Source organism: Saccopteryx leptura, chromosome 7, assembly GCF_036850995.1.
Source record: "Saccopteryx leptura isolate mSacLep1 chromosome 7, mSacLep1_pri_phased_curated, whole genome shotgun sequence".
Classification (NCBI taxonomy): Eukaryota; Metazoa; Chordata; class Mammalia; order Chiroptera; family Emballonuridae; genus Saccopteryx; species Saccopteryx leptura.
The window spans coordinates 42,495,045-42,567,133 of NC_089509.1; the positions used below are offsets into that span (position 1 = coordinate 42,495,045).

General features: G+C 38.6%; 2 protein-coding genes across 2 annotated transcripts in view; one reads left to right on the top strand and one right to left on the bottom strand.

The window, feature by feature from the left end:
* The first annotated feature begins 15,685 nt into the window (after window positions 1–15,685).
* On the top strand, window positions 15,686–59,574 carry GALNT5 (polypeptide N-acetylgalactosaminyltransferase 5). The gene is made up of 10 exons (XM_066346103.1): window positions 15,686–17,633; window positions 34,198–34,364; window positions 36,752–36,871; window positions 41,775–41,910; window positions 42,740–42,859; window positions 44,610–44,727; window positions 45,776–46,099; window positions 50,168–50,248; window positions 53,906–54,067; window positions 57,799–59,574. The coding sequence occupies exons 1-10, from the start codon at window positions 16,180–16,182 to the stop codon at window positions 57,937–57,939; spliced, it is 2,823 nt and encodes a 940-aa protein (XP_066202200.1). The 5' UTR covers window positions 15,686–16,179; the 3' UTR covers window positions 57,940–59,574.
* A 6,340-nt stretch (window positions 59,575–65,914) lies between these two features.
* The window catches only part of ERMN (ermin), a 7,234-nt gene continuing 1,059 nt past the window's right edge, over window positions 65,915–72,089 (bottom strand). Inside the window, exons 2-3 of the mRNA XM_066346037.1 lie at window positions 71,830–71,922; window positions 65,915–69,003 (exon numbers count right to left, since the gene is read on the bottom strand). Of these exons, the coding sequence (XP_066202134.1) occupies window positions 68,507–69,003; window positions 71,830–71,922 (590 nt within the window). The 3' untranslated portion in view covers window positions 65,915–68,506. The remainder of the gene's footprint in view (window positions 69,004–71,829; window positions 71,923–72,089) is intronic.

Genomic DNA, 72,089 nt, shown 5'->3' on the forward strand with positions numbered 1-72,089 from the left:
ACACCCCAAATGGGCAGAGCATTGCCCCCTGGTGGGCATGCTGGGTGGATCCCGGTTGGGCACATGTGGGAGTCCGTCTGACTGCCTCCCCATTTCCAACTTCAGGAAAATACAAAAAAAATAAAATAAAAAATAAAAAATAAGGGTGAGATCAACAGCAATACTATAATAGTAAGGGATTTTAATATCCCACTAACATCAATGGATTTAACCTGTAGACAGAAAATTAACAAAGAAACAACAGTATTAAATGACAGACTAAATCAACTGGATTTAATAGATATCTTCAGAACCTTTCACCCCAAAGCAGCAGAAAACACATTCTTCTCAAATGCTCATGGTACATTCTCTACGATAGACCACATGTTAGGACACAAAACAAGTCTTAATAAACTTAAGAAGATTGAAATCATATCAAGCGCCTTCTTTGACCCCAACAGCATGAAACTAGAAATCAACTACAATAGAAAAACTGAAAAACATTCAAACACTTGGAGACTAAATAGCATGCTATTAAATAATGAATAGGTTAACAATGAGATCAAGGAAGAAATAAAAACCTTTATTGAAACAAAATAAAAATGAACATACAACTCAAAATTTATGAGACACAGCAAAAGCACTCTTGAGAGGGAACTTCATAGCATTACAGGCATACCTTCAGAAGCAAGAAAAAGCTCACATTAACAACTTAACCTTGCACCTAAAATAACTAGAAAAAGAACAGGAAGTAAAGCCCAGAGGAAGTAGAAGGAAGAAAATAATGAAGATCAGAGTGAAAATAAATGACATAGAGACTAAAAAAAAATACAAAAGATCAATAAAACCAAGAGCTGGTTCTTTGAAATGGTAAACAAAATGAATGAGCCTTTAACCAGACTCACCAAGAAAACAGTGAGAAGACTCAAATAAATAAAATTGGAAATGAGAGGGGAGAAGTAACAACTGACACAGCAGATATACAAAGGATTGCAAGAAAATACTATGAAGAACTGTATGCCATAAAATTAGACAACCTAGCTTCCTTGAAACATATAATCATTCAAAATAAACAATCTAGAAGAATCAGAAAACCTAAACAAACCAATTACAACAAATGTGATTGAAACACTTATTTAAAAATTCCAACAAACATAGGTCCTGGGCCAGATGGCTTCACAGGCAAATTCTACCAAATATTCAAAAAACTAGTTCCTATCCTTCTCAAGGTATTTCAAAAAATTCAAAGAAGGGAAGACTTCCAAGCTACTTTTGTGAGGTGAGCATAATCCTCATTTCAAAACCAGGCAAAGATACTACAAAGAAAGAAAACTATAGGTCAATATCCCTGATGAACTTATATGCTAAAATTCTCAACAAAATAGCAAATGGGATCCAGCAATACATGAAAAAAATCATACATCATGATCAAGTGGAATTTATTCTGGTGAGGCAAGGCTGGTACAATATTTGCAAATCAATCAATGTGATTCATCACATAAACAAAAGGAAGAAGAAAAATCACATAATAATATCAATAGATGCAGAAAAAGCATTTGATAAAATTCAGCACCCATTTATGATCAAAACTCTCAGCAAAGTGGGAATACAGGGAACATACCTCAATATGGTAAAGGCCATCTATGACAAACTGACAGCCAACATCATACTCAATGGGCAAAAATTAAAACAGAAACAAGGCAGGGGTGTCCCCTAGCACCACTCTTATTCAACATAGTTCTGGAAGTCCTAGCCACAGCAATCAGACAAGAAGAAGAAATAAAAGGCATCCAAATTGGAAAAGAAGTAAAACTATAATTATTTGCTGATGACATGATACTTTACATGGAAAACCCTAAAGTCTCAGTCAAAAAACTACCAGACCTAATAAATGAATTCAGCAAGGGAGCAGGATATAAAAACAATTTTCAGAAACTAGAGGCATTATTATACACCAACAATGAACTGTCTGAAAGAGAAATTAAGAAAACAATTCCCTTCATTATTGCAATAAAAAAATAAAGTACCTAGGAGTAAATTTAACCAAAGAGATTAAAGACTTGTATTCAGAAAATTATAAAACATTGATAAAAGAAGTCAAGGAAGATACAAACAAGTCAAAGCATATACCATGTTCATGAATAGGAAGAATAAACATCATTAAAATATCTCTATTACCCAAAGCAATTTATAAATTCAATGCAATTCCTATTAAAATATCAATAGCATACTTCAAAGATATAGAACAAATATTCTAAAAACTTATATGGAACCAAAAAAGAACATGAATAGTCTCAGTAATCTTGAAAACAAAAAAAAAAATGTGAGTGGTATCACACTCCCTGATATCAAGTTATACTACAAGTCCATTGTACTCAAACTAGCTTGGTACTGGCATAAGAACAGGCATATAGATCAATGGAAAAGAATAGAGAACCCAGAAATAAACCCACACTTTAATGGACAATTGATATTTGACAAAGCAGGCAAGAGCATACAATTAAGTAAAGACAGTCTCTTTTACAAATGGTGTTGGGAAATTGAACAGTTACTTGCAAAAAAAAAAAAAATGAAACTAGACACCAACTTACACCATTCACAAAAATAAACTCAAAATCGATAAAAGACTTAAATGTAAGTCATGAAACCATAATCATCTTGGAAGAAAACATAGGCGGTAAGCTCGCTGACATCTCTCCAAGCAATATATTTGCTGATTTAACTCCACGGGCAAGTGAAATAAAGGACAGGACGAATAAATGGGACTATATCAAGTTAAAAAGCTTTTGCACAGCAAAAGACAATATGAACAAAATAAAAAGACAAAACACACAACAGAAGGACATATTTGACACTACTTCTGATAAGGGGTTAATAACCAAAATTTATAAAGAACTTGTAAAACTCAACACCAGCAAGGTAAACAATCCAATCAAAATAATGAGCAAAGGAAATGAATAGACACTTCTCCAAAGAGGACATGCAGATGGCCAATAGGCATATAAAAAAATGTTCAACATCACTAATCATTAGAGAAATACAAATTAAAACCACAATGAGATATCACCTCACACCAGTCAGAATGGCGCTCATCAACAAAACACAGAATAAGTGCTGGTGAGGATGTGGAGAAAAGGGAACCCTCCTCCACTGCTGGTGGGAATGCAGACTGGTGCAGCCACTGTGGAAAACAGTATGGAGATTCCTCAAAAAATTACAAATGGAACTGCCTTTGACCCAACTATCCCACTTTTAGGAATATAACCTAAGAATACTAAATCTCTGATTCAAAAGAAGAATGCACCCCCATGTTTATTGCAGCATTGTTTACAATAGCCAAGATCTGGAAACAGCCCAAGTGTCCATCAGTGGACAAGTGGATGAAAAAGTAGTGGTACATATACACAATGGAATACTACACGGCTGTGAAAAAGAAAGAAAATCTTACCTTTTGCGACAACATGGATGGACCTGGAAACTATTATGCTAAGTGAAATAAGCCAGGTAGAGAGAAAAATATCATATGACCTCACTCATTTGATGAACAATGTGAACTGAGAAACAGAACACAGGCAGAGATGAGATCAAAGGGACCAGAGGGGAAGCAGTCAGAGGGAAAGAGGATGAGAGGCTGGGATCAGAGAAAGGAAAGAGATGAGTGAAATTATATATACATAACACAGCAGTATAGAGAGCAGGACAGCAAATCCTGGAAGGATGGGGGAAGGTTTTGGGATGAGAGGACAAAGAGGGTGTTGAGGGGAACTCAGGGATGGGGGGAGTTATATTTGGTAGGACACTTGACTCTATGTAAACACAATAAATTAAAATCCATAAAAATTTTTGAAAAATGAATCTAATATCCAAAATATAAAAGAAATTTTTACAACTCAACAACAAAAAGAAAATCTAATTTTTAAAATAGACAAAGAACTTGAATGGACATTTCTTCAAAGAAGATATGCAAATGATCAACAAACATACAAAAGTATGCTCAACATCATTAGTCATGACAGAAATCCTATTTAAAACCACAATGAGATACCATTTCACACCCACAAGGATGGCTATTATAATAATTTTAAGAATGAAAAATAACAAGTGTTGGCAAGTACCTGGAGAAATTGGAACCTTCATACATTCTTAGTTGGAATGTAAAATGGTCCAGTCTCTTTGGAAAACAATTTAGCAGTTTCTCAAAAGTTAAACAGAATTATCACATGACCCAGGATTTTACTCCTAGGAATAAATCTAAAAGAATTAAAAACAGGCACTCAAATAAATATATGTACATGCATATTCAGAGAAGCTTTATTCCTATGCTAAAAAGAGAAAACCTCCACCCAAATGTCCATCAGCAGGTGAATAGATAAACAAATTGAGGTATAAATATACAATGGTATATTATTCAGTCATAAAAAGGAATGAAGTACTGATTCATGCTACAAAGTAGATGAACCTTGAAAACATTATGCTTTGTGAAAGAAGCTAGACTGAAAATTTCGCATCTTGTATGTTTTATGTATATGTTAAGGTGATCAACTTTTTATAATGAAAAGGAGGACAAAAATAAATGGAAGAAAACAATATTGTATATAAAAGAAACATTTTATGCATAAATGCATTATTATGCATTTATAATATGATAAATGCATAATAAAAACATTTGTAATATTTTATATTGTAATTATGCTTACATGCCTATTAATTTTTAATAATAATTGTAAGAAAAAAGTACTCATTTAGATACAAATACATCACATCACACGCAATGGATCGACTCTGCATCTATCAAATACGGACATTTACAAATTAGTCTTCCAATATCAAAAAGGAGGACAGGCCCTGGCCAGTGGCTCAGCAGTAGAGCATCGGCCAGGCGTGTGAAAGTCCTGGGTTCTATTTCTGGTCAGAGTACACAGGAGAAGCACCCTCTGCTTCTCCACCCTTTCCCCTCTCCTTCCTCTCTGTCTCTCTCTCTTCCTCTCCTGCAGCCAAGGCTCCATTGGAACAAAGTTGACCTGGGCGCTGAGGATGACTCCATGGCCTCTGCCTCAGGCACTGGAATGGCTCCAGCCACAATGGAGTGATGCCCCAGATAGGCAGAGCATTGCCCCCTGATGAGCATGCCGGTGGATCCCGGTTGGGCACATGTGGAAGTCTGTCTGACTGCCTCTCTGCTTCTAATTTCAGAAAAATACAAAAAAAAAAAAAAAAAAAAGGAGGACATGTAGGAGGACACTTTTCGAGGGAGGACGGAACTTACAAAAGGAGGACTTTCCTCCCTAAAGGAGGACAACTGGGCACTTTCCATATATATACAACCTAAATAAGTCCATAGAGACGTAAGTGTAGAGAATCACTCATTTGACCTTGAACCGTGTATGACTTGGATTGGGGAATTTTAGTTAAAAGCCCTGAGTGAATATCTCTTGGGTGCAAACACCAAGAAGCTGTGTGAGTGAGTGACCTTTTTGTAGACACAAAGGATTGTGTGTGGGCTTTAGAAAATTAACCTAGAGGTTCAAGATTGCCCCTTCCTTTGTGCTTGTTAATTAGCAAAAGAAAAAGAATGTACTGACTAAATTAGCCCTTTCTCCATGTCAGCAAATGGCCATTAATCATTCTTTCCCTTTATCACCTGATCTCCCTCCCTTGTAATCCTGTTACCTCTGTTCTGCTTCTGGTAATAAAAGCTAAGGGAGAAGGAGATTCAGGAGATCTCTCTTTGCCTCCCTTGGCAGGCCTCCCTCTCTCTTCCTCTTGACATAAGTTTGTGTCTTGAGTAGGTTTTTTTCTATGCAACATTGGTAGTTCTCAGCAGGCTGGAGTACTACAATAAAGCAGATTAGACTGTCAGGGACTGGGAAAGGGGGAGAATGGGGATTGACTACTTAATGAGTACGAGGGTTTCTTTTTTTTTTTTTACAGGGACAGAGAGAGAGTCATAGATAGGGACAGACAGACAGAAACGGAGAGAGATGAGAAGCATCAATCATCAGTTTTTCGTTGGGACTCCTTAGTTGTTCATCGATTGCTTTCTCATATGTGCCTTGACTGCAGGGCTGCAGCAGACCAAGGAACCCCTTGCTCGAGCCAGCGACCTTGGGTCCAAGCTGGTGAGCTTTTTTTTTTGGCTCAAGCCAGATGAACCCGCACTCAAGCTGGCAACTTCGGGGTCTCGAACCTGGGTCCTTCCACATCCCAGTCTGACACTCTATTCACTGCACCACCACCTGGTCAGGTGAGTATGAGGGTTTCTTTTGGGGTGATTAAACATTTTAAAACTAGTCAGAGGTGGTGGTTATCCATTATTATGAATTAACAGAGGGCACTAAATTGTTCACTTTAAAATACTTAATTTTATGTTACCTGAATTTAACTTAAGTAAAAAAAAATTATTATTATTATTATTATTATTATTATTATTTAAAGGTCATCAATAAACTTTTAACTGGTAAATCTAAAAGACTAGTTTTTGAATATACGTTGCTTAACTTCTTAGAAACATCTGATCCTATTGAACATTTTCTATTCTCTTCTCTCTGGAATATCATGACATTATTCTTTACCATGTCTTTCTGCTTTCTCTAACTGTTCTTTCTCAGTCTCTTTCTTATTATTCACTTTCTCTACCTTCTTAATACTGTTTCCCAGCCATTTTCATGTCTTGTGCTTTACGCAGTATCTGAGTAACCTTATGCATGCAGTATCAAATTTATGCTTACAATTTCACATTGTAAGCATAAATTGGCCTTGAGCCCTGTTTTTTTTTCTTAAAACCTAAGCCTACTCTTTTTTTTTTTTTTTTTGAAAAAGGATATCTTTAATCAAATATCCCATTAGCAATTCAATCTCAACATGACCACCAACAAAATCATCATCATCCTCTACAAACATTTCCATTCTCCAGGTTCCTCATTCTCAGCAAAATTCAGTGTTTCTCAAAGTGTGGTCTTCAGACTAGCATCATTAGTCTCATTAATAAACTTATTATAAGCATAAATTTTGGGACTCTACTCCTGACATACCAATCAGAAATTTTCAGGGGCCCAGTAGTTCTCTGTGTGATTCGAATGCATGCTAAAGTTGGAATATCACTGGATAGAAATAGTCACCCAATCACCCAAGCAGAAATCTTCAGTTCATTCTGTACCTTTTGAATTTGTTCTGCATTCCCCATCTTACTCATTGATAAATTCTAATTGTGACCAAACCCATCTAAGCATTGAGTTTACCCCCCCAATACCTCATCCACTTTCACCTTCCTCATACTTCTAAGACCCTTAGCCACCATTCTTGGAAAGTGTCCCTGGCATAATCTTCACCCTGGACAAATACCATATTTTACAGATATTCATCAAAAAATATTTTAACTGAAGTCTCTAAGCCTTTGTTATAGATGTTATGCAACTCAGTTTTAATTTAGATGCAACTTGCTTCTATGAAATGTCTTAAAAAATAATGAGTGGGTACTTTATGCCCAAGCATGAAGAATTAGAAGTTCATTCAGCTGGATCCATACAAGGAAGGGCACAGGGCCTGCTTTCTCAGTCAGCCTGGTGTTACCCAAACCAGAGATTCTGCACTGCGCGTGCTGAGAACCACTGATAATTGTGGTTCCTTTTTAGGACCAGAGAGTCAAGGATTCTTTCTTAGGGCCCTCAAGTATAATAAGTACTCTATACATCTTTTTTGTATTTGTAATAGTAAATAACTGTAACACTAAACTTGTTTTCTTGCCAAGAATTATATTTATTCTTTCCCTAGCCTTAAAAACTAAAGCCTTATTGTGGTATAATAGACAAACTGGTAAATTTTGATATTACATATACACCTATGAAACCTTCACCAAGATCAAGATAATAGACATATCTATTATCCCTAAAAGTTTTTTGTCCCCTAAATAATAAAAACAAACACATTTATAAGTGGGCAAAATGTTTGAATAGATACCTCCTCAAAAAACATATGTAGAGGGCAAATAAGAACATGAACATTTGCTCAGGCTCTGGCCAATTGGCTCAGTGGCAGACTGTCTCCCAATATGTGCAAGTCCCATGTTCGATTCCTGGGCAGGGCACACAGGAGAAGCACCCTTCTGCTTCTCCACCCTCTCCCTTCTCCTTTATCTCTCTCTTTCCCTCCAACAGCCAAGGCTCCATTGGAGCAAAGTTGGCCCGGATGCTAAGGATGGCTTCATGGCCTCTGTCTCAGGCACTAGAATGACTCTGGTTGTAATGGAGCAATGTCCCAGATGGGGAGAGCATCACCTCCTGGTGGGCATGCTGGGTGGATCCCAGTTGGGCTCATGCAGCAGTCTGTCTCTCTCTGCCTCCCCACTTCTCACTTTAGGAAAATACAAAAAAAAATTACTCAACAGAATAGAAATTAAAGAAATATAAATTTAAAACCAGAAATAAATACCACGTTATACTTGCAAGAATGACAAAAATTAAAAAGCAAAGTGTTGGTGAAGATATGGAACAACTAGAATGCTCATATGCTGTTGGTGGGAATATGAAATGGTACATTTTGGCAGTTACTTAAAAGTTAAGCATACCTTAAGTTTTTACAGAGAGGAAGTGTACTATATCTGTACTTCATATTTTAGTCATCTATGTCTTTAATAGAGTCCATTCTTTTAGTAGTGAATTATTTTTTTTTCAGTCTTCCCTCTGGATCTAAAAAAATAACTCCTACTTAGATTGATACAATTAAACCTACAATTAAAGTTTACATCTTATTCTATACCTAATTAGAACAATTGAAATAAAGGCAATGAATAGGTATCAGTCATCCTAACTGGTCTCCTAGCCTGTAGCTTGCTACTACCAATCCAGACTTCATATGGCCACGAGCCAATACTTCTGAGATTCTATATTCCCATTGGGGAAATTTGGGGTAGAGATTAATACATGTTTATTAAACTTCTAGTGATTAACAGTGAGAATGATTCAGAGATCTGTGCCCCTGAAAGTGGAACAAGGACACAGATCCCACTCTAATTATATAGAGCTATCCTACTAAACAGTTTATGAGCTAGTCTGGAAGAACCTAGTGGCAAGCACTCAGTAAATTCTCAATAAGTGGTCACTATCAATATGATAATCCTTACAACTAAGTAGAACAGTGAGTCTCAACCTTTTTCATGCCATGGCATACATAAAGTAATTATGAAAATTCTACGGCACACCAAAAAACATTGTATTTTTTTGTCAATCTCACAAAAAATATAGATATAATTTTGATTCATTCACACCAAATAACTATTGTGATAGCTGCTTGTGGGGTTCCAGCCCCGGGGGGAATCCAGGGTCCCACAGGAAGAGACGGCATCAGCGTAAAATGAGTGAGAGAGCCGAATTCTATTTTAGCATTCACTGCCAGCCATCTCTGCCAATGGCTGGTCTAGCTTTATTTTTATACACACACACTAAGTTACAATCACATGGTATTCAGAATACATTGATTAATAATTGTTTTTGTTTTACTATGGTTACATATTTCTAGGCAACAGTTAATTCATTTCTATAAGCTATAAATCAGGTGGTAAGTCATTCTAAGTACAGTTATACAATAACTTGAGCAGCAATAACAATATTGGTGCAAACTTCTAAAAGGTCAGTCTTGATTAATAACTCTACCTTACCTAATGTCCTATTATCTAGTCATATTTTATTTGTCTACTATATTTATATACTAGTTAAGTTCTAACTTTATTTTTCTCAGAGTGTTCCACCACCTGCAGGTCAGGTATGCAAGAAGAAAGGAAAGTTTCTCTACTCTACCACATGAAAAGGCTAGGGAGGTAAAGTAATGAATTAAGTGAAGGCTGAAAGGTGCTACTGTGTATAGTTACTGTTTCCTACCTATTCATAAGTCACAATCTATTTTTTCTAACATGATTAATAGGAAGGAATTCTCCTACAAACTTAACCCTTTTCGAGGGATATCATAGCCAGCCTCTTCTGTCTATGAGCCCAGGCAAAGGGGCTTACAGGCTTTTCTGTGGAACTCACACCCTTTGTCTCATTTCCAAAGAAATTACTACGAATCTACAAGGAAAGCATGGTGCTATTATACCTGTGCCATAAATGATAGCACACACACCCAGAAAAGGGGGGATAAAAGGCCAAATTAATTCAAAAAGTTAAAGAGGGAAATATTGTTGTGCCTTTTCTCTGCTGTGACTGTGTCAACCAGCAGCCGTTGATTGGCTTCCAACAGCTGCTGTTATATTTTTTATTATTATTTGACTGTCTAAGGTAACAGAGGTCAGTGTCTCTGACTAAATTGTCAAGTATTGTATGTTTTTAAAATTCTGTGGCACACAGGTTGAAAATCTCTGAAGGGGAATGTCCTCCCATTAATATACCCATTTTACAAAAGAAGAAATTCAAAATGTATTTTCAATTTTTTACTATACACGTAGACTCTGAATAAGCAGAAAAATAACCCCTCCCACTACCTCCCAAGGATCACTTCATAACTAGATTTTTAGGCTGATATTCATTCCAACTAAGTCTGTGCAGATTCTTGAGAAATTTGACTGGCCAAAGCTACCATCTGGGATGACAGTCAGAGTACCTTAAATAGGCAACCTACCTATACATTTAATTTTTTGTTAGTAACATGGAAATTAATACAACTAAAATATAAAACAGAATGATTTACCTATGTGAAAGATCATGTTAGATAATGTGTGTATTGATTCCTATTAAAGGCCAAATTTCTTAATTTATTTATTTTAATCATTTCATCCTTACTTTGCAAGTGGCCTTAATATCATATGTGTCCAGACAAGAAAGGGAAAAGAAGAGAGATGTTTTACTGCTGATAGTCACCAAAAATTGTTACTAAGCCCCTGAAAATACATAGTAATGAATCTGAAGTGTTGTTTAGAACCAACTTCTGTCACCCACATGAATTCTCACAAATTCACCAGGGAAAAGGAGATTGAGAAAAGAGCTTTTAAGGAGCTCTGTTATGTGTGTCATATCCATGGTCATTCTTATTAAGGCCAAATCAATGCTTTAGACCAGGGGTCTCAAACTCGGGCCCGCGGGCCGCATGCGGCCCGCCCACCAATTTTGTGCAGCCCGCAGACTGGCCCGCAGACTAATCCATGAAGTTTGATTAGTCTGCGGGCCGCACAAAATTGGTGGGCGGGCCGCGAGTTTGAGACCCCTGCTTTAGACCAAGTCTGACTATCAATCCATTCCTCCTTTTGTAGGGAACTTGGTCAATGCTTCTTTCCTTTCTTACTTATTCTTTATTCTGTATAAGCTAGAATTGAAGACTAAGCCAGAGTTAATAAGTAAATTTACACAAAGTAGATAAGCCAAGTCTCTCTTTTAATATTTTTATCATTTTTCTCTCCTGTTGCAAGTAACTTATGTTTTTTATTAGTATGGACAGACCAGAGAGAGAAAAAGAAATCATTGTTCTTAGATCAAATAATAGAGAGGACTCAGGATATTTTTCAAGTAGTATTTTAAAGCTATCAAGTATGATAAAGGTGTAATAAGTGTTGACTATTCTCACAGGAGTTTGAGTAACTTTAGCTGCATTTGGGGTAGGGAAGTGCTTGGACAAGACAGATCTTGTATAGTAAAATGATTTTTTTCTATTTTTATTTTATTTATTCATGTTAGAGAGCTGGGAGAGAGAGAGAGAGAGAGAGAGAGAGAGAGAGAGAGAAGAGAAAAGGGATAGGGAGAGAAGCAGGAAGCATCAACTCCCATATGTGCCTTGACCAGGCAAACCCAGGGTTTTCAACTCATGACCTCAGCATTTCAGGTCAATGCTACTGGGCCACCACAGATTAAGCATACATTTTTTTTTTCAAAGTATTTTATTTTCATATAAAAAACAATATAGTAATGCAAACCACTTATCCCTGACACTGAAAAAAAAAGTTTCTCACTTTATTTTATTTTTTATTGAATTGTTTTAGGTTACATTGGTTATACTAACTGAAATAAGCCAGTTTCACTTTCTTTTGAAACATAGATCCATAATAGTTGTCTTATGTTTTGTGTTTAAGGTATGTTATTCAGTACAGTGTTAAGAGTCATTAAGGCAGAAACAATGTCACCTATTTCATGTTTTGGGCATGTAGTTAGCTCTTAGTGGACAATCGTTTATTGATTAAATCTATAATAAAAAGGAAATAAAAACAGCCAAAAAAACAAAATATACAGATATGTATACTTCTTGCCCCATTGGGGCACGGTTAACTGGTAACCATGTTAGTTACCAGTCTTCTATTTGATTTTTGGGACAAGCTAATTTATTATATCCCACTTATACCCCACTCTTCTATCACAACAAAGTATCAGCAACAGTATCAACAGCAGTAACTATCATTTATAGCATGCACTCTATATTACAAGAACTTTAAATCGTGTTCTCTAATCTTCACCTTAATCTGAAAGACATAAATTCTTTTCTTTTTTTATGGCTGAGTAAACACATACAATTAACTAGCTTGCAAAGTCACGCAGCGAGAGAAGCAGTACTGTGTGGTATTTAAGCACACGGACTGTAGCATCATGCAGACATTTATTTGAGATCCATCTTTTCTAATCTCTGTTACAAGTTGCTTCACATCTCTAAGTTTTTGTTTCCTTCATTATAAAGTATAGTTGTAATTCTATCTTCCTTATTGTTGTGAAGACTAAGATACTTAATGAAAAGAGCTTGACAAAGTGCTTGGGACATCATGGGCAAACACACACGCATGCACACCCATGCATACAAACTAACACCAAAACCTGCGTTTCCAAACATACTGGCTCTCAGAAACTTGTTCTCCCCATGAGATACAACTACACTCTCTTCTCACTTCTATGCTTTTGCTAATTTATCTACCTTTCACCATTCAACTCACATTTATTATTTTGAAGCACAATATGGGCAGATACAATAATGTTCTTATTCATTCCTAAAGTCTAAGGATAGCCTCTTCAAAAGTCATCTGTGCAGCCCTGGCCAGTTGGCTCAGTGGTAGAGCATTGGCCGCCCCATGTGTGAATGTCCCATATTCATTTCCCGGCCAGGGCACACAGGTGAAGTGTCCATCTGCTTCTCCACCACTCCCTCTCTTTTTCACTCTATCTCTCTCTTTCTGTCCTACAGCCAAGGCTCCATTAAAGCAAAGTTTGCTCCGGGCACTGAGGATGGCTACATGGCCTCCACCTCAGGCACTAGAATGGCTCCCGCCACAATGGAGTGATGCCCCAGATGGGCAGAGCATCGCCCCCTGGTGGGCATGCTGGTGAATCCTGGTCAGGCGCATGCAGGAGTCTGTCCCTCTGCCTGCTCGCTTCTCACTTCAGAAATATAAAAAAAAAAATCATCTGTGCATTCTAAAACTAAACTACATCCCCATAAAACCTGGAATAGTATTCTTTTGTATTACTGTGGATTATACAGTGTGTCCGTAAAGTCATGGTGCACTTTTGACAGGTCACAAGAAAGCAACAAAAGACGATAGAAATGTGAAATTTGCATAAAATAAAAGGAAAACTCTCCCAGTTTCATACCTATTCAGTGCAGTTCTATGTGAGCTCACGCACAGATTTTTTAGGGCTCCTTAGGTAGCTATCCCATATAGCCTCTACAGACTTGTCACTGACTGATGGCCTACCAGAACGGGGTTTCTCCACCAAACTGCCGGTTTCCTTCAACTGCTTATCCCACCAAGTAATGTTATTCCTATGTGGTGGCACTTCGTTATAAACGCACCAATATTCATGTTGCATTTTGGTCACGGATTCGAATTTAGCGAGCCACAGAACACACTGAACTTTCCTCTGTACCGTCCACATCTCATGGACTGCTCCGCTGTATACACGGTGTTACATCATCATCTGTGCATGCGCACATGCTGCCACATCATCCTACAGAAACTGGGAGGGTCAAAGTGCACCGTGACTTTATGGACACACTGTATATGTGCCTACCTGTTTGTGTCCTCCTACCTGACTGTGATGTCTCAAAGACAAGAACTATGTCCATTTATTTAATATCCCTCAACTCCAAATACAGGGCCTGAGCCATGGGAAACACTCAACAAACATTGGAAGGATGGATGAAGCAAGGCCAAATGCATGGAGGCAATGGTGGAATGGCCGACCATGTGGGTATTCTGAATCAGGGTGAGCAGTCACTGAATAAAATGGAGAACCAGAAAGTCAGGAAACGTGTTACCAGCTTCATTTTCAGGGTTTCCTCCCTTGAGGCAATGTATACATTTAAAGGCCAAATGCTGCAGACTGCAATGCATAAGTATAAAGAATTCGGAATCTTTCCTTTTTTCCCCAAGGTCCTGGGTGCCTAAGAGTATCTCCCAGCAGGGACGCTATACCCTCCTAACACATGAGTAGAAGTGGCATCACTGTCTGCGGATCCTCAGAGCTCCTTGGGGGGCAGTGCCCTTGGGTAGCACTTCTCCAATTTATAGACAATGTTTGTTACAGGTGATGTTAATTAAAATGTGGGTTCTGATTCAGTTGTTCTAGGAACATACAAGTTTATATTAAGTTTTAATCTGCCTGAGAAATTTCACAAAAATTATGGGCAGTGTTGAAAAACCAAAATAAAATAAAATAAAAAAATGGTGAGGCATTTTATTGAAGATCAGTGATTCTCAACACTGGCTTTACATTAGAAAGACTGGGAAGCTTCTTAAAAACACAGTATCAGACCTGACTGGTGGTGGCGCAGTGGATAGAGCATCAACCTGGGATGCTGAGATCCCGGGTTCAAAACCCTGAACCCCAAGGTCTCTGGCCTGAGCGTGGGCTCATCCGGCTTGAGTGCAGGCTCACCAGCTTGAGCACAGGATTGTGGGCTTGAGCGTGGGACCATAAACATGATCCCATGACCGCTGGCTTAAGCCCAAATGTCACTGACTGGTTTGAGCCCAAGGTTGCTGGTTTGAGCAAAGGGTCACTGGATTGCCTGGAACCCCCCAGTCAAGGCACATATGAGAAGCAATCAATGAACAACTAAAGTGCCACAACTACTAGTTGATACTTCTCATCTCTCTCTCTCTCTCTCTCTCTCTTTCTCTCTCACTAAAAAGAAAACAAACAAAAAAATGTAGTATCACATTAACTGTTATCTCCACCCTTTTCCCCATCAATTAATCAGGAATCGAAGGGACTTCTTCTGAACTATTCAAAGGCAAAGCTTGTATAGGAACCACGCTTCTACTCATCTACTAGCGCCACTCAAAGACCAGTCCAACTTTGGTGCAATCAGCAGACTGTTATGGTCTATGAAGAAATAAGTACCGAAACTGAGAGCAAGTTTTTAGAAACTTTTACAGCAATATGACAAGTTATGTTTATATCTATTTAATCAAATAATAAAAATAGACTTGTTTAAAACAAACAGCAGACTTACAAAGAAACATTTTGATAAGCTCTCAAGGAAGGCTAATTACACAACCACCTCTGGGGTTGAGGTTATGCTCTGCCCCTTCTTTAAACTGCTTTCTCTGAAATCTGAAACATTAAGGTCAGTGATTAATTGCTCAGACAGATCTTTGGGAGACCTGGGCACCACAGGGTTAATGAGCAGGAATCGGGTAGGTGGGGTTACACACCAGGAACACATGCCCTCCAAGTGAGATAACTTTCTCTTTAATTGCCCTAAAAACATACACACTCTCACATGACACGGAAGGTGAGAGCTGAATGAAGTTTTCTGGGTAATGGTTTGAAATGTTTTCCTTATGAGAAGTGGTGTTGAGTTACAGCATGTCGACTGAAAACGGGGAGGAGAGAAGCGGCAGTCACAGCCTGGCCCCCACCTTTCCTTGGGCTTGTAGGAAGGTAGACGGGGGCTCCCGGAGACAAGACGGAGACAAGAGGAGTGATACGGTTGAGCTGTCTGGCAGCTGGAATCAACCGCTCCCAGAGTGACCTCAGGACAGTGGTTGGCAGGTTTCGCCAGGGGCCAGCCTGCAGGCACAGATGCTCTGCTGTGCAATGCCACGCAGGCAAAGACTGACAGGCGGCAGGAGCTGAGCTTTCCCCTTGGACTGCTATTTCCTGCTGTGCTCAGGGGAGGGGGGCACTTTCTGGCAATTCTGCTGCTGCTGCTGCTGCTGCTACTTCAGCTCCTTCTCCACTCAAGGTAAGCAGGCTCAGAAGAAGGGCAGGCTGCAAGGGAAGCCTCTGTACCATGAACAAGATCCGAAAGTTTTTCCGAGGAAGTGGGAGAGTCCTGGCATTTATATTTGCAGCTTCTGTCATTTGGCTGCTCTTTGACATGGCAGCTCTCCGCCTCTCATTCAGTGAGATCAACACTAAAGTCCTGAAGGATGACATCGTCCGAAGGGAGAGGATAGGGTTCAGAGGTCAGCCAGACCAGATGAAGATCCTATACAGCAACATAGAAGAGTTGAAGCCCCCACTAAGGGGACACAGGAAGGGTATATGGGGCAAGGAAAACCTTAGGAAGACTGAGGAGCATGTATTTAAGGTTGAAGATGATTTGGACCAAACCCAGAAGGAAAGGAAAGGAAAGAGTGCTCCAGGAAGTGTCAAAATTTCACCTTTGTGGCATCCTGGACATCTGCAGACCCTCCCAGTGACTTTTACTAAGCTGATGATAGAGGGACGTGATGCCAAAATTAAAGCCCACTCTCGCTCTGAGACATCAAAGCAAACGACAGCTCAGGTGGCTTGGAAAACTACATTCACAGCAGCAAGAGGAACTTCATTGCCCAAAATATCTGTACACACAGGACCTGTGGGTATAAACCAGGAGGCCCAGAAAAGACACAGTAACAGCAGCGACAGATCAAAACATGCAGATGAAAGGAACCTGAATGTGACCATCAAGCTTAACAGTGACGGATCAAAGCAGCAATCACAGGCAGTAGCAAATGAGAGGACACACCCTGCCAGCCCGCCAGTGCCAAAATCCAGGGAAGCCGTAGCCTTAAATAAAACTGAGACTCAGAGCAAAGAACTAAATGCATATAAACACAAAGCAAATAAGAACCTTCCCTTTTCCAAGCTCATTGCCAATTCAAATCACTTTAAAAAGCAATCTATTAATGAGACACAGTTGGGAGGTTTGCCAAAGGATGATGGAGCCAAAGTGGCTGGTGGGAAAAAACTCAATTTCTCTGAAAGCCACTTTGTGATTATAACCAAGGAGGAGGAGCTAAATACAGACACCAAGCAGGTCCTCAATCCTAAAACCAAAACTGTATTTCCTTTAGTATTGGGTGAAAGCCAAGAGAAACACATTTCCAGGAATAGAAGTAAAGCATCTTTCTCTTCGCTTGCTCTACAAAGAGCAACAGTATCTCAAACCAATCAAGTCTTAGCTGGGGGGCTAAAGCCAGCAAGAAACAGTGTAACTGCCAAGGTCCAGCCTGAAGAACTCAATGAAGGTGATGCCAAAGACCTTTTACCTGAAGACCACAAAATGCACCAGGTATTAAGCATTGATATGACACTTTCTCCAAGGGACCCCAAAGCTCCAGGTCAGTTTGGACATCCTGTAGTTGTTCCCCATGGGAAGGAGAAGGAAGCAGAAAGAAGATGGAAAGAAGGAAACTTCAATGTCTACCTCAGCGATTTGATCCCAGTGGACAGAGCCATTGAAGACACAAGGCCTGCTGGGTAAGATTCATTTCTCTTCTCTTTCTTCCACACCAAATATTTTGGCTCTGATATAGAGATTTATTTCTAGATAATTTTGTATGATTTTTGATCACCTAAAGAACTAAAGCAATATTAACAATTAGACAAAGTTCAAATAGTCTACCACACACAAAAAGAAAACTTCCAATCTCAGCATACCGACTGGGTTCTCTTTCTACCCTTATTTCTCTGAGACTTTGACTTTACCTCTATTAGCTTATGTTTTATTTCCTTTTCTCTATTGAAAACATAAAATGCTTTGATGAACTCAATTTCTAATGAGGTATAGATGAATCATAGAGCTTAAAAGGGAATTCCATTAAAAAAAGTGACAGTGAATTTCCATTTTCAAAACTTTACATTGTTAGTAGGTTTGTCAGGAATATATCTGAGAATGGAGCACAAACAAGCTTTCTAGGCCTCCATAAGATCAGATCTTAGCAAGCAAAATCCTGCCTAATCGTGAGTAATGGTTGCCATAATAACAAGTGAAGAAGTGACTTTTCTCCCTAAAATTTAGTATCTATTGTAGATGAGGATGGTAAATATTTCAGGAGTTCAGTTATATGGGAATAATGATGTTAAAAAAAAGTCAATCAGCCAATAACTAATAAAAATTAAAAAAACTTGTGCCAGAGTATAATAATAACTGCTTATATTTCTAGCTGTAGCACCATTTACAGAAAGCTTACATACACATCAAGTGAATTTCATAGGAGCCCTAGAAAAGAGGCTGCAGATATTATGGGTTCAAAGTAACAGATGACGTGCTCAGAAGTTATATCACTTTCCCAAAGTAGCAGAGCTCTAAAGCTGCCCGGTGAGCCTCCATGATCCAGTGCTTCAAGGAATTCAATTCCTACGGCTACATCACCAGAATGTGGATCAAGTTAACTACATGATCTGATTCAAATACAGTTGGGTTCCCACCTCTTTTTAACCCTCTCATAAGTTAGGGTACTTTGTAGTCATACATTCATTGCCCATTAGTATCAAAGCTCCACATCCGCCTCAACATTCAGGGCCCTGAGCCAAGCCATGTCTGCCTGGAATTTGGAGTTTAGGAATGTCAAGATTCAAACTTAGCACATGCGGTCTGTAAACAAGGGCTTTGTTTGGCTTCTGTAGAAAACTCTTTTTTGTGACCTAGGTAGGCAGTGTTACAGGAGAAAGACAGATAGATATAAATGAGTTTATACGCATATTAGAAAGGGCAACCTCTTTACTTTGATGTCAGCTACAAGGAGGTCGTTATCCACTCTCTTAGCCTTTGGGCAAATGACTATGAGACATGCACTAATTACCTGCTTAGACCAACCACTGTGCCATTCACGTTCCTCACTCTGGTGAAACTCACCAACCTTGAGAAGAACACAAAGATACCCAAAATAAAGACGAAGAAACTGAGGGCCTGAGAAGTTAAGTTGTCTGTGGTCATAGAATCAGCAATTATAAAGAAATGATGAAAATCCATGCTCAAAACTATGCTGTGTTTATCTCGCATCTCTTACTTATTTCCTCCCCCCAAAAAAGATCCTAAAAATTTTGTTGGACCAGCTTTGAAATTCTGTATATTACATATCACATATATTTCACATGATTTACATACCTGCCAGCGTTGAACACAAATGTGAGGGAATGAAGTAGTAGTTAAAATAGCTCCATTTCAGTATCACTTCAGTGGCCCGGCTATAGGTCCCGGGGAAGAACCGTTGCACGGAAGCACAGGCTGCGGTTCCAAACCAGAGAAAGGGCAATTGTGTGAAGGCCAAAGCAAGTAATAATGATGCTATTATGCATGTGATTTATTGAATGCTTGCTGACTCCCAGCACTTGTTAGTTTCTGAAATTTGGTCCGTGGAGGTTAAGGATTGCAGCCCACGAAAGTTACTTTTACAGGCATGCTCTGTCTTATGAAGGAGGCTGTCCAGCCTGTCAGAGAAGCTGACACGTGTGCTTGTGAGGATGAGTCAGACACATGCGGCCAGGCCCCTCCCTCTTATCACACAAACCACCCTGGCTAAACACAGCTGCTCTGGGCAAGCTGCCTTCCTGATGCTGCACTCCACCAACAGGACGGAGGTGGCAGTTTAGCCACCAAGGATCCTACTTACAGGACTGCCGGAAGTATTTAGAGCCCTTTCGTGCAGGGAACCAGCGTGACTAGTAATTCCAGGTCCTGAGTGGGAATGGGACAGAATTAAAAAAATAGGCTTAGAGAGAAAAAAGGATAGGCTCAGGAGGACTCTCTGCAATGCAGAAGCGAGTCTCCACCCCCCTATCTGTTTTATTTATAGGGCAGAGTGAGGTCATTAGCAAATCAAAGAGATCATTAAAACAAAGTCACATTTCCAAGGCAACCCAAGAATTCTCCCAAGTGCAGAAAACCCTCTACCCTGCATAACATCTTAACATCACAAAAACAGAGGATAAAATGAAAACTGCCTCCAGTCTTTTCAGGGACATGGAGGACAGGAGGAGTATAAACACTCCAGCATCACAACTAACATGGGTATGTGAAGAAAAACTTTGCCTTTAGCAACTTCACCAAGCAAGTGAGGTGGGGGGGGGGGGGGTGTTTTGGAATGAGTGCAAATACTCAGCTTTATAGCCAATATGGAGGAGTGTGGGGGAGAATTTAGCCTTTTTGCTAAGCCTCGAACTTACAAAGGCTTTGCCACTTGCAGTCTCCCACACTTTCACGCCATTCTTTCTTGGAAGGACAAATTTCTTTTTTCTTTTACACAAACACACTGACTCCAAATATGTGCAAAATATGTATTCATAGGGATTAAGGTTAGAAGGAAATACAAGTGAAAAATATTTGATTCATCAAATCGACAGGAATTGGACTGAAATTTTCCTTGATTTTATTTATTTTCAGCTTTGTTCAAAAAGTATATGAGATGGCTTATAAGAATACACATTAAGATTTTTTTGAGATAATACAATTTAAAAGTAAGCATAAGAGAACAATTGTTATAGAATATAACGACAAAGTGTGTGTGTATGTGTGTGAGAGAGAGAAAGTGTGTGTGTGTGTGAGAGAGAGAGAGAGAGAGAGAGAGAGGTGGAGAGAGACAGAGAGAGAGAGAGGAGGAGGAGGACTGTCCTTAAAATTAGCTATGGTAGCAGCCCACCAAAACCTCTGTATCTTAAAAGTTCTGGGGAAGATCTCCCTTACTCTCCCTGACTGCCTTTTACATTCTCCCAAATCCACCATTACAAATTGATTAACACAGTTACTGGCATATCATAACTATCAATTGAATATAGATTGAACAAAAAACAATGGATAAAAACCCTAAATTTGCTAGTGGATTTACTTAAATTCAACCCCCTTCCGAAAAGAGAATAATAAATAGTTACCAGTTAATATCTTCTTCAGGATGATTTAACAGATATGCTAGGAGGAGAAGGGGAGGAGAAAAGCAGGACAACCTCGCCCGCTCCAGTTCTAAAATCAGATTATCTTTTCCAAAGCTGCTCCTCCCTTGTTTTCTCCTGAGTCCCCAAAAAACTGTCTCTAAGAAGTTAAGAGGCAATCACTTCCTTTCCAAAAGCACAAGAACTCCTTTCTATTATCAGCATTTTCCTCACTGTCCTTCTCAGTGCCACCATGTTTCTGCCCCTTGCAGTGCAGCGATAGCTTTCTGGATGTGTTGTTCTCCCCATTATGGGCTCTCAGAATGAGGAAGGACAGTGTCATTACCCTTTTCTACATAGTATGCTCATGACCATCCACTGATCTTATCTTTTTGTTAACTAGTTCCTTCCGACAGACTCCACCATCCTCACCTTGCATGGTCCTCACCATTTTTTCCACATACGTCTTAATCTGACACTGCTCAAAATCCAACTGTAGCTTACCTGCAGCTGGACCACAATTTGACTGTGACCGCTACATTCCAATGACCCTTCCCGCTCTTGTAGTTATTAAAGCACTCCTTGTTGTATGCTCTCCACTAACTAGAGCCTCGAAAATCTATTTTGCCTTCTCAGTTAAATTACAGGTTTCTGAGGAAAACTGTCTTTTACTTTATTTTTTCTTCTTAGCACTGACCACAGTTCAGTGTACTCAAAAGATACAAGTTTACACAGCATGGTTTTAAAAGACATGTTTCTCTGAAATGATTTTTAAAGTTGACACTTATTTTTAAAAGTAAATGAGAGGTAACTGTTTAAATGCATCTTGCAATGAGTCCTTTTATAAATTAATAATGGCTTCCTAACTTTTCATTTTGAATATATGGAATATAGCAGTGTCATGTTAAAGATAAACACACCTTGTTCTAAGTCTACAATATATTCATTAATTTCTGCTTATTCTTTCTTTGTGAGTTTATTCTTTAGTAATATTTTTTGTTATTTTTTATTTTAATGTTAATAAAGGACACTGTTAAGGGAGAAAAATCTCCTTTTTACTTACAAGAATGCTTTATGTCAGTAAGTAAAATACAATTCACATTTGCCTATAAAGTATGTTTAAAATAAAATGCTTTTTTGACAGTCAATTTGAAGTTTCATATTGAATTATTCCTTTATAAAAAGCTAATCCTTATCATTCTTGCTGTTATTAGTACAGTTTGTTTCTGTAAGCAATAACCAATACACCATACAAGTGTTGTTAAAACATGGTCCTGTCTACTGAAAATGCAGGAAAATTCTACTAATAGAAGTCTGTCTTTTGGCCTGCAGCTAAAGTTAAGATGAAACTTCATAAATAAACTCTTTGAGAGTACACTTCCTGAATCTGTATTTAGAGAAAAATGACTCAAAGGTGTTTTGCTGCCAGCATTTACTTTTTCAAGTACACTAAGAATTACAGCACACTCCTCTACTACTGCTGTGTCGTCATGACTTGACTCGATTGTTCCATTCAGTGCTTGCTTTTTGTGCAGAATGCTGGCAAGTCCTTAGTAAAGTGACTCAAATTGGTCTTTATTCTCTTAGCCTGGAGCTGGAACTGTCAACCAATAATTTGATTCCTTCCTACACAGCTAAAGAGGGATTTCTTTTGGCACATGTGAATAGCAAAAGATAGCACCATGCATTTGCCACAAACCAGTCTAAATTACTGTGGGGGGGGAAGCTTTCTGGAACCTTACTTTCCATCCCTCCCCCTCCCTTTTCAACCCTTGTGAGGTCAGAAACTTTAACTAATGAATTACTGAAGGAGGGGGAGAGGAAGAGGAGGAGGAACTAGGAGAGGGAAAACAAACTGATCTGATAGCCTTCTAAACTTTAGGCTCCTAAAGGTTTATCAGAGAAACTTTAACAAGAGAAACTTTAAAGTTGAAGGAAGTCTGAATTCTTTTCTTTTTGTATGGGATAAATATTTTAATCAACAAGAATGCTTTTGTGACTAGTAGTGGTTGGAGACATTATACAAAATTGACTTGAAAAGCTATGAAACCTCCCTGAAAAACCAAATAGGGGCAGGGAGGAAAAATCCTACAAGATAGATTTTAAAAGATTCTTTCCGGATTTCACCCTTATGAGTCTACTCAATGTAATGGTGCCTTTGAACTGTGTGTACGTGCACGTACCTGTACACTTTCGTGTACGTTTATATTCTTGTGTGTGTTATAGCACAGTGCACTATTTTACTGAAAAGTGTAGGGGATCAGAAAGCGACAAGCAGAATTGGTTTAAAAGGCACAGGCTAGACTATAACATAACGAAGGTCAAATATTGTTAAAAGATGATTACAGAGCCTTTTTTATTCTTTCTTAGATTTTTTTCATTTATTCACTTTAGAAAGGAGAGAGAGAGAGAAGGGGGGGAGAAGCAGGAAGCATCAACTCCCATATGTGCCTTGACCAGGCAAGCCCAGGGTTTCAAACTGTCGACCTCAGTGTTCCAGGTCGATGTCTTATCCACTGTGCCACCACAGGTCAGGCCAACAGACACAGACTACCACACTTCCCCCATAACTAAGGGAATTGTAAGGAGAAAGATGACCAGAAGAGAGGAATGTAAAACATTTCTGCTGCTAATTCAAAGAGAAGAAAACAGTTTAACAGTATCTAATTACCATATTTCCCCACGTACAAGACAATCTCATGTATAAGACACTCCTTAATTTTAGGGCTCAAAATTTGAAAAAAAACTGCATCACATAAAGTTATTGAACTCATGTTTTATTCATCATAAAATTCATACAACTTCTCATCACTTGTCAAAACTCCCATCTATTAGCTTGTTCTCATCTGTGTCTGATGACAAATCACTGTCTTCAACAATGAGCATGAAAACAAGTGCAAAAAAGCAGGAAATGCAAGTTAAAAAATCTACAACCACTGTATAAGACGCACCCAGTTTTTAGACCTCAGATTTTTCAGAAAAAGTGTGTCTCATACATGGGGAAATACGGTAATGAAAATTCAACAATGTTAAATTAAATCAGTGACTTTTTCTTCTAAATACGGCCAAAGACCCAGCAATATTTCTGGGAGCAAGTATTAGTAAATGTAGGAATTTAAACCTATTTACACTTCTTTTTTACACATCTAATCCAAGGCCCAATTAACCACTGGCCTAATTTTATCAACTTCTTGCCATAATATTCCCATGGGCACTCTTGTGCCAGAAAATAACTTCCCATCAGGTGTCCCAACTGACCCATTCAGACTAGGAGCCTCTCAAGAAGGAATTGGTTTTTTCCTCAATGGTCAGAAAATTAGGGGGAAATAGCAATGTTTAGAAGTTCTGTTTTGTTGTTTGCTTTCAGAATGAAAGGAGCTGGTATGGTCCTCTTTATGAAAGCAAACTAACAAACAAAAAACTCATAGGCACAGACAACACTATGGTGATTACCAGGGGGAAAGAGGGGTTGGGGGAGGTAAAAGAGGGTAAAAGGAGAATTAATAGTGAAGGAAGGGGACTTGACTTGGGGTGGTGAACATACAATACAATATGCAGATGCTGTGTTATAGAATTGTACACCTGACCTGTTTAATCTTATTAACCAATGTTACCCCAATAAATTCAATTGAAAATAAATTTAAAGGTTTATAGTATTTAAAACTAAATCATCTTCTAAATTGCCCTAATTCTAAAATTTTGGTATATGGATGTGTGTGAGAAGGAGCAATACAGAAACTTAGTATTTACAAGGCCTTTAAAATGTGCATCCTCATTTGCTTCTTAAAACCATTCCTCAAGGCAGGTGCCATCGTCCTCCCAGCTTTATCTATAGAGAAACAGACTTAAAGAGGAAACTGAGGATTTAGATTGTGGCAGATAATTCAGATGGTGACAGTTAATTTCATTCTGTGGGCTATTTGCTCATTGATTATCTTCCTCATGAGCTGGGCACACCATGTCAGGCAGCTGGGACCTTTCATCCTTCACATCATCAGTGTTATCCTGCCAGGTGATAAAGTGTTACCTCTCCTTATTAACAGATGAAGGAAAAGACCCAGGGAAAGGTAACCTGCCCGAGGGCCCCAGGCTCACAAATGGCAGGGTTGGGACTCAACCCATGGTCTTCTAATTCTTCCTCACTCAGTAATATTCTATTGCACCAGCTGGTTCTCTCCCAGACCCCAGCCATTCCTCTCTCATAGTGAACTTCATCATTCCACCTTGCCTCGGTCTCTAAGGCTCTCTGAATAAAGAGAATCACTCCCTTGCTGAGTCTCAGGAAAAAATAAGTGCTTATTTAGCTTATTTATGTTTCATTAGCAGTGTGTGTGTGTGTGTGTGTGTGTGAGAGAGAGAGAGAGAGAGAAAGCACACAGATTTTTATATGTATATATGTTTTTATTCTAATCAATCCACACAATAGCACTATGCAAGACATTACCTTTCATATGATTTGCAGAGGAGAAAAATGAGGCTCTAAAAGCCACACAATGTATCTGCTATCTCAGCAAGCCAATAGCATATCTGGATTCAAAAGAATATATCCTGACTTCTATTTCTAGTTTGTTTGTTTTTTTTTCCATAGGCTATAGATTCTCTTCCTTTGTTTCTTTATAATCATTGACTTTGGCTGAAATGAAAATATCTCTTTCTTATGTACAGATCAAGGGGGTATGAGAGGAATTACTTTGCATGTTATGTACCTCATCAGAGAGAAAATTTATAAGACATCATTTTCTATAGATCACTAAGAAGAGGTGATTTTTTAAAATTGCCCAACCACCATAGCTCAGCAGTGAACAAATATTCTGAGTTCCTACTAGGCAATCTAACATCGTAGTCTGCTTTAAAAGGGTGGGGCACAACGTTCTGAGGCAGTGGAGGGTACTTACTAAAGGAGCAAGAACAGAACAGCCAGACCTGGCCTGAGGGAGGGCAGGAGTGTTTGAGCTCTACCCTGAAAGATAGGGAGTTAGACAAGTGGAGGAGGGGGTTAAATGGAGTAATCCATTGAGAAAGTGTAGGAAATCTGACATTCGGTGAAACCACCTACTCAGGGCCTTGTTAAGGTTCTTCTACAGGCTCATGGGAAACACTGAAAAATTTAAAGCCATAGAGAGAACAATTTAATTTACATATTCTCAGAGGGAAGCGAACCCTATGGGTGAATAAGGCTAAAGCCAAACAGTCACGGAATGTTAATATATACTAAATGAAGCTGCAGAAGCAACCTAACCCAGTCCCTTATGAGAAAGGAAGTGCTTCATCCAAGGAGAAACAGTACTGCCCCGAAGTTGCCCTAAGCTGTGCCCAGAACTATTTCTGCCACCTCACACCCCCTCCTGCTCTCCTCCTACCCTCCCCAATTTCAGTCTGACAGCTGCCTACTCAAAATAGACTATTGTTAAAGTGATGAGTGCTGATGCTGGTGGTTGACATGGCTAAGCCTGAGGCCAGCAGCTCTGATACACGGTTACCTCAGGAACCACAGCTGCAGCTGGCTTCGTTCTTCAGAGTTCAGGTGATGAACGAGACTGAAATCTTCTAAACTAGTAGTCAGGCGATTCTGACTGGATATCATGAGTAGTGTACCCTAGAAATAACAAAACATAAAAGTAAAAATTTTATATAACTACACTTTCTTATCAGTAGGAGAAAAAGAAACTCCAATAATTCTAAGATCTTAGAGAAAATAATATAATTCCAGAGAAAGCTCCTCAGCTAGATGCCCGATTCTCTCTCTGGCCGTCCCGGAGATCCCGGAGTTTGAGGAGTGAGCCCCCAAAGGCTCACATCAGAGCAGCAATTGAATTGCAAATAGAAACTGAGAAAATATTCTCCTCGACCTTCTGTTCAAACCTGAGAGGACTGACACTTGACCTACTGTACTACATTTTGACACTCTTGGAATAAAATGAAAAATTCATAGACATGAAAGAATGTTATCGTTTCCTCCGTCTTCTGATTTGAAACCCTCTTTATTGGATAGGCTACATTCAAATCAAGTTGGTGGCTGAGCATTCAGCACACATAAGGCAAAGGGTCTTGGGAAATGACGAGCCCTTGTTAGATTTGGATTAAAGGGCTGCCTGGGCAAAGGGCAATGTGCCCAGTCAAATGTGTGTATTTTGTACTGTGGATAATCAGAGGTCTTCACCCGGGTTTTCACCATGGAGCCTTAGAAGTATTTCATATCCATTATCTCATCACATCCTCACAGACTTTCTGTGATTAAAGGCATTGTGATCTTCATCCTAAAAGTAAGGAAACTGAGGTTCTGAGAAGTCACAGATTTGCCCTTGGTCATGCAGACAGTCAGTGTCAGAAAGGACTCATCAGAACTCAGTCCTTTATCATCTTTCTCAAGTTCGGGGTCTTTCTGTCCCACCACCGTAGTGTATTAACTTGATGTAAACACCCACATTAGCATCCCCATTTGTCTTTACAAGTTGGATTGGCTACAGTAATCTAAGTCTAGACTTCCCCAAACAAATTAGATTGGATTAATTTTTTAAGAATAGCACCAGGACCCTGGCCGCTTGGCTCAGTGGTAGAGCATCGGCCAGGCATGTGGAAGTCCTGGGTTCAATCCCAGTCAGGGCACACAGGAGAAGCACCCATCTGTTTCTCCACTCCTCTATCTTCTCTCTCTCTCTCTCTCTCTCTCTCTCTCTCTCTCTCTCTCTCTCTCTCTCCCTCCCCCCCTTCTCTTCCCACAGCCATGACTCAAATAGTTTGAGCAAGTTGGCCCCACATGCTGAGGATGGCTCCATGGTCTCACCTCAGGTGCTAAAATAGCTCAAATAGTTGCTAAGCAGCCAAGCAACGGAGTTGTGGCCCTAGATAGGCAGAGCATCCCCGGGTAGGGGGCTAGCCAGGTGGATCCCAGTCAGGGCACAGGTGGGAGTCTGCCTCTACCTCCCGGCTTCTCATTTAAAAAAAGAAAGAAAAAAAGAAGAAAGAAGAAAGAAAGAAAGAAAGAAAGAAAGAAAGAAAGAAAGAAAGAAAGAAAGAAAGAAAGAAAGAAAGAAAGAAAGAAAGAAAGAAAGGCATGGGGACTGCAGATTCTAAATACCTAATTTTTGTAATGAATGAGCATAGAGAATAAAAATGAGATTTCTTATTTTCAAAAAAATATTACCAACCCAGAAATATCTCACATTTAAATTAAACTTGACTTTGCCTGTGATTACCCACCCAGGATAGCAGAAAGCAAGATTTCCAAAGGGCAAATAGGAGGAAAGAAAATTTACTTCAGTGTAGGATAACTTGAAATCATGTTTACAACCTGAGAAAACTAGATGACTGTCAGTATATAAGAATGGTGCAGGAGCTAATAATGCTGAAAACCTTCCTGGTCTGATCCATAGTGCCCCTGAACAAAACAGCATAGTAATGTGTGGAGTTTTCTAGACACCTGATTATAAAGAATATTTAAGTGTGAAAGGTGTATTTCCTACTTACATTATAATGTTAAAAAGTTATGAGAAAAACCATCTATGTCTATTCTGCCCTCCTTTTCATTTTCTACTTCTCTTAGCTTTACTTCCTCTCTCCCAAATTGAAGCCCAAGATGAAACATTAAATCATTTTCTAACAATACCCTCAAAATACTCTGACACTTTTCTTTCTACCTCATTTGCTCTATACTTGGATTAATCCAACAATTTGCTTTATCTCCTGCTACACCTAGGCTGCCAGAAATTAGTAGAGCAAACCACACTTGTATTTTTAAAAAAAATTTTTTTTCTTTTTTTGTATTTTTTCTGAAGTTGGAAACGGGGAGGCAGACAGACTCCCGCATGCACCCGACCGGGATCCACCCTGCACACCCACCAGGGGGCGATGCTCTGCCCTTCTGGGGCATCTCTCTGTTGCAACCAGAGCCATTATAACGCCTGAGGCAGAGGCCACAGAGCCATCCTCACTGCCTGGGCCATCCTTGCTCCAATGGAGCCTTGGCTGCGGGAGGGGAAGAGAGAGACAGAGAGGAAGGAGAGGGGGAGGGGTGGAGAAGCAGATGGGAGCCTCTCCTGTGTGCCCTGGCCAGAAATCAAACCTGGGACTCCTGCACGCCAGGCTGACGCTCTACCACTGAGCCAACTGACCAGGGCTCACACTTGTATTTTGATTAGAATTTTGGGATATCCAAATTCAGGAAAGTGCTCAATGTCTCCTCAGAACTGTGTGTGTGCGTGTGTGTGTGTGTGTAGTTAGTCAGTACTGTCTCTCATTGTTCATATTGTCTATCCCAAATATTCCCTATTTTCCCCAAGTTTCTACCCTATCACATTAGCAAGTAATCTTTCCTCCAATATGAGCTCCAAATTCTTTACACTTCTCATCCCAGACATATAAATTTATCAGTACACATTACCACCTTTTTTATTTTTCATCTCAAGAAAAATATCTTTTCCCACCATTTAAACTTTTGATTTAAGCTTCATTCAACCATTCATGCAATCAATAATTATCAAATAAATACTATGTGCAAATATGCTAGAAGCTTCTGGCACTATAATAAGATTTGCCCTGCCCTCAGGAAATTCTAGATGCAGAAAATAAGGGAGAAAAATCAATAAATCAATGCTCTGGCAGAAATACAAATGACTGTAAGAGAAAATAAAAGTAGCATAGCTAAATTTCAATTGAGTAGTCAGAGAAGTATCACCAGTGGAGGCGATATTTAAACTAAGACCTAAATGAACAGAAGAAGCCAGTTATGAAGCCATGAGGAGGGGAGAAGTCAGGGTAGAGTTAAAGAAACAACAAAGTTGAAAAAGTTTAACATCTTTGAAGTAACTAAAGGAAGGTCAATGTGGCTAGGTGGAATGTGTGGTGTGATAGTGGAATAACCCACTAGCATTTGGAAAGATGGCCAGAGATCAAACCATACTGGGATTTTTAGGCTATAGTAAGAATTTTGGAATTTTCTTTCTTTTTTTTCTTTTTTTACACTATCCCTTAGGAATCACTGAAGGATTTTAAATGGTAGAGTAGTGTGGATGTAGTGAAAGTGGAAATAGAGAGTCCAGTTACTAGACTACAGCAATAATTCTAAAGAAACATGATGGATGTTCAAGAGTAAGGGGTGGCAACAGAGGAGGTGTAACGTTGAAGCTGAGATATGTTTTGTCAACACAGTGAGCAGAAGTCCATGAGAGGTTGGTTTTACTGACAGTCAGTAAGAGAGTGAATTTACAATAACAGCCATGTTTCTGCAGCAAGGTAGGTGATGATGTCATTAACTAAGAGGGAAGATGCAGATAAACTGGTTGGGTGAGGTAGGGTGAAATAAAGATTTCTATTTCACAAACTGATGTGTAAGATGCCTGTAAGACAGCCAGAGGTAATGTTAAATTGATTGGTTGAATATATGAGTCTGGAATTTAGAGGTGAAATCAGGCCAGAATATAAATTTGGAAGATAATATTTAAGGTTGTGGAAATGAATGAGATCATACATTGGCATAAGAAACAAAAACCAGGACCCACCTCTGAGAATCTTATGTTTAGAGATTAAGAAGAAGGAAAAGCTGAGCAGGAAACTGAAGGGGGAAAGCCAGTGAGCGATGGGTGAAAACTAGGTGAGTATAGTGTTTCATGGGACAGGAAAGAACAACATCAAGAGTCACTTGAGGATTAAAATTTGTCAATTGAGTCGACTGCCCTGGAAGGCTGACTAAGGCAAGAAGAGAGGCCTTGCTCCACCATCACCGATTTTTTTCAACTATCAACTCTATGTGTGCCTTTCCTGAAGCTCATAAATATAATTCTGTTTTTCCTACTCAAGAATGGGAAAGGGAGCAGTGATGACCTATTTGCCCTGCATCCCACTCAGCTATCCTATCTCTTTTCTTCCTAGGTTTTCTACCGAAAGAGTCTATAAAATAATCGCCACTCCCTTATCAATCTTTTGCTCTAAATTCTCTGCACTCTAGCCCCACCCGTTCCCTCCCTGGGGAACTTCATTCCTGTTACTTCTGGTCTTTGATGATCACCATCAGAGATCCAGAGAACTAGACTCTAACCTTAGAAATATTTTACTTTGTGGAAAAAGCATTCCAGAATTTAAAGTTTGTCTAATACCAAAATTATTTTTTAAAGGCTGGAATTTTTAGCAATTATACAACCAAATACTATAAGCTTTTACATAATGCTTGGAAATGTGTCAATTAATATTTTTCCTCCTTTTTTTCTAATAGTTTTTTTTTTATAATTGAGTTATACATAATAATATTATAATTCTAAATTTTTTTTTTTTCTTTTTCATTTTTCTGAAGCTGGAAACAGGGAGAGACAGTCAGACAGACTCCCACATGCGCCCGACCGGGATCCACCCGGCACACCCACCTGGGGCGGTGCTCTGCCCCCCAGGGGGCGATGCTCTGCCCATCCTGGGCGTCGCCATATTGCGACCAGAGCCACTCTAGCGCCTGAGGCAGAGGCCACAGAGCCATGCCCAGCGCCCGGGCCATCTTTGCTCCAATGGAGCCTTGGCTGTGGGAGGGGAAGAGAGAGACAGAGAGGAAAGCGCGGCGGAGGGGTGGAGAAGCAAATGGGCGCTTCTCCTATGTGCCCTGGCCGGGAATCGAACCCGGGTCCTCCGCACGCTAGGCCGACGCTCTACCGCTGAGCCAACCGGCCAGGGCTATAATTCTAAATTTTAATATTAGAATTAACAATTGGATATCATAGATGTAACACTTCCATGATCTTCAAAGTATACATTTCTAAACTTCCAAGAAGATTCAAATGTAATTTAAAAAAAAAGTATTTTCTTACTTTAATAACTTTATCAATTCAAAGTAAAATAATCTTTGTTATTTTAGGGAGGGTACTCAACCATTCAAGGAAATAATAACGTATCATCTCTCTCCAAAAAAGTATGCAATTGACTCTTCTTTTTTTTAATGTGAATTTATTTATTTATTTATTTTACTCTTCTTTTTTTTAATTAAGTGAGGTGAGAGCAGGGGAGGCAGAGAGATAAACTCCTGCATGTGACCCGACCAGGATCTACCCAGCAAAACCCCTAAGCTTGGGAACCGAACTATTTTCAGTGCCTGAAGCAGAGGCCACCAGAGCCATCCTCAGCACCAGAGGCCAACTTCCTCAAACCAATCAAGCCATGGCTGCAGGAGAAGGGGGGAGAATGAGAGAGAAGAGAGGGGGAAAGGTTGAGAAGCAGATGGTTGCTTCTCCTGTGTGCCCTGACTGGCAATCAAACTGTAACATCCACACGCTGGACTGATTCTCTACCACTGAGCCAACTGGCCAGGGCCTACAATTGACTCTTGAACAAGACAGGTTTGAACTGCATGGACCCACTTATATACTTTTTTTTTTTCAATAAGTACACTTATCCCTTCACATCCTCAGGTTTCTCATCCTCAGATTCAGCTAACTCAAAATCAGAACCAGTATTTTTGCATTCCAAATAGCAGATCCATCACTGAGCTAGATAATACATTTTTTAGACCATGGTTGGTTGAATCCATGGATGTGCAGGGCAGACTGTAGAGTTAAAGTTATAGGCGGTTTCCACTGCACTGGGACAGGCGCTCATAAACCCCATGTTGTTCAAAGGTTAACTGTACATTCTTTCTAGGTGAATGATATTGAGTAAGTGATTTAACTTCTCAAGCTTCAGTTTCCTTTCTTTGAAGAAGAGTATTATAACATGTGTCTCAAGTAGTTGTTATAGTGGTTGAATTTAATTATGAACCAACTGTAAAGTGCTGAAGAAATGTGATTTTACTGTGGTTCTTATCCATATTTACTTCTTATTTATGAACTAAGCAAACTGTACCAAAGTTATCTGGCAGAAGGGCCTGCTTCATGCAAAATGCTGCATCTACTGCCAGCTACTTTTCTTCTTGTGTTGTTAAGACTTCCTGAATGTTTATTCATCCACCAGCAGAATCTCCTTGATGAGATATGGAGGAAACCAGACTTGGACCAGAGTTTAAATCCCAACTCTGCCATTTACTAACATTATAATCATGGACTAGTTTCCCCATGATTTCAATTATTCACATATAAAAAGAGAAGGATAAGCTGTTGAAATAATATAGAGTATCTATAGTATTCACTTATGGTCATCATAATTTAATTAGTGCATTGCTAATAGTAGTTGTGGTAAAGGATGGCAAATAGTCTTTGTGAAGTTCCACTGGGCACCATCTCATGAAAGTAACACAGGCAGGAGATAGGAAAATGCCATCTGTGAGGCAGTATAGGCACGGGGAGTGGGGGGTGGGGAAACCTAGATCAGTTACCACCCCCTGAATGCCAGCTCTCACTATAGGTTTCTTCTTATTTCTATGCCAGCAAAGTGATTTCAACTATGGCTAATTGTTAGCAGAGAGAGTCCCAACAAGAAACGCCAAAATAGCTAAAGAAGCTGGAAAGTTTAATTATTATATATACATCATATATATACATATTATACAATTTGGTGTGTATGTGTATACAATCTGGTATGAATGCCTTTACATACAAAGTGGAAGAAAGATATTTCCCTTGGCATTTGGCAGAAGGCCACCACATACTACTTGGTAGTCTTATGTAATTGCAAATGTTCTCTTATGGTGCATAGTCTAATTAGGATAACAATAGCTGCTATTTGGTAAATTTCTGTGCCAAAACTATGCTTGACATTTTAGGTACATTCCCACTAGGCTGTAAAATTTGGTTCAGTGAGAACCCTTACCTGATCTTACAGATGAGGAAATTGAAGCAAAGGGAGATTAAATAAGATATCAATGACAAAAGCTCTTAGAAATATTGGTAGTGGGATTCAAAACAATGTCTAAACATCTGCAAGGCCCATATCCTTTCCACTACAGTGTGTTGCTTCCAGAGAAAGTTCCCATGTCTTGCATTGTTAGTTCTTTCATAGCAACTACTATTACTATTCTTCTTTTGCTCTTTTATTTTGTTTATATTCTTCATAAGAAAAAGCATACAATAGAATTCTCTTTGATATATATAGATAGATGAATGAATGAATAGAAAGATAGATAGAGAGATAGATGATAGATAGATAGATAGATAGATAGATGATAGATAGATAGATAAACAGACATATAATCACACACTCTGTAACTTTTAAAACTATCTTATGGATCTTGGTAACATATCGCTTATGCTCTGCTTGTGTTCTGGCCCAGGTGTGCAAAGCAGCTAGTTCACAATAACCTCCCAACAACCAGTGTCATCATGTGCTTTGTGGATGAGGTGTGGTCCACCCTCCTGAGGTCTGTTCATAGTGTCCTCAACCGCTCTCCTCCACATCTCATCAAGGAGATTCTGCTAGTCGATGACTTTAGCACCAAAGGTAAGAAAACCAATTCTGAAAAAATCAAATTTCGATATAACACAATTACAATTTGGATGGATAGCAAAATTACAGAGTAATTTGGTAACACATATGCATTTTACAAACGCCAAATCATTGTTTCTAACCACCATCAGGGCCCTGTTCAAACTTCCCATCAGCTGTGACTTCTCTGCCAGGTAGGAGTGATTTTCTAACTATAGCTCCTTGGAGAGGGCACTTTGAAGTTCCAGAAACCAGATGTTTCTTTTTATCGGATCTAATAGGCAAATACCCCGCAATTAATAGGATGCCTTGCCTATAACTAGAGTTAGAGTTAGATTCTATGGAAAATAAGGAAATATAAGGCTTATGGCTTTTTCCTTTAAGAGCAAGAATATATTATGTTTTCAATTAAGTGTTGAGACAAATTGCCAATAGGACAAGAGAGATGAGGTTGTAACAGGGTTCCTAAAGCATCTACCATGGTAGGGCTTTACATTTGTTTTGTTTTTTACAGAGGACAGTCTCTCTCTTTGGATGGTCAAATAATTTGTGTATGTAAGTGGTCCCATGACTATCAAAGGTCCCGTGACTGCCATGTTATAAATCCCCAAAATGTAACCCACTTCCAAAAATTTTAGAAAATAGTGAAAAGATGGCAGTAATAACAAAGCTTAGCTTTGATCCTGCCCACAATGACAGCCAGTTTTCTCAGCCTCAGAGTTCCGACCAGAATCTCGTGAAGCCCCAGGAGCGGCGAGACGCCTAAGGAAAATTAGTTGAAAACTTAAAGAAAGCATAAACAGAAATAGTATGTAGTTACTAAGCAGATAATAGTCTCTTTAGGAATAGCATATTCAAACTTGGTGGGACATGAAGCTTCTATGGAGTCTCTTTAAGAAACATACACAGCCTGACCAGGTGGTGTCACAGTGGGTAGAGCATGGAGGACCCAGGTTTGAAACCCCAAATCACAGGCTTGAGCGAGGGCTCATCGACTTGTGCGGGTGCTCATCAGCTTGAGCACAGGGTTGCCAGCTTGAGTGTGGGATCATAGACATGACCCCAAGGTCGCTGGCTTGAGCAAGGGGTCACTTGCTCTGCTGTAAACCGCCTCCCCCCCACCCCCCCGCACCACCGCGTCAAGGCACATATGAGAAAGCAATCAATGAACAACAAACAACTAAGTAGACTAAGGTGCCGCAACAAAGAATTGATGCTTCTCATCTCTCTCCCTTCCTGCTTGTCTGTCCCTATCTGTCCTTCTCTCTGTCTCTCTCTCTGTCTCTGTCACACACACAAAAAAAGAAAGAAACATACACAACAGTGGTAGGAAAGTGAGCAGCAGAAAAATTCCTATAAGCCGTTCCTCCCCAGGATATCTGTCAACAGCTTAATTACACATAGAAATGACTGCAAGGCACATCAAAATACCTCATAAAATGACAAAAAAAAATGTTCTTTTAGCTGGATCCTTCTTTGGACATTTAATGAGACAGGCTAGGTGTGCTGGAGCACGCTGTCACAGTAGGCAGTAACAATGTTCGTAAGCAATTACAGCTGCAATATCTTCGTTATACAAAATTTCTAGTTTGCATACAATGCTTAGCCTCTTCCCTGGGCCTTAGATGAGGCTTTTGTAAGGGGCGGAGGGGCGGTACAACTTTGCTTTCAATTATTTCAAGAGAAATTTTCCCCTGTACTTACCAATATTCAAAAAAGGTAAACTCTCCTCTGTGTAATTTGGCAATATTGAAAAGAAGAAGTTGGGATTTAAGATAACAAACAGCTTAAAGTGCTGAATCCAAACAAAAATTCATCCAAGAAAATGACATCAGAAAATAAAATCACAGCCGAAAGAATAAAATTTCATTAGTGACAGCATGGATGGACCTAGCAGGTATAATGCTAAGTGGAAGTCAGACAGAAAAAGACAAATACCATATGATTTCACTTATCTGTGCAATCTAAAAAAGTAAAATAAAAATGAATGAACAAACAAAATAGAAACAGTCATGGATACAGAGAACATTCTGAGGGTTGCCAGATGGCAGGGGGCTGGGAAGGGAGGAAGGGGTGCACATTGCCAGTGATAAAAGCAGTCCCAGGCATGGAAAGTACCGCACAGGGAATATAGGCGAAAATACTGTGGTAACTGTGCCTGGTGTCACGGGGGCACCAGGCTTATTGGGCTGCTCACTTCGTAAGTTATATAAATGTCTAATCATTATGTTTTACACCTGAAAGTAATATAACACTGTCGTGTCAACCGTAATTGAAATTATTTTTTGAAAAATTTTAAATATCATAATAGGTTTTGAAGTTTGACATTGAAGAGGCACTACTTCTGATATTACCAAGATCTAGTTAAGTGATTTCTTATCTATCCTTAAACCCTGATATAGATTACCTAAAAGATAATTTGGATAAATACATGTCTCGGTTTCCAAAAGTTCGGGTTCTTCGCCTCAAAGAGAGACACGGCTTAATACGAGCCAGACTGGCAGGGGCTCAGAGTGCAACAGGTAAGAAGCTGCTAATGTTTTGTTTAGGTTACATTTTTGTTATATTGTAATTTTTTCCAAGTATCCATCAAATGTGAAATAATAATACAGTGCATACCCCTATATCTGTCATTTTTTACAGTATGTGCTTTATCACACACCTACACAGACACACATCTAAATAGGCACACCTTTTTTCTGAGCTTTTGAAAGGAATTTATAGACGTCATGACACTGTACTCCTGAATACCTCAGTAGGCATCTTTGAAGAACAGAGACATTCACTTAAGCACAGCTTTCATACCTAAATATCACCTTATATGTTATCTTCTCAAATTTTCTCATTGCTCCCAACATATTTTATATAGCTTTTTTTTTATTTTCTTTTGAAATTTGAGATCTAATTAAATTTCATGTACTGCATTTAGTTGTTTGGTCTTCATAGTCTCTCAATGTAGAATAGACAATTTCATGACTATTGCTTCCTTACCAGTAGCTTGTTTTTATTGTTTGTTTGTTTTTTATAAAGAGTATAGGCCATTTGTTTAGGATAATTAACATATCTGAAATTTCCTCTTTTCTCATGTCACCTACAGGACAAATGTTTTTGCCATGAATATAACATAGTATGTGACTGCAAATGATAGAAATCATGTACTTCCTATTTCCTCAAATCAAAAGGCCTATGATGTAAGGTTGTTGCAGTGTTGGTGATACTAATTTTGAGCACTTGGTTATGATGTTAAAAGCTAGAGCTTTCCTTTGGTAGAAGAAAGAAATTTGTGGGGTGATTTGATTGACACAAATACCATGTTTTCCTCACAAGTCTTTATCTAATTATTTAGCATTCAGTGATGATTATTGCTTGAATCAATTATTACATTGAGGGCAACAAATTTATTTTTCTAATTCTATCATTTCTTCTTTTATTTGCAGGCATTTACTTATAAAAAAGAAATCTCTCTCTTTTTCTCTTTCCCTCCCTTCCCCCTCCCCTCTCCTCTCTCACCCCTATCACTGTGGATTTACAGCTTTAAAAAATTCAGTGTGTGTATTATCAGCATTATTTGGCAGAGGGTGTTCAAATTGCTCCAAATTTGACCACAAGAAGTCCCTTCAAGCATGTATCTTTTTAACCTAACCCCATCAGTATTTCAGAACTTCAAAATTTTTTAATTCTCTTTTCTCTGACATATGTTCACTCTTCTGATACTCCTTTCTGTCTCCCAAGGAGCAATATGGCTCCTTTTCTTCCTCTCTTTTTAGTGTGTGAGTGTTGGTGGTGAATGGGAGGGAGTAAATTTTTTCACAGCCTTCATGAAAGTACCTGTATCTCATAAAATATCTGACCTTATATACTACTTATAGGTATCATTGTAAACACTTTCTATATTACCTGACTTAATCCTCAAATAATTCTATGAAGTGGATACAATCATTTTCATTTCACAGATTAGGACAGGGGTCCCCAAACTTTTTACACAGGGGGCCAGTTCACTGTCCCTCAGACCATTGGAGGGCCAGACTATAAAAAAACTATGAACAAATCCTTATGCACACTGCACATATCTTATTTTAAAGTAAGAAAACAAAATGGGAACAAATACAATATTTAAAATAAAGAACAAGTAAATTTAAATCAACAAGCTGACCAGTATTTCAACGGGAACTATGCTCCTGTCACTGACCACCAATGAAAGAGGTGCCCCTTCCAGAAGTGCAGCGGGGGCCGGATAAATGGCCTCAGGGGGCCACATGTGGCCCGCGGGCTGTAGTTTGGGGACCCCTGGATTAGGATATAGAGGCAAGTGAGGTTATGATTTGTCCGTGGTCTCCTAGCTGATGAGTGGTAGAGCCAGGATTGGAACACTGAAATCTTCACTTCAGAATCTTGAGAGAGAGAAGGAGAGGGGGAAGGGTGGAGAAGCAGGTGGGCGCTTCTTCCATGTGCCCTGGCTGGAATCAAACCCGGGACTTCCATCTGCTGGGCTGATGCTCTACCACTGAGCCAGCCAGCCAGGGCTAAGATTCTTAATAATGAACTGCATTCAGAAAAAATGAAATGAAATTCCATATTTGATTTTCTATGGAAAGTAATTGTCCACAAACGATGTAAAACTAGGCTAGTCAGGACATAGTTAGTGGGTAACTCGTGAGCGCAGATCCGGGTGAAGAACACTCCCAGACCAATGGAAAGAGAAGTGCAGAAGTCCTGGTGCAGAAACATACTCTGTACATTCAAGTTAAAGAAAGAAGTTTATTATGGCTGATGAATGCTGACCATAGAGAGAGAAGTAGGAGACTCATTTGGGGAAAAAGGCAAAGGGTAAGCATTTATAAAGTTTTTTTGCATCATTTAGGGAGTGTAGGCATTATTCTCAGTATAATGTGAAGCCAATAAGGACATTACTGAGGAGTGTAAGATTGTCTGACTTATTTTTTAAAAGCTCACTGTGCTCACTTTGAGGAGAATGGATATTAGGGAGCTGAGAGAGAAAGTAGGGACACCAATTATTGGCAGTTGTAGTTGTCTAGGCCCCAGGGAGATACCAGGACAGGTGGAGGAAGTGGTAAGACTTAAAATATATTGCAGACATGGAGCTTACAGGACATAACGTCAGATAAGATGTGGATAAAGTAGTAATGAGTGGAGTCAAAAAAGAAACCTAGGATTGGAAGGACTCTGAGCAACTCGGTGGGCAGTGGAGTCATAACCAGAAGAGTAGTTGTGAATAGATTTGGGGTTCAAAATGAATTCTGATTTTGCCCATGTAAGTTTGAGATGGAAACTAGACATCCATGTAGATGTCTAAGAAAGCTGATGAATCCAGGACCATAAATGTGCTGCTTATAAAAAAATTTTTCTCTGCCTGCATAGAACACAAAGCATGGTGGTAAGGATCTCCATAATAGTCTAAACTGTTAGATGACAAAGGAAACTGTCTTCAGATGGGGTGTTATGAACTTGATCAACACAGTTGCCTAAATTCTACTCAAGTTCTGATAGTTACAACTGTAAACTAATTTCTTTGAATTTAGTAAGTAAAAAAAAAATAATAAATTTCTTTCTCATTCATTAGTACCCATGAGTGCAATAGCTCAGTTCTATTTTCGTAACTTTCAAATTATTTTAACCATGACCCATATTCTGAAATAGATCTTACATTGCAATCCAGTAGTGTTTTCAGAATTCTGGAAGAGTATTCTACAACATGACAAGGACAAAGCAGTGACTCTCTGATCACTCGCAACGTCCGCTACACTTTCAGGTTCGGGAGCTTGATAGGTTCTTCATCTGAATCTCATTCAGGAAAAAGATCAGGTTCCAATCAGTTGTTTACTGGGAATGAGGAGTAAGAGAGGTCAAGTAGGATTTCAAATTGTGAAGGGCAGGCCATAATCAACGAATCTCCAGGAAAAGTGCTCTGTGTCAAAGCAACAGAAGTAAGAAGAGAGGGGGCCATTGAAGTATAAGGGAATAAATCAGCCAGCTGGCCTGCCAGGAGGAGGCTGTATTTAGGCAGGTTCAGTCCTACACTCCAGATAGAGTAGAGATCAGATTTTCATTTCCTTCATGGCCTTTAGCAAAATACTTGACATGGCTGTGTGTATTCCAAAGAATCAGTTGGCTAACTTTAAGAAATGACATCTAACTCCTGGTCAACTCTGAGGTCTTCTTAAGAGCAACAGGCCTATAACTTTCTACAACTTGTTTCTGCTGAAGTTAAAACTGGTGGTTCCCTTAGCATTACGTACTTATAAACTTAAAATTACTATAAAATTAAGTGGGGATGCAGGTCCACATTCCTCAAGGAACCCTAAACATAACACTCCAGAATTAATTTGTGCTGGCAGCAGCCACCCAAGCTCATGGGCTAAAGATAAGTGGGAGTCCGTGCTCCAAAAGGAGTCAGCGCTGTGTGCACATTGAGTGGCTCTGGGTTAGCCAAAAATATAAATAAATAAGTTACAATGAAACCCAGACACAAACTTCCTTCAGTGACTGCAGCACACCAGCTGTGCACCAAGTCAGTGTGAGGAGGTGGCTTTACTTCATGAAGCTCTGGGTAAAGCCTTTGTAATCGCCTATGGTAGAGCTTGAAAGATTACATGGACAAGAACCAGATTCTTTCAATTATTACTAATCACACACGCATGCGCACGCATATTCTACATATTTGCAACAATTTCGATGCTGCTGAATTTGCGCTGAGAAAGAGTATTTCCCAAGTTAATTTTTTAAGAGAGAATTCTTAAATATTCCTAGTCTCTAAGTATTTTCTCTTGCAATTCTTTTTTTTTTTTTAAATTGTGATAAAATATACATAACAAAATTTACCATCTTAATTTTTAAGTGTGTAGTTCTGTACTGTGAAGTATATTCACACTTTTGTGCAACCAATTTCCGGAACTCTTTTCATCGTTAAACTCAAACGCTGTACCTGTGAAACAAGTCCTCAATCCTCTTCCCTTCCCTGTAACCCTTTAACTACTACCTCCTCGTCTTTCTGGTTCTTCCACTTTAACTTTTCACTCTACTATGTGGAACAGTTTTTCCTCTCTGTCCTTCCCAAGGCTAAATTCAGAATCTCAGACTCCTTCCTGGGCTTTTTCAGAACAAAGTCCCAGTTCTTCTCCCCCAGGGATAATGGGACGCATCTCCTTAGAAGGGACATAAGCAGCCACAATATTTATTCCCTTCAGAGTCTTGGCTAACCATTCTAAGTAGCTTATCAATTTTTTCCAAACACAAATGATACCTACGCAACTGCTAGAAACAAAATTTCTTCTATTTCATTATAAAATAAAATTATAGGAAAAAGGAATTCAGTGAGAAGAAAAGATCTTTACAACCATGCTTTTAGAACAATATCTAAGACCTTATACCACATTTTCAAATGGATTTCTTTTTCTGGCTCCTTAGGTGATGTGTTGACATTCTTAGATTCTCATGTGGAATGTAACATTGGTTGGTTGGAACCTCTTCTGGAAAGAGTTTATTTAAGTAGAAAGAAAGTAGCCTGCCCAGTAATTGAAGTCATCAATGATAAAGATATGAGGTAATATTGGCATATTCCACACGATATCTCTCAGTGGGTTTTAACCAGCAGCCACAGAAAGCACTGGTCATACTCCTTGTATGCACATTTTTTTAAAATCTAAGAAATATACAGTTTATCCATTTTAAATACATGGAAATGTATGATGGATACCTTGGGATCAGCGCAGGCAAATCTGCTTATTTTATCGCTTCATACTCATTTTGAAATATCCCCTAATTTTTGTGAGCAGTATATTTTTTAAGTGGAATTTATTGGGGTGACGTTGGTTACATAATTATACAAGTTTCAAGTGCCCAGTTCTTCAGCACATCTCTGTACACCATGTTCTGCGTTCACCACCCCCAATCAAGTCTTGGTCCATCACCATTTATCCCCTCTATAGCCTCCTCAAGCTCCCCGCCCCCACCCCGGCAATAACCACACTGTTGTCCGTGTCCATGAGATTCTGTATATTTGACCATCACTAATTCTTAACCCTTAACACCAGTGTTCAGTTCTTTCCTCTTTCTATTCAACTGAACTGAAAAATAGTTATTCTCTGTAACATTAGTTCTTATTTTTGTGGTAAATACATATAGATGCTTGTAAATTAGGTTTTTATTTCCCTCAAAAAAATGGCTAAAACATTATTTTTTAAAGTGTAAATTAAAAATAAGCAATTCAACCAATTGGTCACTGATGCAAATTGTACTTATAAGTTTCCTTGAAATGTTATTTAAAAGTGTGCGATGATCTAAAATCATCCATTTAAACAAGATATAGCGTCAGGTCAATTAAGTGTACATGTATGGTCTCAGGTGGCACTTTTGGTTTTTCCCTGGATTAGTTACATGACAGTGGACAACTTCCAAAGAGGCATCTTTGTGTGGCCCATGAACTTTGGTTGGAGAACAATTCCTCCAGACATTGTTGCAAAAAACGGAATTAAAGAGACTGATATAATCAGGTAAGTCTGTGAGATTTACTATTAGAACGCAGTCATGTCATCCTTTTATAAAGGCTTAGGAAGCAGTTTCACAAAACAAAGATATCCTGTCATTAACTAGCACATTAAAAATTACAACTGTAGTGTGCCCTCCCTCCTAAGAGAGTGCCTGTGCCTTTCCCTTCCCCTACAGGAGTGCATCTCCTAGGACCTAAACTCTAACGGTCCCCTCAAGATTTGCAACCGGGGAGAAATGGGCGGCGGCAGCTCATCCTGGGCTAGCAGCCTTTTCTCTGGCTTCTTGGTGGGCCAGAGCAGCCCTGGAAGGCTCGTGTCTGTCCTATAATACTTCCAGAAAGCAAAGCAGCTCTGCCAGTGCTTCCTCCTATTGCTTCTTCCATCCTAAGCCCACCCTGGTTTCACTGTCCCCAGCTTTAATAAACATACTCCTAAAATTAAAAAAAAAAAGAATTACAGTTGCAGCCAAGAGATGACCAAAACTAAACAAACATTTCCTGAGAAATTAGTTTCTCACTATCAAAGTTCATTTTTCAAATAGTCAATTGTACCTTAGTCAGCCCTGAATGCACAGAAATTCACTAGCACAATTTCTGTCCTCTGGGATTTACAACCCCAAAACCATTAAGCTAGTTAAATATGCTGAATAAATGCTCTATAAACATACATAATATTTAAAATGAGTAAAAATTAAGAGAGTAAATAATAGTAATAGAAGGATCATTAAAATAATAATAGCTCCTGTTAAGATGTTCTTTTTGAGTCTAGTCTTACCCCTTTCATGGGAGGGGTGCCAAGTTCTGTGAATGAATTAATAAACACAGAAGCTGGATATTAAATAAAATTGGGGCTTTATTGCTGGAGAAGCTGGATTGAAAATACAACTTATACCAGAAGCTGAAGGGGAGGCTTCCTAACATTTCCCCCAGAATGTAGCCCTGCAGGACAAGCAGGCAACCAGCCCCAGGCTGTGCAGAGGGAGCCCTGAGCAGGCAACCAGCCCCAGGCTGTGCAGAGGGAGCCCTGAGCTTTCCCTGTTGGAGAGAGGACTTACATAGACTCAAGCTAGCAAGTTTGAAGAGAAAACCCAGCCCAATCTATGCATTGAAGCATGCTTTCCCTGAACTCAATCCTCAATAAAGCACACTCATCCCTTACTAGGTGTGATGCATTCAGAATTGATACTCCTAGCCAGTGAAACAGGAGTACTGTATGTATCAAGCACTATGCATTTAAACCACTCTATAGCCCTAGGAGAGAGGTTGTAGTATTCCCATTACAGAGATGAGAAAATTGAGACTGAAAAGAGTTAAGTAATCTTCCCAGGGATATAAAGATTGTAAGAGAAGACATTGGGATTCAAACCCAGACCTGCCTGAATTGAACACTCTTGCTCTTTGCCTTTTTTTAGACTCCCATTTTGAGGGTCAGTGTCATAGTGAGTTGAGATTATACTCAACATAATGTGGGAAAGATTGTAATCTGAATAGTCTGGAAAGAACTTTTGGTGTATAGATAATCCTAGTTCCAGATCCCTTCTTTGCTGACCCTAACTAAGCTCTGCCACCATGAACCAGGAAACTTGTCACTTATGTGCTGTTTGTGAATTTTTGAATCTTTATTCCAAGATCTCGCCACAGTTGGTAGCTTTTCTGAAATGTCTCCTATGTTCATCACAGCTATACAGGGGACCTACACTAAAATTGAGCTCCCGTGACATAGAAATGTGGAAAAAAATCTTTTCTCTTTGTAGGTGCCCTGTCATGGCAGGTGGATTATTTTCTATTGAAAAAAATTACTTTTTTGAACTTGGAACATATGACCCTGGGCTTGATGTTTGGGGTGGAGAAAATATGGAGCTGTCATTCAAGGTATTACCAAGAGTTTCTCAAATTCTTTTTTTTTTAAATTTATTGATTTTTAGAGAGATAGAGGAAGGAGGTGGAGAGAGAGAGGGAGAGAAATTTGTTGTTTCACTTATTTATGCATTCATTGGCTGATTCTTGCATGTTCCCTGACTGAATCAAATTCTATTTCTAATTAAGAGTTTTTCATTTTAAATGGTTTCATTTTGCTAATACAATCAGATGTATGACTGCCTCTGGAAGGAAGTTTAGCAGAAATTTCAGGACCTCTGGATTAATGTTTTCATATCCAAGATTGAGTTTGGAAAAATCAATAGCACTCATGAAATTTATTAGAGTTGCCTAATATTTCACAGCACTGTTTCTGCATCTGAATATAGGAGAAATTATTGTCTGCCATTTGGTGTGAATGTTGTAGGATTCATACCTCACATAAAATAACTCTCCTGGAACATCTTTCTAATATAGTGGAAGGAATGAGAGCATTCAATCATGGGTCATCTTGGAGAGCATAGGTGACAGAAGCACAAGAAGTGACTCCAGGCAGGCCAGCAACAGGCCACGTGCAGAGGCTTTGAACATATCAGACAAGTCTGGGTATTCCATTGACTCATGTCTAAGAAAGCCAGGGCAGCAGCCACGGTACAGAGCGTCCAAAAAGCAAATGCTTTCCTACAGAGTGGGGTGTATAGTAAAAGGGGTGTAGATTTGAGCTACTGATCAAAAAGGACAGTTGCTCAATTCAACTAATGCAAAAACTCATCTTACGTATTGAAATTCTGTGAGGACTTATTCAGGAAAAATAAATTTATATTGCAGGGAAGAGAAGAAAAAAATGTTTTTTACTAATCCTAAAATGGTCCACAGCAATATAAAAAGTTAAATTAAAAAAATTGAGTTTAATTTTCTGTTGAAGAAGACTTTAGAAGTTGAGAATACCACTTCAAACCGTGTAGGGGAAAGGAGTCATAAGGTGGTCTTCTTGTCATTGTTAATTGTCCATAATTTGTGGACGGTGGTTTGATCATTGATGCTTACCCTTAAACTGTTCCAGGTGTGGATGTGTGGTGGTGAAATTGAGATCATTCCCTGTTCCAGAGTGGGCCACATATTCAGAAACGACAACCCGTATTCCTTCCCCAAAGACCGGATGAAGACCGTGGAGCGGAACTTGGTGCGGGTCGCTGAGGTCTGGCTGGATGAATACAAGGAGCTGTTCTACGGCCACGGGGATCACCTCATAGAGCAAGGGCTAGATGTCGGAAACCTCACCCAACAACGAGAGCTTCGAAAGAAACTGAAATGCAAAAGTTTCAAATGGTATTTGGAGAACGTTTTTCCTGACTTGAAGGCTCCCATCGTGAGGGCTAGCGGTGTGGTAAGTTCAAACAGCAATTTCAAATCTGAGAGTGTGCAAACCAGCCCTCTCTGCCTAGCAAATCTCCTGACGACAAGGACTTAGTAAAGCCATTCTCCTTGGGAGAATTCTCCAGTATAGGGCAATATGGAAGAGTGTGAAAGAGAGGAAACCAGTCTGAAAATTTGTTTTTTGTTTGTTTGTTTTTTAGTTCAACTGAAAAATAGGTACCTGTGACCTGTTTGTATGTTCTATAATATATTTTTTAAATTGTCATCTTTATAGGTCAAAATAGAATAACACCACTTTAGATAGTTTAATCTGATGTTTTATCTTAGGTAACTCATTAAGAAAAATGCACTGAACTTATACACTATTTAAATGATATGTCTGCAAAATAAATTTATATTTTAAAATTGTGTTAGTTGAGCAGTAAAAGAAATTCTCACCACAGTAAATTTTTCCTGTCTTTACAACACAAAACGTCAGCAAGAGCATTACTGAACTTTAACCACCAGAGGGAACTAAAGAATCGTCTTTTGCCTCCTCTGTGAGGCTAACTTGTTTGAATTCCCAGGAAATGTTTGGTTCTCCGAATGAAACAATCAGCTACTGATGATTGAGTTATTATATATCAAAATGAAAGAAAAATTAATGATTTTATCAAATTATATTCTTCTAGTTTTCCTCACTATTTGTTGCTTTCCTTAGACAGATTTTTGAAAATATGTCATTTTCTTCGTTCTGAAACAACCAGTAGGGAGCATTATTACCATTAAAAAAATAAAAACCTTTCCCTAGGTAATACAGAATAAAATTAACTAGACCATTATTTTAGATAGACAATTTTGTAAACTTCCAAGAATATGAACTCTATAACTTTTTGTTGTTTCAGGTCTTCCCTTCTTCCAACCTACACACTTAGGAATTTAAATGCCATGAACTTTCTTTCTTTCTTTCTTTCTTTCTTTCTTTCTTTCTTTCTTTCTTTCTTTCTTTCTTTCTTTCTTTCTCTTTCTTTCTTTCTTTCTTTCTTTCTTTTTTTCTTTCTTTCTTTCTTTTAATGAAGACATTTTTTTTTGAGGAGGAGGAAGGGGGAGAGAGAGAGGGAGAGAGAGAGAAGCATCAATTTGTTGTTACATTTAGTTGTGCATTTATTGATTGCTTCTCATACATGCCCTGGCTGGGGCTCGAACCTGAGACACTGGGGTAGATTCAACGCCCTCAGGATTGAGCTGCATCCTTGGAATGGAGCCCCGGATTGAACCAGTGACCTCAGTGCTCCAGGACGATGCTCTAACCAGTGTGCCACTGGCCAGCGCTCATTTCTTATTGAACCAAAAATATTTGGAGTAAATAAAGTAAATAATAACGTATATTTATATTGGATAAAAACACTTAACTAATGACTGATAGCCTAATGTTTAACAATTCTGTGATAAACTGTGGGCATAACTCTCATTTCTTAAATTAGACAATAAAATAATTTCAAAATGAAAAGTTTAAAAGTGATAAAGTACCTCAGTGGTAGAGTGTCAGCCTGGCGTGCGGAAGTCCCGGGTTGGATTCCCGGCCAGGGCACACAGGAGAAGCGCCCATCTGCTTCTCCACCCCCCCCCCTTTTCCTTCCTCTCTCTCTATTCCCCTCCCTCAGGCAAGGCTCCATTGGACCAAAGATGGCCCGGGCACTGAGGATGGCTCCATGGCCTCTGCCTCGGGCGCTAGAATGGCTCTGGTAGCAACAGAATGATGCCCTAGATGGGCAGAGCATCGCCCCCTGGTGGGCATGCCGGGTGGATCCCGGTGAGGCGCATGCGGGAGTCTGTCTGACTGCCTCCCCGTTTCCAGCTTCAGAAAAATACAAAAAAAAAAAAAAAAGAATTTTTAAAATGATTTACAGTAAAATCATGGATACGGTTATTTAAAAATAAAATGAAGACTCAATTTTAAAAACCATTCAAAATAAGACAAAGAATAAACAGCTCCTCAGCACGTTGTAGACCATTTTGTTTTGAAGAAAAGCAGTTTCTCCAGTGAATTTCTCCAGTAATCTCCAATAAGGGGAAGGGAAACAGATTTTCAGGTGAAGTTAGGGAAGAGAGGCAAGGATAAAAAAAAAAAAAAGATTTCTCTTACTTTCTAATGCATTTCAGTGCTTGGAAGAAGGTATTGTACAAATTGAATACAAAGAAATCTGTTGAACCTGGGGCTCCAAAACACTTTCTGGGCGATGTTATTAGTTGTGTTGCCAAAAATAGGGATCCATAGTCAAATACATTTGTCAAACACTCACACTACATTTCCTCTTAGAGCAGCAAGCTGAGCTAAACAGGAACGAACGTACGGAAGGTTCTGCAGTAACACCAGCTGTTCAGCCCTGAAGTCAGAGTTTTCCAAACCCCTTCGAAGATAGAATATTTTCTAAATAATCTATAAGTACAGGAGTTTATATTTATCTCTGTGAAGATCCAGAGAACAGTCGGGGCCCCATTCTCTGTCTTTTACCTTCAGGATTATCCTACCTTCGCGCATCTCTATGAACTCTTCTCTGAAGCTCACAGTGGTTGATCGCTTCTGTGTGTTCTGATTGCTCACATTTAGTAATCGTGAGTGGTCTTCCCCTATATTTTTCATTTAAAAATTTGTGTAGAGCTTCCTTTGAAGATTCTGACAGAGTTCCAGTCCTTCTAGAATTGTGTTTGCATTCCAACTACCCCAGAAGTAACCAACCTGGTACTGTTTTTATGTTGTTTCTGTACCGTGAAAGTCTGTCAGTGTTCATATTCAATACAAGTAGTGCAAATTTGCATCTCAAACCCAAATGAAGGTCACTGTAAGGTTTTCGATCTGGTAGTATCCAGCCCTCCTGTGGTTTTCCTGTGCTAAAGGGTCAATTGTTTCTCCCAGGACACCATTCCACTAAGGGTCTTCCTCTAGTTTTTCATCTTTACATGGAAGAACATAATTCCTCCTTTCTGGCTTATCCATGTCCAAGTTTCTCTCCTGTCCTTAAAGTGTTGGCCCCTTACTTCTAATATTTGCAGTTTCCCACTTGCTTTTATTTACTTTTTATTCTGTATTTTCTGGTCCCTGAAGATACCCCGTAGTCTCTTACCAGCTAAATTATGCATGTAAAAGTGAGGACCGACCCACTGAGCACCGTGCTAATAATGCTGACAGTTCTGTGTGCTACACAGCCTGCGTCATAAGCACCCCAGGATTAGAACTCTGTGTTAGGCACGTGGAACAGAAAGGGCACTAATAGTGTCCCTCGCAACCAAGACCTCACTGCCTCCCATGTCAGGAGGCTTTCCAGAGTAGAGACTTGGTTCTACACTGCTCTTCTAGAAATCTGAAACGTCTAAATTGCACTATTAACCCACCATCTTGTTAGCCCTGCTCAGGATGTCAAAAGGAGCCAGGGAATCCACATTTTTCTGCTTTCAATGGTGACTTACAGAAAGCTGCCTCAATATCTGACCCTGTGAATTCATTAAAAACCTGGGGGTGTGCCAGAAAGTGCCTTTAAGCTTGGCTCTGCATTAGCTTGCGTGACTTTCCTGTAATGAATTGTAGCATGCCTGGGTCATTAGGAAGATTCTGACAGGGAATCAACTGGAAATCTGCTGTTCTTAAAGGACCCAATTTAGCTATGACTCAGTACCTAAGCAGGCAAATAGCTTGGAGGGGTCAGCCAGGCAACAGAGCCTGTAACTGTTGGCTTGATTAAAATGCAAGTATGTGCGTTGACTTTTAATATATATATATGCATCCGACAAACTTGAGCCAAGAAAATAACTACTTTTCATGCCACCTTTTGCTCATTCCCTATTCAGCATTGCAGGCAAGGGTTAATTAAAAGCTTCTATTTGTTGTCTCTGTGGCTGAATCACAGTCCTAAACTGACAGATTGAAGCTGTACTTGAGCAAGATTACAATATGCCTCTGTTAGAGATAGCAACCACTAAAATCTTGTAGTGCTAAATTATTAACTGTCATTTAACCTTATTGTAGTTTTATATTGTTTTTCTGAATGTCATTTTCTGCTTTAAAATATTTGTTTTTTAATGCTTTTTTTTTTCTTCCTAGCTTATTAATGTGGCCTTGGGTAAATGCATTTCCACTGAAAATACCACAGCCGTTCTGGAAGACTGTGACGGGAGCAGCAAGGTATGCTAGACTGGGGTTTCCTCTCTCAGAGTCGGTGCAGTCAATGGTGCTGGGATAGCTGATAAGTGCAGCATCTGCTACAGTCATCACCCACTTTAGAAATTTATTTTTGCCTATACAAAGAATAATTAATTTCTATATAATCATAAGGTTGGTAATAAGAGGGTCCACTACTGAAATGTGGATACTGAACACAGTTTTGGCTCCATCACTTGCAGTGTGCTAATTTTGTGAGTTTCTTAACCCTTAGGTAAATGACCATGATACAAGGGCCTCCCCTAAAGCTAGTGTGAGGATCAAGTCAGGTAATATTTACAAAGGATGTGGAACAACACCTAACACTGAAAACTCCACAAATGTCCATTGCTACAATAATAGAGACACCAAAAAAGTGAAAAATAGCACATTACATATAAAGATAAAGTAATAAAAATAGAAAGGATGTGTTTTTAAATAATTAATCTCAGGGAGCAATTTTATTCTCTGGTTCTATCCCCTGCCCGCATTCTTCTATCTCTTAAGGAAAGTATACAAATCACGTAACCCGTGACCCATGGAGCAAAACTTGGTAGCACAACTCCCACAGACTCCGAGCACAAGGGTTAGGAGAAGAAGGATATAGCAGGGAGAACACAGCGGGGACTCCGCGGTGCTGGAGGTGAGCTCTGGGTGATGGCACCTCCCTCCCCAACACCTGTTCCCTCTTCATTCTTATTCTGTAGGGACACTTGCTTGTTTGGGTGCCAAATAGGATTCACAAGAACATCGATTTATGAGGAGAATTCAGTTGCCTAAAATTGAAGGTCACATTTTGGTAGAGAAATTATTTTTTGGTGACAACATAGGCTTGCCAAAACTGACTACTTTGATTTGACTTAAAAATACTGTTTTTATTTTCAAGCACAGCCCATCTCTACCTCTTAATTCAAAGCTGCTCCTAGGAGAAGAGGCATTTTGTCATTCTGTGGCTGTCATCCAGCTGTGGAATGTAAATTCAAGGCCGAGGGAACTCTTTCTTAATTAGGAAAGAGAGGAGACAGATCAAAAATCAATTGAAAGAAATAACTCATGTGTATTAACAATTCAAAAAGGAAATAATTCACAGATTGTAAAACAAAAACACAATTAGTTCGAATTATATGAAAGTAAAATAATAGATAATGCAATCCTTCAAGACTCCTCATTTAGTGACTCTCTGGGCCTGATTAACCAGTACTGTAGTTTATCTGAAATCCAAGTTCTGGTTTCAATAATCATTGAGTCTCTTGAGGGGATGCTTGGAAGGGAAATGTTTGAATTTATGCAACTCCTACTTTCCACACAAAAACCCATTTCCTTTCTTCTTGTTATACTCTTTATTAGCTTCTACTTCTTCTGGCTTGTTTGAGTAATAAAAAGTAAAGGAACAGAGATTAGATTACCTTATTTTTGCCATGTTAATGAGGCAAAATCAAGCCAGTGACTATAGCATTTATTATTTTTTTAATAAAATAAAATAAAATAAGCCAGGAGTAATAAAACCGTAGGACTGAAGCATCATACCCTATCCCTATATTTCACCTAAACTAAAATGTCTCTTCAATTAACTTTTCAACCAGTTGATATTTCCCTTTACAAGGTAATATCTAGCTTCTCTTAGCAGCTACATAGCTTTCTTGTATTATGATATATGTCCATGCTTCTATGGACATAAGAAAGACCCAAACCTATAAAGAATTTTTATGAGTTTGTTTTAGCCAAACTGATGACATATGCTAGGGAGTAAGATCTCAAATATTCCAGAGAATAACATTTTTGCAGCTTCTTCTATGCATTTGTGATGAAAGAGGGTATGTAAAGAAGATTCCATGAAGGTGGGAAAAAGCAAGGCGGGGCCTGGATTACAGGGTAATTCAGATTATGTGCTCTCATGCTCTAGAAACAGAGGTCTGAAAGTGTGGTCATGTATTAGAAGGAGGGCTTTTTCAGGGGACATTTCAAAGGTGTGTTAACTTAGAGGCACAGAAACAACAGACATGCCTGGGGTATGACTATCCACCTTGACCTGCCCAGTCTACGGCCATACCACCCTGAACGCGCCTGATCTCGTCTGATCTTGGAAGCTAAGCGGGGTCAGGCCTGGTTAGTACTTGGATGGGAGACCTGCCCAGTTATGAATGTATGCTCTGATCGCCCTGTGAAGTTATTTTCTATAGAACCCTTTTTTCCTCCACATTCTCCAATTTTAATGTGCACACAAATCACCTGGGGAGTTTGTTACGATGTGAATTCTGATTCAGTAGGTTTACGGGGGAGATGAGAGACAGCCGTTCCCACTAAGTCCTAGGTGATGCTGAGATGGCCCAGGAGCACCCTTGCAGTGGAGAGGTCTGACCCAAAGGCATACTTGATTATCTAAATTAAATCTCAGTTACATTACAAGTGACTCATTTGGATAAAAGCATTTAGATAGATTCTACCAGCTGCCTATTTTTTCTAATATGATTATATTAGTGCAAAATGACAAATTTCCTACAGATCCAAAGCTTTATATGATAGTATATTAACCAGGCAGATAATACTTGGTTATAAATAACTGGGGAACATATATAAAAATTGACAATATGTTTTTATTACCTGAATCGGTATTTAATTTAATCCCTGGTGACTCACCAAAACCGGACTTCCCCAAGAGCAGCTCCTATGAAGTGGAAGATGCTCACACAGCAGCAACCTGAGGATTCCCTATGCTATCAGCGAAGAAAGATTGTTAATACTTCCTCTAGGAGTCCAACTGAATAGGTAGTCTAAACAAAGAAGCATAATAATTGTCACCAAAGTAATTTAGGACTATGACTTGGATCTCCCTATACCCTCAATGGCTCAAGGCTGTAATCCTGTGGTGGTTTGAATGTTCCCATACCTGAGGTACCAAGTTGTCTGGGATTCAGAACACTTGAAATGACATTTATTTACAGATATGTGTACTAAGTGTACTAAATTGTATTGTTGAAATTTACATTTATTGAGGGCTTACTGTGTGCTAAACACTTGACAGTCATTACCAAGCCTCTGGGATAGATACTTTTAAGTTGCTATCCAACTAAAAATGGAGAATAATTACATTAGACAGGATTAATAATATGTTCATAACTTCACAGTTGAAAGTAGCAGTACCAGGATTTAAATACAAAACATCTGACCAGAATGCCTAAATATTCTCTTTATAGTGTTTTTAGGTGAGAAGCAGGGAGATAGGCAAACTCCCACATGCACCCCGATGGAGATCCACCTGGCAATCTTCTCCTCCCCTACCCCCCCATCTGTGGCTGATGCCCAAATCAACTGAGCTATTTTTAGCACCTGGGGCTGACACTTGGACCAGCCTAGTTATCCTCAGCACTTGGGTCTATACTAGCTCAAACCAATTGAGCCACTACCTGCGGAAAGGGTAGAGAGAGAGAAGGGGGAGGGGGAACGAAGCAGATGGTCGCTTCTCCTGTGTGCCCTGACTGTAATCAAACTCAGGATGTTCATTCATTGGGACGACACTCTATCCACTGAGCAATCCAGCCAGGGCCTATATATTCTTAGCCTTTGCCAACAAAAATGTTTGAAAATGTCCTTACTTGTGCTTTCTGCTTGAAGCGACCTTTCTCTTACTCATTTCTTTCACAGTTTCAACAGTTTAATTATACCTGGTTAAGACTTATTAAAAATGAAGAATGGTGCTTGGCTCCAGTCCCTGAGAAGGGAGCCCTGAGGCTGCACCCTTGTGATAACAGAAACAAAGGGCTAAAATGGCTACACAAGTCAACATCAGTCTTCCACTCAGAACTGGTAAGCAAAATATGTGTTTCCCTTCTTTACCATAAATCCGACTTTCAACTAAATGTGATATAAAGCCCTCTTTGTCAGCTAACTCAGCCTGAAACTGAATGTGTTTGTGGAAATAGAGGCCATGTAAAAGTTTGTACAGAGAGATAAACATATTTTTGTAAATTATCAAGTCCTTTTTTCTCTCTTACAAAATTTATTTGAAATCAGTGATTTTAAATAGAAGTCACCAGGTTTTGTGGGTTATGTTGCTATCATCATGTGTTTCTAAAAGTCATTTGTTTCAGTCAGTTAACAATGCCAAAAATCAGGCTTGTAGGCTAGCACTGATTCACGTGGGTTACCAGCAAAGCTCACAGGGAAAGTACATGGGAAAACCAAGAAGCAGTATGCTCCCTACAAGCCCTGCATTTTATTATGCATCTGATTCCACATTCTGTCTCTTTCGAACAAAGAGACATTTTTCTCAAGCCCTCTGGTTTCCAGAGCCCAGGGCTCCCCGAGTGTGCTCAGATCCCACCAGCTTGCAAGAACTGGCTGTGTTCAGCTCTTGCCAACTGCACATTTAGTGATGCTGATTTGATAACTTGAAATCAGCCATGATGTGAGGATTTACATCCACACAACAAATCAAGGGATAGTTTTCCAGAGGCTCAGTGGTTAATATGTACCAGAACATCCCTGTGATACATTATTTACTCAAAGTCCTCTCAGCTTTTCCCAATTCTATTTTAATAGGCTACAAAGTTATAAGCATTGATGTAGGATCTTGGAGTGGCAGAAATAATGTCAGGACTACCTTCACACATTTTCTCATTGGGGGTAGCCACCAGATCTACCAAGTGCATTGAGTATATGGAGAATCATGTTGCTCAAGGCTGGCCCCATGGTAAGCACATTGTTTACCTGGAGTGCCTCCAGCCATTTCGAGGTCCCAGCCAGTGACTCTGCTCTTCAGGATAGTCTTACTCCTGCCCAGGATCAAAATTAGGGTCTGAGCTACACATGCCATTCTTCAATCTCCCCCCACCCACCCTTTAGATTTTCTCTGTTACATTTCAATTCCTTCTGGATGTTATTTTTCTCTTTAGTGATAATAACAATTATTGAGTTATTCAGAAAAATTAGGAACTACTGTATAGACTGCTAATGTTGTGTTTTATAGTGTTGGAAAAATCCAAAAATATAGAGCAAATAAATTACAACTTACCTTCTGCTTCCTTAAATAAATTATATCAAATAATATCAAATAAATATATATCAAATAAATTACAATTTACCTATGCCAAAGGGGGGAGGGAGCAAGGGAAAGACAGAAAGAGAGAGAGAAAGAGGAAGAAGAAGAAGAAGGAGGAGAAGAAGAAGAAGGAGGAGGAGGAGGAGGAGGAGGAGGAGGAGGAGGAAGGAGTGATAAAGAATATGAGAATGAAAACAAAATCCTTATCTCCAGAAGTGAATCTGAATATGGAAAATATTTCAAGCTGGTGAGAAAATACTTAGAATCAGGCAGTCCTTAAATCACATAAAGCTACTTACCAACTGGGTTGGCCCTACTGAAAAGCTTAGCTGGTTTTTATACAGGTCTAATTTTGGTCCCTTTAAATAACAAGCAGATTTGTAAAGACGGTGATCTAATTAAGATGGCAAAAATTAAAAAGCTGTCCCCTACTTTGTTTGTGCCTGTGACCAACATGCTATATAGCGAGCTGCCCTCTGCCTTGCGTTCACCTTTTCATGCTGCTGGATGTCATGGAGATGAATATCTTGAAAATTGTTTTCTTTTTTTCAGTATTTTGGTAGTTTTTATACTAAACCTTCTAAGTCCTCCAAGATGTGAAAGTCTTAAAAAACAAGAGAAATGCAAAATAAGATTATGAATGACAGGAACATGTCTCTCTTTGCAGAAAGCATTAGGAGTTGGGAGCTTCATGGAAGGAGGAAGAGTAATAGCTTGACTCTTCACACTAGTGAATTATTAAAATAAAACATTTGTAAATCAGCATTTAAAAGACATTCTCTAGCTTAATCTCCCCAAATGCTTTGGATTGTGGCCACATAAAAGTAAATAGTTTCACAGGTGACTTCTAGGATATGGGGAATGGAATACCTTTCTACCTCTAGTTCTCACATCAAGTGTCTTTAGGTTGGGGACAAGTTATTTAGTTACCTCTTCACAACCCACCAGCAGAAATTGTAGATAATTCAGAATAATGCTGCTCAAGTCTAACTCCTTTACAAAACCTTGAGCATACTCAAGCATCATATTTCCAAAGTGCTATCAGGGAGTTTGTTTCAATGGGATCCTGAGTCAATAAGTCCATGGTAGAATTAAAAGTCAGCATTTCAGCCCTGGCCAGTTGGCTCAGTGGTAGAGCGGCAGCCAGGCATGCAGCAGTCCTGGGTTCGATTCCCGGCCAGGGCACACAGGCGAGGCACCCATATGCTTCTCCACCCCTCCCCCTCTCCTTCCTCTCCATCTCTCTCTTCCCCTCCCACAGCCAGGGCTCCATTGGAGCAAAGTTGGCCCGGGCACTGGGGGTGGTTCTATGGCCTCTGCCTCAGGCGCTAGAATGGCTCTGGTTGCAACAGAGTGATGCCCCAGATGGGCAGAGCATCGCCCCCTGGTGGGCATGCCGGGTGGATCCTGGTTGGGTGCATGTGGGAGTCTGTCTGACTGCCTCCCCATTTCCAACTTCAGAAAAATACAAAAAAAAAGAAGTCAGCATTTCCAACTAGCTCCTAGGTTACGCTGATGATGGTCCAGGTAGCAACCTTTCAGTGGAGAGGTCTAACCCAAAAGCATACTTAATAATCTAAACTAAGTCTCAATTACATTGCAAAATTATTTAGTAGATGAAAGAATTTAGAATGATTTTACCAGAGGTCTATTTTTTTCTCACATATTTTTGTAGAAGTATCTGTAAAATAAATTATTAAATCATGCCCCCCTTTGATAACTTTTTAAGTATTATAAAACTATATATATAAAATCATATATACATACATATCATGTATCATATATAATTTATATCATATATAAACATATATATATAATTATCTTTGACACAGTCCTGCATAACTGAGAAGTTTGGTGGGTGAAAAAAATATTATAAATCCATCAGCAAGTTCTAAGAAGGTTATTGACCATTTCTATTACATCAATAAATATTAAGCAATACCTGAACCCTAATGTACCTTTGACTTATTTCCTAATTCCATCTGAGTTTTGAAACATCAGGCATTAGGTAGTCAAAAATTATGGTAGGGAGCTTATAAATAATATACATCATTTATCTATCACCTTTGTATTCCAAATTTGCATTTTAAGGCATTGACTTAACTAAGAAATTAACTAATTCACTCTTTGTAATGATATGCATTTTTTCTTTTCTACCATCAGTGAGGGAGCCATCATCCATCAAATACAGCAAATGCCACCTGGTATTATTCTCTTTAAATAATATAGTAATCAGCCATATGATCAGAAAATTCATCTTTGAAGTGTAAGAACTTTCTTTGAGTGAGAGAGAAACAAACTTAATACTATCCAAAGGCTACGTTTGTGTTAATAATTTAGTTCAGGATAATTCCTGAAGAATCAAAAATGTTAGTTCTATCTTTTATTATTATTATTATTATTATTATTTATTATTATTATTATCGGTGTCCATTTCTTTATATCTCTGATGTCAAATTCAGTCTGTGGCTCATTCCCGGATCCCCTTTCTCTCCAGGTGAACCACATTGTTTTTGGAAACTATCATCAGCTGTTATGCTTGGAAGGAGATTTTTCTCAGAAGACCCTGAAAGTTGCTGCTTGTGACCCAAAGAAGCCATATCAAAAGTGGAAATTTGAAAAGTATTTTGAAGACTGAAGAAGAGGAACTGACGTTTTTATCTAATGAGCCCATTAGACACTGTGAAAGTGACAGTGAACTTAGCGACTATATTTCTCCATGGTAGTTTAAATTTTCAAAATGCATAACACTTGAATGGAAGATTTTTTAAAATCACAATATTTGAGATACTAAAAGTTAACTCAGGGAAACAGTCCAGCATTAGCCTGGAGTCCTTCTTCAGCGCTAGGAGTCCTTTTGAACTGCCTGCTTCCCACCTTGTGCTAAAATTCAGTCTCCAAGTTTCCCCATGCAATCTATCAGGTACCCAGAAATTAATGCAGAAGTATTTGTGGAGTACAGTGATACTAGTAATGACTGTGTTGGATAACAACCAGTTCCTTGGCTCGCATATAGGTGAGAATCAGTAAGGCCATGGTCCTTTATTTACTATTTTTTTATCAAAAAAAAAAAATTACTGAGTTCTTGTGACTAGAAGACCTCATAGACACACAGCCATCACCTTGGCAAATCCCATCCAGACTACATGCTGCTTACCATTGATCTAGATTATTACATAATGCTTTTTACTAATCTGAGTCAGTGGAAAATTTTTTACTCGAGGAAATCAAATGCTTATTCAATTCTAGATGTGGACATTGTTTCAGTTTATTTTGTATTTTTAAAACTATACTTAAAAATGCTCATAGGAGTAACTTCCTAGATTCCTGAGTATATTAAAAAAGAAACAAGGAAGCAAAGTAAAAGAGGCCTGATCACAACTCACAGCAGTAGCCCAAACCACAATTAATCACTGGACCCACTAACACAGGCCCAAATGAGAGGAGCTGAAACTGATAAAGCAGAAATAGAGCATTGAAAAATATTGAGATTCTCTTATGTAAAATACAGCCTTAGATTTAGCAGCATTCACTGGGGTGAAGTATGCTAAAAAAAAAAAATGGGCTCTAAAAGTGTTAAAGTAGAAATAAAGTGAAGGAAACAATGAAAGCAGGAGAGAATGAGGTAAGCAATCCTTGGGAAAAGAGGCAGGAAAAAGTGCCCTAGACTTGGCCAAAAAAAAAAGGAGGGGGGGGACCTGGCACCTCTATGGGGAAAAATAAGGAAGCCTTAGCTGTGTACCTAATGATAACACTGGGAAAAGTCCAATAGTTCTTTGATTCAAATTGAGCTCCTGAGCTTATGTGTGTTAATACTTAGGCATATCAGAGATCTCAGAAATCCTGAAAGCCTTTACATTTATTTTGGTAAGAAAATTGACACCCAGTAGCTCCATTCCCTTTCTGAAAATGCCAGGCCCGTGGTAAAAGATTCTGCATTAGAACTTGCATCCCCAGACACAGGCTCATTCCCTTGCCCCAGGCCACTGACCTACACAGGTCTGTCCCACAGCATTTCTGAGGAAGGATGTGGAAACCATCTTGCTGGGGTTGGGTCTCTGGAAGGTAACCATGTCATATGCTTGCTAATAAAAATAAATAAAAAATAAAATTAAATAAAAAAATATTTTTCAATTGAGCTGATGACAAACCTCAGTATCTTTAATCCTGACTTTCTATTTATAATTTATTTTTAACTTATAACTAATTTCACAAGAGCAGAACAATAACTGAGAATCAAAAGGGGAAACAGTTTTGCCTATTTGTGTCATGTTTGGGATGCTTTTTTCAAGTAATTAATATTGTAGATGAGATAAGAGAATGATTAGAAAATAAAATAATTCTTTCAATACAGAGTCCTGTGGGGGAATAAAATATAAGGTGGTTGCCAAATGTCTAATTAAATTGCTGACTAAACTGAATATACTGGGTGCTTCACATAATTCTTCATGTGCCAAAGAAATATGGAAAGGTTATTTGACCCCAGTCTAAAGACTTTATTTTTATTCAAAACCAGATTTTCCACCTGACCAGGCAGTGGCACAGTGGAAAGAGTGTCAGGCTGGGATGCAGAGGTCCCAGATTTGAAACCCCAAGGTCACCGGCTTAAGCGCAGGCTCATCCAGCTTGAGCAAGGGCTCACCAGCTTGATTGTGGAATCACTGGCTTGAGCGTGGGATCATAGACATGCCCCCTCCATTGCTCACTTGAAGCCTAAGGTCACTGACTTGAGCAAGGGGTCACTTGCTCTGCTGTAGTGAGTGCCCCCCCCCCACATCAAGGCACACAGGAGAAAGCAATCAATGAACAACTAAGGAGCAGCAACGAAGAATTGAAGCTTCTCATCTCTCTCCCTTCCTGTCTGTCCCTTTCTGTCTCTCTCTCTCTCTCTGACTCTCTCACTGTCTCTGTCAAAACAAACAAACAAAAAACAGATTTTGCATTAAAAATTTCAACTCTGTTCAGAAAAAGATGAATTATATTTAGATACACTTCACTATGGGTATAAAAGCAGAAGAAATTTGAATGTTTTTATTTTTTTTCAAAAAATCTTATCGTCTGTTCAGGGTATGCTCTTCCTGACTTACTTGACATACTTATTATATGAAGCTACATTTAAATATATATTGTCAATGTAACCAAGGATTGTATTCATATATCACATATTTGTTCTTGAGTAGAATTTTAAGAAGGGCTTTTAACATGCTTAATTACTTTAAAATGCAAAGAACTTCACTAGTTAGGAATCTTGTAGGTCTAATCTTAACAGTGTTGACTAACTGTAAAACGTACTACCAAAATTTTTTTTTGGCATTGCCCTCTAAGTTGTCTTTTCAGAAGACTATAATAAAGGTATGAAATGCTACAGCGTCTTCTGGTGCTTCTAATGAGAAGTCCTTGGAAGGGACACATTAGGCTTCTTATCAGCACTAAAGTTTTCCATACAACACTTTTTTTTGGGGGGGACATCACAGTATTCCCTCGATTGGCTTGAGAAAAATGTCTATGCATCTTATTACCTGAAATACAAGTAGAGTTTTGATAATATGCTACAAGACCTATTTGACCAAAAACTAACTTACCACAAACCATCTGAGTGCTTGTCAGCCTTCCAGTTTTTATAATTTCTTCCTCTTTCTCAACAGCTACCCAAAGCTTCCACCCTACTCTCCCCAAAGGATGGCATAGCCGTTGTTGGTACAACCATATTTTATCACCAGAATCAGATTTCCTCAATTCTGCTTGCTGACATTCAATCAACTGTCATTCACTGGGCCAAAAACCACCATATGTCAGGGTCACAATGCATTGTTAGCTTCTCCATGCTAATAGGGAAATATCCTCTTTGATATTAAAACACCTTGCTTCTAGTATGGCCGTAGGGATTGTAGAGGGGCAAAGATACAGTTATAAAATAGGAATTCAATTTTCCCAGTCAACCTTGATTTTAAGAATGGATTAGCATTGATACGTAAAGACACATGTAGCCCCATGTTCATTGCAGCACTGTTCACAGTGGCCAAGACATGGAAACAACCAAAAAGCCCTTCAATAGAAGACTGGATAAAGAAGATGTGGCACATATACACTATGGAATACTACTCAGCCATAAGAAATGATGACATCAGATCATTTACAGCAAAATGGTGGGATCTTGATAACATTATACGGAGTGAAATAAGTAAATCAGAAAAAAACAAGAACTACATGATTCCATACATTGGTGGAACATAAAAACGAGACTAAGAGACATGGACAAGAGAGTGGTGGTTACCAGGGATGGGGGGAGGGAGGACGCAGGAGGGAGGGAGGGAGAGAGTTAGGGGGAGGGGGAGGGGCACAGAGAAAACTAGACAGAGGGTGACGGAGGACAATCTGACTCTGGGTGAGGGGTATGCAACATAATTTAATGACAAGATAACCTAGACATGTTTTCTTTGAATATATGTACCCTGAATTATTAATGTCATCCCATCAACATTAATAAAAATTTATAAAAAAAAAAAAGAATGGATTAGAATTAGAATGATCTTCAAGAGGCTCTCATGCAAGAAAATGGAGTTGAGGTGCCCAAAGAGTACCGTTTCTGTTTTAATATCTTAAACTTTCACACTTTACCACAGGAAATAAATAATCTCTCAGGTAAAGTCCCCAATATTGTGGATAAAAAAAGAAAATGAGAAGAAGTAAAGGGAAAAGAGATGGGAATTAATTATTGTTGAGCGCCTGCTATGTGCTAGGTACAGGGTATGCCCCATCTCACTGTTGTGCACAGCTCAGTGAGGCGGGTCTAATTCTCCTCAGTGTGCACACAAGAGGATGGCTCAGAGAGACTGTCTAACATCATTTCACCTGCAAGAGATAACAATCCAGCTTTTATTCCATGTGGCTCAAAAAAAGAAGAGAAGGAAAGAAATAGAAAAGGGAAAGGAAATAGAAGGGAAGGGAAGGGAAGGGAAGGGAAGGGAAGGGAAGGGAAGGGAAGGGAAGGGAAGGGAAGGGAAGGGAGGGGAGGGGAGGGGAGGGGAGGGGAGGGGAGGGGAGGGGAGGGGAGGGGAGGGGAGGGGAGGGGAAGGGAGGGGAGGGGAGGGGAGGGGAGGGGAAGGGAGGGAAGGGAAGGGAAGGGAAGGGAAGGGAAGGGAAGGGAAGGGAAGGGAAGGGAAGGGAAGGGAAGGAAGGGAGAAGATAAAAGAGAGTCTCTTTCATTACACCATGCGTCTATAATTATTATTTTTTTAAATTAGGACAGTCAGCTCAGAGCAGCTCAGTTAAAATCCCTTGGCTGTAGAGTCAAACCTCTTTGTTTTCTCTCTTGGATGTTGTACAGACAGGAAATAAAAGCTGCACCCCTTTCTGTTAAACAACTGAAGTGAAGGCTTAAGGGTAGCCATCCCCATGTGCTTTGCAGTGGTCTATCTCCTTGACTTCATGCTGGACACATTCTTCTCCTGGAATAAACATAGAGAGATAGCTTCTCTGTGAATAATATTACCAACTCTGTCTTCCTCTAACCATTAATCAAAGCTGACAGATTTGAACAGAGGTCCAAAATGAAAACTTGAGTCCTTTCATTTGAAACACAAACCAAGACTTGTAACTTTTACTTCCTTGTGTTTTCACTACCTTTGCTACAACTTTTGCAACGGTTACTCAACAATTGCTACAAGCCAAATGGTTTGCAATGAAAAAGAAACACTAGCCAAAACTAATGTAGAAAATATTTATTTTTGGCAAATAGCCATCTCATGGAGAGGTTTGAATAAGCGGTGTCAAATATTATATGCTCCTGATGAGGTTTAATGAACGGTATTTCAGGTTTTGGTGATGCCTGTGTCTAAAAGAAAGGGGGAAAAAAATACCATCACACTAAGCAGAATTACTGCCTCTCTTTTTCAACCTAAGGAGTCAACTAATAGTTACCACTACAATTAAGGGTCTTTTTGAAAGTTTATGTAAATCTTTGCTTTGCAAAAACATGCATGAAATTATCATTTTTAAGCAAATAGAGCAACTTCCAATATGCTGCGATCCTAATGATGATAGTTGGGATCAAATAAGAAACAAATTTTTTTTTTCAAAAAGAATAGATTTTTATTTTATTATTGATTAATACATATTTGCTAGTCTAAGGATATTGGCCATAAATAGCTGTAGAAATAATACCTTCATGTTAGATATTGAAACTAAAATTTGTGATAGCACAGATCAACTTTATTAGACCATTTAAAAATATATCGATCTTTGTAAATATATGTGTATAACTGTATATATCAACATATACATGTTTGCACATACATACTGCTCACAAAAATTAGGGGATATTTTATCACTTCATATTCATTTTGAAATATCCCCTAATTTTTATGAGCAATATATTTATTTATATACATATGTCTCTATATATGTGTCTCCATATTTTATGCTTTGAATTAGAGAAAAATGAAACCAAGAGTTTCTAGTTAAAAATAAAAAAAATTAAGAAATATTTTTGGATATATATATATATATTTTTTTTTTTTTTTTTTTTTTGACAGAGACGAGAGAGTCTTTTTGTGTATAGCTTTGTCTGCATCAGGCCTCTGGATAAAGGTGCAGGTGGACTTTTACTCCGGGCATTGTTCTTCATACTTCAAAAGAGTAATCAAACTCTAAATTTCTAAAATGCTTGTGATTCAGGGTAGGATTATACACATGCCTTAATTCTCCTTCAAACAGTGGCCCAAGTGTTGCTAGTTTTATACAGGTTAGCTGTAAGAGGTGAACATAAAAACAGGAGAAGGCAAAAGTTAAATTATTGAATTTTGTTTTTGATTATTTGAAAACGTGTGTTAATAAAAGAACTAGATTAAAGAAATTCGAAGTTAACTTGAACATTTTAAGTACCCAGTGTTTCTGCCTCTGACCAACTGAAGTTATTATAAAATAGGAATCAATCATGTAACATTTGATTTTGTTTCTAAGTAAAAATTTAAATTACTCTCTAAATTAATTTCCAAAAATTCCCCCAGCTGGCAGTTAATTACTAGACATCATCATTGGATTCATAGTTTGCCATCGTATCTGAGTAAAATCTGCTGCTGATTTTTACCCATATCATTGTGTTTATGTTGATTATATGGCCTGGTCACTTCATGTTCTTTAAGAACCGTAGACACGCCCTGGCCGGTTGGCTCAGCGGTAGAGCGTCGGCCTAGCGTGCGGAGGACCCGGGTTCGATTCCCGGCCAGGGCACACAGGAGAAGCGCCCATTTGCTTCTCCACCCCTCCGCCACGCTTTCCTCTCTGTCTCTCTCTTCCCCTCCCGCAGCCAAGGCTCCATTGGAGCAAAGATGGCCCGGGCGCTGGGGATGGCTCTGTGGCCTCTGCCTCAGGCGCTAGAGTAGCTCTGGTCGCAACATGGCGACGCCCAGGATGGGCAGAGCATCGCCGCCTGGTGGGCAGAGCGTCCCCCCATGGTGGGCGTGCTGGGTGGATCCCGGTCGGGCGCATGCGGGAGTCTGTCTGACTGTCTCTCCCTGTTTCCAGCTTCAGAAAAATGAAAAAAAAAAAAAAAAAGAACCGTAGACACATTTTAGTAGTCATATTTATTATGTTATTATCTGATATTTTAATGTTAGTAAATGTTTGCTATAATTTTTTACCTTACCTTTTATAGCCATTTTGTTTTTATAGAACAATGAAAGTTCAGGCTTTTAAAGAAGTAGTTGCTTTCCTCACATGGTCAAATATATTTTTTTCTTTATGATACTCTCGCTTCATCTTTTCCCATAATTTTGTTATTACTTAGTTTAAAATATGTTTTACCTATCACTTTGAAAAAATTAAATGTCCATTCACCACTTGAAAGTATACCAAAAGTGGCCGTGGCCAGTGATAGAGCACCAGCCCAACGTATGGATGTCCTGGGTTCAATTCCCGGTCAGGGCACACAGGAGAAGTGATCATCTGCTTCTCCACCCCTCTTCTTCACCCTTCTCTCTTTCATTCTCTCTCTCTCTCCCCTCTCATAGCCATGGCTTGATTGGTGATTGGTCCAAGTACATCACCTGTGCACTGAGGATGCTCCGCAAAGCCTCAGCCTCGCACCCTAAAAATAGCTCAGTTGTGAGTATGGCCCCAGATGGGCAGAGCGTCAGCCCCAGACTGGGGTTGCCGGGTGGATCCTATCTCTCTTCCTCTCAACTTGGAAAAGAAGGAGAAAAAGAAGAAAGTATACCAAAAGTAATACCCAAAGTAAATATGCAGAAACAGTTACTATAAAAAGTGTTGGCATTGTTACATTTATAAACTTGACAACTCTAAAGATGCATAAGTTTTTCAAGTTTTGGAGTTAAACTAAATCTAAAACAATGCTCAGTTCCTGTAAAAATAATAGAAATTTTTTTATGAACATGTCATGTTACTCATTAGAAATTCTTTTTGCAATTTCATATACAATCAATTTTGAGGCCTTCTTTAAAAGAAAATTTTAAAACAGAGTAAATAAATTAAAATAATGTATTCTCTTGATTTCTGAAGTAGTGTTTTTTGACCATTTTCATAGCTGCTGATATGTGAGGGTTCTTTCTCAGTTTTAAAGCATAGCTAAAGAAAATAAAATCTAGACACAAAAACAAGGGCACAAATTTTTATTGAGAGCAAGTCAGACACAGAAGTTCTTTAATTTGTAGCTACATAGATAGATTCTGCCATTTTCTGTGTCTTCAAAGTTACCATTACATTAGAGGTAAATTTTAAATTGACGGAGAAATAGAGCTCTTATTAATTCTTGTTTACCCAGCAACTAAGGGGAGAAAAAATCATTGTGAAATATCAGCATTCTCACAATAAATCAATTCTCCCTCCTACCAGGTACCAGGGTCCTTCTTCCAGCCCCAAACCTGGAAACATACAAGTGGTAAACTTCCCTGTGTAGTTACCAATTTGTATTCTAATATGTCTCGTATGAAATTCAAATATGATAAAATCCCTCAAGCAGTCAGAACCAGACCCTTGTCTTTGAGAAGTTACAAAGAATCAAAAGCCATCCTTCACCATTCTGTTACTTAATGGTCACTTAACTCTGTGGGCTTATATGAGAAGGCAGCAAGGACAATGCCAAAGAACAGGTTCAATGATCTTTTGCAACTGCAACTATGTCACCTCATATACAAGCATTAGTTTTTACTCATTGAATATACCCTGAAAAAAAATCTTAGTTGACAAAATCTTTCATGGTTAGTTAATCATCTGGTAAAAAAAAGCACAAAACTACGAAGGCCGAGGTTACTATTATATATGTGTTGGAACCCCAGAGAAGCTAGTTGTTTGGCTGTACTGCATGGCCATGGACTACACATCACATCATCATATCCCCTGGAATAACTTAAAAATACAGGCTCTGTTGATGGTAGATGAAAAATACGGTCCTGTTCTGTGATAGATAACACATACTGAGCTTTGAAGGTTAGTAGAAAACTGTAGGAGTCATCAGTAAATAAATAAAAAAAAATTGTCCAGGTGGAAAGGTTTAGAAGCTCTAAATAAACAAGAAATTGTCCTAGTGCATCAATTTTCTACCTAAGTGTATTATTAACAAAGACTTGATTTTTCTAGCTTTATTTAGAAAACTTGCCTTGTCAAGAATGAAAACTACAGGTTCTATAGATTAAGGGTGACAGAACTTTATATGGTCAGGTTGCAAAATACCTGTTTGAAAGAATAAAAAGAACACTACAATCAATTCAAATGGAGTCTTGTAAACACTAAATACTAGTATATGATACTATGGAAATATATTATATGACCAGGAAGAATTAAAGAAATTGCCATTAGAATGTGTGGGATTTGTTACACATAAATAAGCAATAATTTAAGAAGGGCTAAATCAGGCTTTTTTTTTTTACAAAATGAAAAAGAAATAAACAAAGGATTGAATAGTACAATGAAGACTGTATTACATTCAGACAATAAAGAATTGTCTTTTCATCCGCAAGGTCAAAAATATCTTTATTGTTGGTGACAGAAAGTACAGAATAATATAAATGGAAGCATGAAATAAAAAATTATGAAACTATCTAGAAACCTATATAAATATAGACTCTCCCTTTTTATAAATATTCAATACATTATTTGACACATTGGTTCAATGAAACTCCATAAGCACAATTTTAAGTGTCTTGATTTGGGCATAAATCCAGTAAATTATGTATTCCCAATACCTATCAGAGCTTTCTCACTAAAAATATATGTTCATAGTCTACTTTGAGAATATTCTAAAATAGTTATTTCCATTTTCATAATAATTAGTACAGTTATGACTAGAGTAGTCTTGGTTTTCTAAGGAAAAAATTATTCTGAGATATTATCAATAAGGGAAAGTGTGATAATAAAGAGGGAGTATTTTCTTTAAAATGTGCTAATGCTTTTATTCTCATTTTTAATAACATTAATTTTGCTGAAAGAGATTTTATTTTCTGTCACAGAAATATCACTATCTACTACAGCTCTAGTCTATTGCCCACCGATCTTCTAACCCCTCCCTGTATCTACCTCACAATGGATTGAATTCTTCTTGAGCACATAAAGGCAACATTTACTAAACAGAATTCTGACTGACAATTGCTTCGCCCTTCCAGTAGAACAATCCGGGACACTAACACTGAGGAAGCAGGCTTCTACTGAATTTCACCCTGCAGATGCCAAGAAAACAACTCAAAATCTTTTCTGAAGATAATAGGAAAGGCAAAATATTTTGAAAAGTTGATTTTCAGAGTATAAGATAGTGTTTAAAAGTTAAGAAAGGGGTAACAACAGACTTTCTATCAGCTTCAAGGTACAGGAAAAGAATCCCAAAAGAAATATAAGAATCATTTCCAAAAGATCTCTTTCTTTTACTGACACTTTCCCCAGCACTGCTCCTTTTAAAGCCAAATCCTGCGATTCCCCGGGGGTCCTGCTGTTTAGGGCTTAGCATATAATGCTGTTAGTGAAGTTTTAAAATGCAAATATCCATGAATAAATGTAAAGTCTTTTTTTTTTTTATTTGAAGTTACCGGACTGAATTTTGTCTAAGGTTATTTCCACATTATTCTATAGTGAACCAGAAAGCAAGCTTCCACGTCTTTAAAGGGGAGAACTGAAGTAAGGTTTACAAAGATGCCTCTCAGGAAAATAGAATTAGCTTTTGCTTTAGTGGGCCTGAGAACTTCTTAGATCCAGTTAGTTTATAAATGCATCATCGACTCAAATTCGTCAATTCTTTGCTTGGTATTCCCCTTCCTTATTTTCCGATAAGATATCGTATTGTATCTTGAATAAGCATTTCTGGAAACATCGCTCTTCTTCCCAAAACCTGGCTGCTCCTCAGGCGTGACAGGCTGGGAACTGGGGCTGCTCAGTGGCGAGTCCTCACTTGGATCACCTTCCTCTCTTAAGTGAGAACCCTCTTCGGTTTTTTTCTTAAATTCTATCACTCGAACTTCATCTTCATCATCATCCTCATTGTTAATTTCTTCATCCCAAACCTCTTGCGCTTCGTCACACAACACATCAACTTGGCTAGGTTTTCGGAATCCCAGCCATTCAATTTCAGTTGCTTGGTAAGCTTTGTTCTTCCTACCTTCATCTTCCCTTTCTCCTAGAGGTTGCTCAGCAATCCTTTCCTTTTGTCTACTTGTTTCCTGGTTACCGCTGCTCAGAGGAACCTTCTCCCACTGATGCCCTGTAGTAAAATCAATTGATAGTTGAGATGTGCAGACTAAATATAATAATATTTAGATGTTATTTTCCAAATTATTTTTCTGGACAATCATTTTCCCACATATGTCTTATGGCATATTATTTTATGGGTTACGAAGATATTTTATACAATAAAATGGGCTACTCCATCAAATTAGTTTGAAAAACTCTGCATTAAACACAGTTAAGTAACCTTCTTCAGAATTTATTCAAGTCTTTTAAATGCTAATGAATATTGTAAATCTCCAAGAAAGTTGGCAGCTCAACTTTATTTGACTATGGATTTCTTGTTGTTGTTATGGACTACTCTCTTGAGTGAGACTGGTATTCCCTGAGACACACTTCTAAAACTCTTGTCTAGCCTATCATGACTGGATGTGAATATATAAAATAAATATTTGGACCTATATTTTAACACACACACACATACATACATACACTGTTCTCAAAGAAAATTAGGAAAATATCTCACAGGGGGAAATAAATTTCTTTTTATAGTAAAAACAATGATTGCCCACATCTAGTCATACTCAGAGTAGCATATTCAGTATTTGGCCACCATACTTTTCAGAGTTGTCTTAAGGTACCAGGTGTAGAGGGAGGAGCAGAGGACCACAAATGCTCTGAAATCATGAGCTGAGGCTAACTAAAACACCAAACCCACCAAAACATACACACTTTAGTGTAATACTTGCCAGTAATTCCTAGAGAGCCAAGATTTAAAACTAATGTTGAGATCATATCAACATAGTACTAGACTATCCCATTGTTTTAGACATGTTCCTAATGACAGTAATTCAAGTTGTTTGGTACTTTTAAAAGGCTTAATTCGTTACAAACATCACTTTATAAACATATGATATCAGTATATTCTCAACTATATAGATTAAAAATGAAAAAGATTAGTTATAAAAGCGTAGAGGTAGTTCTCTGAGCTTTCACCCCTAGAAAACTCGGGTGGAAAGCTCCAGTCTGTAAAGGGCAAGATTCAGAAACATTATGTGCGTTATGTCCCTGGTCAGTCCTGAGTTCACTACTACCTTTCAACACCTGAGTCTAAATGAGAAACGAAGGTTTCTCTCTGCCCTTCCCTTTCACGGTTTTCTATTTTCACTGAAAGATGTTCACAAGTTCATTTCCATCAAAAGCAATTTTCATTCTCTTTTTATTTTTTCCCAAACTATAGCAATCAATTTGTAAACTTACAAAAAAGGATAAAAATAAAGACTGATTATCTCTTCTAACTGGTTGTACACAGGTGTCCAATTAACATTAGAATGTTTGCTATCATCTTGAGCTTTCTTTTATTTTCTTCTTTTCTACAAGAACCAAAGAAACTAATCTTTTTGCTCATATTCATGATTCGGACATGGAGTAGTCATGCATAAAATTACTTCTTAAATTTAAATTATAGTTTTCCTCTACATTTTTTAGCATCTTTCTATTTTTTAACCCAGGGGCATCCTCTTCGGAGACTTTATAGCTGCTTGCCATTCTGAAAATAAAAAACAACAGAATGTATACTTCTAGCTTACAAGAAAAACATATGTTCTACCAAACACAAAAAGATTCATTCGGACAAAAATTCAGCCTGAGACCCACTATTTTAAAAATCAAGACTGCTTTTGTTCTCTATTTGGTGAAAAATGAAAGATCCCAGAAAACTGTTGCTTCATTGGACTTCCTGTTTAGAAATCTGAAAGGGGCTCCAGATGGAATATTGAGATTCCTACCTCTAAAAGCTATGTTAGAAGCAGAAAGACTCAGGCAGGGAGGTTTAGCTCATTTCATAGAGGCTTAAGCATGATAAAGTATCTGTGATCATGTAAGGACTTAACAATGTCTGTTGCTCACTCCATTCATCCTTAAATGTCTGTCCAGCAGACCACTGCCTGTGGTTAGCAGACAGGCTTAGAGGCGTTGGGCAGAGAGGACAAACCCAGGAAACCGCCAGTCAGATCTAGGTCTTCCTGGGCATTTACTATGTGATTTGATATTCTAATAATTCAACCGTTAATCTCTTCAATATTTTTCTTGTTAAAGTCTTAACTAAACAAAATTACTTAGGTATAAAAAGCTGACTTCAATTTTGAGATAAGACATTGATGGCTGCAAAAGAGGACATAAATGATTAATTAGTAGATTTTTATTATTCACTGTATTTGGAAATTATTTAAATGTAGACATTTCCTTAGAAGTCTAAAAGATTGTGTGTCTCTTAGGCTCTTGAGTGTACTTGAAATATAATATCATCACTTAAAAATCAATGTTTTTTATCCTCCCATTTTCTGAAAAACACAATTAAAATTAACTTCATCACCTGGAAAATTTCTTTGACAAGAATTAGGTAACATTTTGTGCCTACATCAGAGGCCTGAAATTTTCCTTTAGATCAAATAAATTTATAGGATTATTTTAAACTATGTCAATTGCAAACTTTTAAGGATAAACCCACTTTGAACACATTTACGTTTCACAAGGTGCTGGACAAAGATTTGGAGATACTAAATCAAAAATAAAGGTTGATTTAATGAAAAAATTTAAGAGACAGATGCATTGTCAAGCCAAACTGTGACAATCAATTACAGCAATCCCTGCAGTCTCAGTGCTGAAGCTACTAGAATATTTTGTAAGTGGAACCCACAGATTGTCAGTACTCCCTTATCTGCCTAGAGCAGCTTTGAGCTCTGAAAGGCATTGCCTGGGTTGCTTTCTACACACCAGATGTATGTAACACCCCACGCCAGAACCATCATCCACATCTACTCAAACAAATTCTGTGTACAAGATGGAGGTAGATTCCTCTTACCTTCTCTGAATGTCACTTCATCAACACTTGTTTCTTGGAGAGAAAGATCTGTGATGGCTTTATGAACAATAAAGAGATTCTCTTCTGGTTTTTCTGTGGAAACACACACACACAGGATTAATATTTTAATATTTAAGTAGTCTAAGGTTCAATACATTATTAATTTAGACTCTTTGATTTTTAATTGTGATCACTAAAGATAACTTCTTCACTCTGCCACCTCATTTCTTCATTGGTTCCTTTTATTTATAAACATACTG

What these genes read in the sequence shown, in the direction of transcription:
- GALNT5 (XM_066346103.1), top strand. Translation starts at nt 16,180, where the DNA reads ATGAACAAGATCCGAAAGTTTTTCCGAGGAAGTGGGAGAGTCCTGGCA. An exon ending in CGATGACTTTAGCACCAAAG is followed by an intron (nt 34,365 to 36,751) that starts GTAAGAAAACCA and finishes ACCCTGATATAG; the next exon opens with ATTACCTAAAAGATAATTTG. An exon ending in ATCAATGATAAAGATATGAG is followed by an intron (nt 41,911 to 42,739) that starts GTAATATTGGCA and finishes TCCCTGGATTAG; the next exon opens with TTACATGACAGTGGACAACT.